The 72089-nt window shown below is 35.0% G+C and overlaps 1 pseudogene; it reads right to left on the bottom strand.

The window, feature by feature from the left end:
* Positions 1–71235: 71235 nt before the first annotated feature.
* Positions 71236–71676, bottom strand: LOC138708539 (general transcription factor IIE subunit 2 pseudogene; annotated as a pseudogene).
* Positions 71677–72089: the final 413 nt, after the last annotated feature.

Consider the following 72089-nt stretch of genomic DNA (forward strand, 5'->3'; position numbering starts at 1 on the left):
AGTTACGAAATCTTTCCATGCCGACCAAATGCTATTTCGAGAATGATGAGCGAGACTCGAGAGACTCGAAGCGCACGAGAATGACGAGGCGATACTCTGAAGACAAATGCAATGAACATAGCGAGAGCGGCAGTTAGGTTTGTTCATCTCTACTGTGTACAGCTGACAAAAGAAAAAGTGGCCGCTCTCCTGAAACAAAGTTCCCTTCGGGTATCTTCGCTACAATTCGGAGACAGGCGATGTTACATGTTGTTGGACCACGTTGCCCGATATCTACAGTTATAATTGAAGTACTCTGTGTGTTATTCGATAGCGCAATGGTAGCGTTCCGGCCTCTTATTCGTGAGGTCCTGCGTTCGACTACAACCTCGTGCTTTTTATGTTCTTTTTTGTTCTGTTTTTGAGAGAGACAAACTATACGTAATGGCTCCTTTCTCTTTTATTATTATTTTAGTAATTAACATCAGGTTCATGAATATATTACGCCATGACTTTAACATTATGATATTGTGGCTGCAAATGGAAAGAAAAAAGATTTTATTCTCAATAAAATATCTTTCGTGGCATAAAAAAAAAACAAATTTACTGGCGTCGGCCTTAAAACATTCAAACAATTAAGCGTTCAAAAAACAAAACAAAAAGCCACAATTCAATATTTAGTCTATCTTCCTCTTATCTCGATCATCTTGCAGTCGAGTGGGCATGGAATTGACTAGTCTTTGCAAATAGCGACTGTTCTTAGACACGATATTCCAGGCATTCTGAACATACATACATAAGTGTTCTGTCCATGGGCAGGTCTTTCATTGCAAACCCATCAATCTCCAATCTTTCCTATTTTCTGTCTTCCTCTTAGTCTCCGCTTATGATCCACATATCCTAATGTCGTCTATTATTCTTTTCAACCAGAGACCCAACCAATTCCTTTTTCTCTTTATAATCAGTTTCAGCATCATTCTTTCTTCACTCACTTTATCAAACACAATTTTATTTCTTATTCTATCTGTCCACTTCACACGCACCGTTCTTCTCCACATCCACATTTCAAATGCTTCAATTCGTTTCTCTTCATTTCGTCGTAATGTCCATGTTCCTTCCCCATACAATGCCACACTCCACAGAAAGCACTTCACTAGTCTCTTCCTTAGTTCTTTTTCCAGAGGTCCGCAGAAGATCCTTCTTCTTCTATTAAAAGCTTCCTTTGCTCATGTTTGCAGTTTTTCTTGGGAAGGATAGGCCTAAATGCGGTAACATCCCGTTGCTTTCCGCACACCACTATCTCTTTCGCAACTTATTAAATTCCAGGGGGCCCAAGCGTGGAGATGAGGAGAGTGGATTTGACTAATTGGGCCCTCCGGACTTCACCGAAAGTCACAGCAAGGGTTAAATATTAATTCTATCAGGATGTTTGACCCGATCAGAGACCGGGAAATCTCAATTAGCCTTTACCCTCCGCATCCTGGACTAGCTTCTACGAATCATCAGAAAATCTTAGAGTGTGATTGGGCCAATTTTTCCGAAAATGTTTCCACACTTTTGCCCCCGTAGCTCAGCGGACGAACGTCGGAATTTAGATGTCAACGTCTCAGGTTCAATTCCTCGTTACTCCATTTCATTTTATTGTGGTTCAAGATAGTATAATGTAATAATACAGAAAGAAAACTAATACCAGTTTTATGCAATTGGATTTTTCCAAACCTAATATTAAATTTATGTTATTTATATTGCTAAAGAACGATTACAATATAAATAACTTGAATATTATTTATACAGTATCACTAAAGAACGATAACACAATATAAATGATAAATATCGGTTTGTTTAATTAATATAAGATATTATATAATACGTATTTAATTATCTAAATAAAATAACCTATTTCACAAAGAAAGATGGTTATTTGTGTTATAATAATTACTTACATAAAATACAGATTATTTATATTACGAAAGAACAATAACAATACAAATAACTTGAATATTGTTTTATAATGCTAATGAAGGAAAACAGAATATAAATTATAACTTGAATATTATTTAAATCGCTAAAGAACGGTAACAATATAAAAAACGTGAATATTATTCATATCGGAATTTCACAGATTTATTACAGATGCATTTACGAAATTGTAGAAGAATAGTAATTAGTAACAGTGTCCTATTTATTCTTCTTGGAGCCAAATTTGTAACTTTTAAAAGTGTGGTTACTATGTTGAAGTGTATGTGTTGTAACGGATGCTTGATTTGTTATGTAATGTGAGTCAGTTATGGGATGCTTGATGTCGCAATGTCGTAATTATAGTTTGATTGTGTTTGTGTGACTATTGTGTATTAATTTATGATGTATGGTACGGAAAACTGCATATTTGTGTTATAGAAGTGTTACGTATGTGTGTTGTTAATGTTTTTGTATGTTTCAAATTGATACCTGATATTTGTTTTGCAATCGCAATGCCTAATTTACGGATTGTTTATGTTTTGTTTACGTCGCGTAAGCTAATTTAATTTTCTTTTCCATTTCTCTTTATGCTTATGTTTTTTGTGTATAAAACTATTGCCCTAACATACATATGTAAAATAGGGCTAACCCCCATTGGAGAACAATAATAATTATTATTCATATCGTTATAAAACGATAACAGGATACAAATGATGACTTGAATTTTATTCATATCTCTAAAGAACGATAACAAAATATAAATAACGTGATATCCATAAAGAACGATAACTGGATATAAATGGTAATTTGAATATCATTTACATCGCTAAAGAACGATTAAAAAATAAAATGAAAACTTCAAGAAGGCCCGAACCCACAACCTTTGAATCATTAAACAAGCAATCTACCGCTGGTCTACGAAGCGCAGATATGGAACACTTTCATAGTTCCGGAACTGCTTGTACAAGCACATGCATCATGTAACATCGCCGCGACCCGAAGTGGACTTTGAAAATATTCGCTGTTCACGAGTGCGCCACTTTTTTTTTTTTCGACAACTGTACATAGTTCAATTGGAGTCTAACGCAATGGTTCTTAACATTTGGCGACCGAGGCCTCGTAAATTATTCTTCAATAAGATGAGGGGCCGTTCCCAATATATAAATACCTTTCCAATTTTTTTTTTAAGTCCATACATTTAACTAACATAAGTATTAATAATTAAGTATGATTACAGCGGGACAGCAAAAGAAATTCCGAATGGGAAAGATGATTTTGATAATTGGAAACCATTTCCTTGCACAATTCTTTTAACAATGTTGTATTTAAAGCACTGTTTTTATATAGTTAACCACTGTAACAGACTGAGATAAGACTTAATTAAGCTGAGGTGCCATTTTTTGGACCTCTCTCTTCAATGTAACTATTTATAACTTTGAAAATTTTATTGCTGATAGTGTAAGTAGGTAATTCGGAAACGATTAAAATGTCTTCCTTTATGTCACTTTGATCATGAGCAGGCTTCGGTCCTGGGCACAGGAACGCATGAAATTCAGAATGCACGGAGGATAGTGTTATGTTGGTCGAGTGGAGTGGGAGATGAAGAGCGCCGTTACTTCGTGTCTCAACATGTAAACAGTCCGTCACAGTACGGCACAAAATACATTTCACCCTGTACAGATGCAGTATATACAGTACATTCCTAGTGTAGACAATAAATGTCTACCGTTAAAGTATTAACATTAGTTGTAACCTTCAATCAGGTGTCCCTACACCGAAGCCTGTTACACGTACCGCAGCCAAGCAGCGATCGGCCTACACACAACGGTTATGCACAGCACGGACCCACCTGTGCTGTTGCAGTCACTACACACTAGTCATGACGTCATTTATACTCCATGTACTCTAAAGTCTGATCATGAGTCAATATATCTTACGTTTGTTACTACAATGCTGTTTTTCTGGATGTCTGTACATTCGTCTAATTGTACTGAAAAAAGTTCTGTTCTTTAATTTCTCAATGAGTTGCGTTTCTGTATTTTTTTTACCATATTAGATATCAGCCTTTCAACTGTATGATTCAATAGTGGAATGTCTTTCATTTTACTTGCAACAGCCTGACCTAGTAGTTGGCCTACTTCATTACAAGCAGCAATCAAAGAAGGCTTAACGAGTTCTTTGTCAATAGATTACGGGTTTTTACGGAAATAATTATCTTTTCTATTTTAAGTGCATCACTTTTACGCAAGAAGAATTCTGCTGAAATCAAAATGTTTGATGTTGAAATGTCGAAAAAGTCGCGATGACTTCATAGCTTCATTTCCGTGGCTAACGAGAAAGACAGGCTTCAGCACGAATTGGAGTCACTTGATTATCATAGTCTAGTCAAGGCCATCACCTAATATAAATACATATTCAGAGTTCTAAAAAACAAAGGAATTGCTATATTAAACACATGTTAAACGTGCATTTATATATAAACTTGTTCAATGTTGGCCATGTTATGACTAAGAATATGACGTCGCTCCGTAGCCTGTCTTTCTCGTTAGCCACGTTCATTTCCCAGAACAGTAGCACAATGACACATTGTAGTCATGGCAATTGGTCGATGTCAGGGCATTGTATGGAACCAATTTTTAAGTAGTTGTCCATGTATTTACTAGTGAACGCAGACTTTTTCTTCTGGTAGTTCTTCCCTCCTTTTACTCATCCTGGAGATTCCTCTGTGGACTTAAGGTGGATGCTTTACTAGTTGTTGTGTCAGAAACACTTTCATTACGAAATGTTTTAATATCAAAATTAAGCGAAGTCTCTTGTGTTTTATTCATATTTTAATATTCAAACCTGTATGCCTATTACTTTTAAAAAATTACGACTTATACACTGCAGTGCGAACTTAGAGAGAGAGAGAGAGAGAGAGAGAGAGAGAGAGAGAGAGAGTGAGAGAGTGTGTGTATTCACTATGACTACTGAGCATCGAGAACTGGATACAGACTGCCTTAATTTTCATTTTAAGTGCGAAAGTTTTATTTGTATCTCCCAACTAATTGGTCACTGACATGTGCAAATTTTGAGAATTTATAATTCGCTGCCAATTGTTATTATCGCTTGCAAGCAATTTTATGGCCGATCATAACAGCGGTATTACCTTTCCCGAATGTTGAAAGATTTCTAAGTCTGAAAAATTCCCGATCATTCAAAAATAATAATTGACTTGGTCATTGACATTTGATACATAGATTTTATTTAGCTATATTTTAGAATTTAGAGTTTAGGCAGGATATGCATCATGAAAATTATTCTCCTCAGAATATTTCCACTACAAAATTTTTATTCATGAAAAATGCTTACAAGCGTAAAATGACAAGTTACAGTATAATATCTGGCGGCCCGACATAATTGATGCCAGAGCTGTTGAGAAACACTGGTTAGTCCACACCCGTGGAGTAACGGTTAGCACGTCCGGCCGCGAAACCAGGTGGCCCGGATTCGATTCTCTGTCGGGGCAAGTTACCAGGTTGAGTTTTTTCAGGGGTTTTCCCTCAATCCAATATGAGCAAATGCTGAGTAACTTTCGGTGCTGGACCCTGACACATTTCACCGGCATTGTCACCTTCATCTCATTCAGACGCTAAATAACCTACGATGTTGATAAGGCGTCGTAAAATAACCTACTAAAATAAAAATAAGCACTGGTCTAACGAGTCTGCTATGACGACGAAATGTCTAAAAAATTCATTACTAAATCATCCCTTCTAGAATAACATGTCTACATTACCTTTCACAATATTTCTTTTGTCACAGACTGTATTTCCGTATTAGTCAACATCCCTAAACACTACATTAGAGTTGCTATTCGAGGCCTTACAGTGTCAAGAGAAACACTGGCACCCTGCGATTGTTTATTTTTGAATTGTTTCCTTTTTATTACATAATGATGTGACACATTGCCACATTTTGTAGCCTTTGCAATCGCTTGTTAACGAGAAATGAAATAATACTGCTTTTAGCTTCCTCATCACGAATGTTTGTCAACTGTGCTATTACATTATTAGTTTCTCTACAGATAATTTCTCCATGTCATGTTTTCATTATATTTGCTATAAATTTTAACATTTTATATTAAAAACCAGTTATTAACAGACTGTCAGAACTGTACGTCGAAGATAGAAAATAGCAATGCCACGAATTCTTCCGTGTAAACTACAATAATTATTGTTCGAAACTGAGTTCCTGACAATGAAGTTTTATCCAAACTTGTCATTTCATCCGATAATTGTTCACGCCGAATCGTGTAATGATTTTTCTTATGTTTTTTATACATCACGGTCACTTTGATCTGGTGGCACATAAATATCTTGTGAGCAGCCACAGATTTTTTAGCTGTGACCGAGATTTTGGCACAATTGAGAAATAGAAAGAGAGTTTGCAAGTCATTCATTCTCAGAAATTTAAATGATATTGTGAAAACTGCTCGAAATTTCAAACCTTTCGATGTTATGGAGTTCGAAGCAGATTTCTTGCACCTGGAATATGCCAGAGACTGTGATCACTACCACAAATTTAATATTACGAAACTGAGCACGATTTGTGTATCCAATAATTCCTCGTAAAACGTCGTACCAAGAAAACGTTTAGTAATCGAAAGCGATGGAGAGTGATGAACATTATTAAAAAAAGGATAACATCCATCTAATGTAGGAGACACCAGTGAGCTCTATACTAAACTGGAGGCACAACTCTATGCTTTAAAAGCGTGACGGAATGCTGAGCGCCTGAGCGTATTGTTATCTCTTTCTAAAATAAGCTTGTCCTTTTCTCTCTTGCAGTGAACGCTATCGTACACAATAACGGTATTTTATTGCTTACTGCGCATGTGCAATATGAACCTTACGAAAGACTCATTTAAACACATTAGTTAGAAAGAGAGAGTAATACTCCAACATGACGTGTATAGTCGCGCTTTCAGACAGAAATAAGCATTGCTGTGGTGTCTCCACTATAGTATAGAGCTCACTGGAAGACACTCCACATTCTCCCACAACCAATGCTACATAGTTAAAAAAAGAAAAAGCAGACCTCTTTAACATGATACCGTTTCTATCGGACTTTGCATTATTTTTAAGAACTTTGGAATACGATAAGGAAAAGTCATAAGGAACTTGGAACTTTCTATAATATTTGCTGTGTAATGTATTAGTATAAATATAAATTATTCATACAGTGCGTTTACTTTCAATACTGATATGTAGGGCCAAGAATTGTATGCTTCTGACTTTAGGTACCGGTACGTAATTGCGTTAGGGTGGGGATTTCTGTGTGTTTCGTTCAGCAGTGAATTTTAGTTGATCGGTTACATTACGACCGAATACTGCTATTCGTAACAGGCAACATTCAACGTCCTGTAAAGAAAAATAATAGGAAGATGCCGAGGACGAAATTTGTGACTTAATTTCAAATGATGAAATTTATACTAATGATACAGATTTTGAGATAAATAATGCTTGTGTAAAATATTTCAAATATTCCCCCATTGTTTCTGTAGAAGTGGAACGAAGTTTCTCTAGATGTTTTCTGGCAACAGGCAATCATTCTCCTTTGAAAATTTGAAAATGTGGTTTGTTATTCACTGCAACAATATATGAAATAAAAATTATGTAAAACAAAAACGTAATACACTATCATATCAACATAGTGAAATAATAAGGCTGATATTTGTCAATGTCATATTACGTATAATTTTTATAGACATAAAGTAGCATGTAGTCAATGGTATTGTGACGAACCGAATAGTTGGAACACGAAATAGGAAAAAATGTAGCAAACAAGATGAAAAAAAAATACTGGAAAAACATTATGGATATTTATCTCTATGTAAAATTTGTGACAATTTCAAATGAGGAAATTTATAATAATGATACAGATTTTGAGATAGATAATGCTTCTGTAAAATATTTCCAATATGTAAGACTGCGTTGTTTAGCAACAGAAAATCATTCTCCTTTGAAATTTTGAAAATGCGGTTTGTTATTCACTGCAACAATATATGAAATGAAAAAATATGTAAAACAAAAACGTAATACACAATCATATTACCATAGTGAAATAATAAGGCTGTTATTTGTCAATGTTATGTTAGGTGTATTTTCTAGAGACAGAAAATAGAATGTCTTTAAAATAGTGATTTTTTTAACAAAGAAAATTATGTCTTTAAATTTTCCTTTAGCAGATAGTTGTGCCTTAGAAGTCAAAGGAGTGGCTTTCAACCACCCAAAAGGTTGACTACTAACTTACCGTGATGATAAGCAGGAGTACAAACGAACGAAAGACACTGCGTTAATTTACCCCACCTCTGAGTCGTATTCAAAGTTAGAGGCGCACGAAGCGCACTGGTAGTATAACGACATACATTTCTTAGGCCTTCTGATATGTATCCTTCATAAATATAAGTTTATCAGTAGTTTGAAAAATAAACATTAACAACAGGACTGGAAAAGTTTTTACTGTCTCCTGCAAAATATATTGAATGGCACTTAGAACCTTTGCCATTTCCACTCTTCAATTGACGAATGCCACAAGCTGTAGGTAAACAATAATAACAAACAATAGCGTCCTGTATATGTATTGTAAATTGTATTGCCAGACTAAAGAAAATTATCAAAATCTTACAAAGTATTAAATTAAAAAAAAAACATACATTGAATATGAGGCGACTTAATAATATGAACAAATGCTGGGTAATTTTCGGTGTTGGGCCCCGGACTCATTTCACCGGCATTGTCACCTTCATCTCATTCAGACGCTAAATAACCTAAGCTGTTGATGAAGTGCAGTAAAATAACCTACTAAAAACATTTAAAATAGTGTGTTTATTTTGAAAGTTGAATAAAAGAGAGGAGAGAGAGAGAAAAACTCATCCGGCCTTAATTAAGGATGACCACGAGGATCAGGAAATGAATAGCAAACAAATACAATTAATTAAATATGAATAGTGTTATAAAAATAAAGTATAATAATTAAGCACCATTGATTATCAATTGTAAAATAAAATCTTAGAAGATGACTAAATTATACTGATAAAAAAGATTTTATTTAAAATTAGCATATCCTTAATTAAGGCCTTCTGAGTGGTATAAATGAAATTGTATAATCTGCAGGGAATCTTTGAGAATTTGCGAGATGATTTTTTGAATTTCAAAAGATGATATTGATAATTGTTTTAAAAAATGATATGTAAATTTTGGTAAAGAACTCCGAGCACCAAAAAATAAACCTGTCACTGACCAATTGAAGAGAGGGATGTTATACTTGGCACTAAGGTAGGGAATACAAGGTTCATAAATGGCCCTCTTTTCCTGATCAACCTGATGAGCTTGGTTTAGATCTCTCTCCATGCGTATAGTTGGATCTATGATAATAGCCTTTTGTTGTTGCCTGTTTATTGCTATTATATCCGCTCTTCTGTGAGAGTCGTCTTCAGAAATGCAGTGGACCTCTTCATGAACTTCACCAACCCTTGTTCCGAAGAAGACAGGCGATAGCTCCACGGACTCTATGATGCCTGTTGTTATGCAATAACTCTCCTTTCCGACAAAAGCCCAACACGTGGCCAAGAGTTTCTGTCTCGTTGCAGCCAGGTTGACGGCAACGGGTCGTGCTGAAAGCTCTGCCAGGAACGGAGCGCACTGCAGTAAGGTTGCAGGATATCTTGATTGCATTAATATATTCTGAAGACGACAAATTCCTTTTGGTGCTGACCCATGAATTGGGTCTTGGATATTCTTCATAGATGACTACACCTTTCCCCTTAGGAGGTAACTGACACCAGGAGTCAAACGATCTCTTTCGCAATTCATCACGTAGATGTATTCCAGTTGTTCGAGGTGTTATGTTGCCTTCAGGAATTTTCAGGCGCTTGAGAGAAGGTTTCTTCTCCTCTTCAAGATTCCTGACAAGAAGGAGGTGATCATCACTGACTTGTGAGAGTCGTTTACAGATGTTAAAATGCTAAATATTAGCTTCCCATTCAGCCTTAATAAGCCCTAGGCCACGTACTTTTTTAGAAGAATATAGCATGTCATTAGGTGTATCATCAGGAAGAGATATCATTTATTTGACAGCACTTCTAATTACTTTATCCAGATCTTTAAGGAAGCTGTCAGGGAGCTGATCAAGTGGAGCACATTGCAAAGGATAGATGAGCCCAGGCCATATATATTAATTCACAATCTTCAATTTCTGATCAGGCTTCAGTAATGGAGTTTGTGTAAGATTGTTAAGATCACGTGTTAAATTTGTTATGATTTTCTTTTTATCTAAGAATATTTTGTCGCGAAAATCAACTCCCAGATATCGAATTGTTTCAGATTTATCATCAGTACTATGTATGGCTGATCCATGAAGTGAAATGAGAGCTCCTTTAGTTAAAACACCTCTTTCGAGAATTATACACTTGCTTTTAATAGTGTTAATTTCAAGATCTAGTTCATCTAATTTACTTTCAGCCATATAAATGAGAGCTGTTGCTGACTTTTCATCTTTTCCAACGAGAACCAAATCATCAGCAAATGCAAAAGCACTTAGGTTTTGAAGATCATTGGAAAGTGTAAAACCATATTGGTTGCTAATTTCATGATCTGTTAAATTTTCAAGAACGCAATTCAGTGCCAAATTGAAAAGTATTGGAGACAATGGAGATCCTTGAGCAACGCCTCGTTTTACGCTTATTGGCTTGGTTTTTGTGTGGTTAGTTTCTATTTGAATTGTATTATTAGTTAATAAGGAACCAATAAGTCTGAAGAAGTTCTGCGGAACGCCAGATGATTTAAGGGCTCTAAGAATATGTTCATGACCAACAGAATCAAAGGCTTTAGACACGTCCAGAAACACGACACAGCAGTCTTTCTTATTAAGCTTAGATGATTGAAGACAGCCATTTATTAATGATGCATTGATATGAGTTCCAGGTATGTTAATAAAACCTCTCTGATGAGCATTTAATACAATATAAGACCGAAGCTTAATGTCAAGGGCTCTTTCAATGACTCTGCGAATGACGGAGTGAATAGTAATTGGCCTCCAATGTTTTAAATCGTTCACGTCGTCTCCTTTATGGATTAAAATTGTACGTGCTAATTTCATGAATTTTGGAACATGATTAAAATGAAGCATAGTGTTTGCAAGCAGTGTAAGAAATTTGGTAGCTTTGAGATGCCTTAAAACGCGTACTGTTATTCTGTCTGGTCCAGGGGAAGTGTCAACTTTAATACCAAATAACGCTTTATGAATATCACTCTCAGTAATCACTATATCTTCAAGAAATTGTATGGAATCTTCATCCTCATCAGAAAGAGGGGAGCTATTATTTGTAGTACTAAAAACATGTTCAAAATGTTCGGTTATCAGACGTGTCGAGATTTTACAAGTAGCTTTGTGATTTAAATTATGTAAAACTTTTCTTGCTACTTTACGTCTTTGATTGTAAAATTGATACTGGGTTAGTTCATACTCATATTTTTGCCTATTTTTCATTCGCTGTCTCTTAGATTTCTTTTGTGGATTGGATGTTGTTTGATAATTACATTTACTGTTAATTTTACTTACTTTACGAGCTAGGTAATGCTTCACGGCTGGGTGTTGGGGTCCTGGCAATTCAGTCACTTGCTGTGTGAGAAAATGCCTAACATCTTCCATTAGAGCTTCAAAATCTTCGCTCGTTCCTACAGACTGGATGTGGCATAGCTTTTCTTCCCACTCTTTCATTGGATGAAAACTTATATGATCACTTTGTGTATTTTCTGGATAAGATATTACATCTTCACTCTGTTGGAAAACTTGAACAGGATACTGATTGTTAACTACTACAGAATTTCGATTTGTTGTTTCGAGGAGTTTTTGCAAACTCTGTTGATATGTAGCTGAGGTGTCAGTAATGTTTTTGTTAGGTAAAATATTGCTTGCGTTATTAAAATCTTATGAATGAGAAAATGCTGTAGTATACCTATGTGCCAGTTTTTTTCTTCTCTCTTCTGGATGGGCTTTACCCATATGTATATTTATTCCTGCATTGGATTGACATAATTTTCTGCAAATTAGACAACGTGCTGCTTCTTCATTTGTGCTATCTTGTGACATTTTATGAGATAATTGTATATCAAACAAAATATTCGTATTTCACTATAGTGACTGACGCATTTCAACATTTAAATTTATAAAAAACATAGTCGAATAATAATATGCACCAAAAAAAAGTATAGACCATAAATTGTTTGTTCAGAAGTAAAAGCTTCGTAAGTTATTTATAATTATGTCCTTAGCAACCATGTATCAAATCCACAAAATATGTACCGTATAAAAGTAAATTTCTTCTGAAGGAATGAAAAATAACTGTCACTAACATTCACCTATATAAATTAAACTGTATTCTTCAATATTATCACTTCGAACAATAAATACTTAATGATATTACCATGAAAGACTATATTAAATTATAACTCCAGATCAAAACAATACCATTCAGTTCACAGCCGTGTCTAGTAAAATCTAATGTTGAAGATAACGGACAACCCTGTTTCACTCCTCGATTTTAACTTCCTGCATGTAATATAAAAATAACATTCGTGTCCCTTGTTAGATATTAATTTCCCATTTGAGTTGACTAATTGAACGCATATACACGACATAGGTCTGGAGGGCAGGGTTCTTTCCTCCACAGACATCTGAGAGTGCCACGGCATTTATTCCCCGTGGAACTGTCTGGTCTACTTCTGGCTCCGCTAGCCTGCAAGACAGGCAAACCCCTTCTACACCAGTTCCGAAACCCATTTTCGTAATTAAATACTGTAATTACATTAATTGGGAAATCAAATTTGCGACAGTAATGAAATCTGCATCTCTCTGAATTCGAAGAGGTGACCCACAGTACTCGATCATTATTTACATAGTGACATCGGAAGACTGGAAGAAATATGTACTTGTTTTATTTTATTTTTTTTAATTGTGACTTGTTTTATTTTTTATGAACTGTGACTGTGCTTTGAGTTCACAACTAGTGGTTCTTATATGTTACACAGCCCGTTTACTTTCGGAGTTGACGGTGCTAGAATTTTGATATAATATCTGGTAGGCCTGTTGAGATATGAAGAATGGTGTAAGACCAGGGTTGTGTAAGTAAATTACTTGTACATATGTTACCTGTAATTTACATGTAAAATACGTAATGTAGAAAACTGTTTTATACACGGAGTAATAAACTAACATTTATTGATTTTAACATCAATTACTTCATTCCTTTTAAGGGGACACTCAACTTAAAAATTGGAGAAAAAGTGTCATAGAAATGAGAAATTAAATTTCTACACTAATTTACGTGACAGAACTAAATCAATACGCAGAATTCTTCCCCTATTCATTGAGAAGTCACAGTCAAATGCACAAAGCCAAAAAATAAAAAATTATAATTAAAAGTGATATTCCAATTAATGATTGATTAAAAATTGAAATATTTTTTTTTATTTTTAAAAGTATTGGATCTAATGAGCTGAGATTTTGCATGTTACTTTCCATGTGTATATTAAACCTTTTCTCCAAATTTGAAAAAGATTGGTAAAATAGGAAAAAAGTTCCAAAATATAGTTGAGTGTCCCTTTAAGTCCTGATAAGAAAAATGTCTGTTGCAGCAGAAAAAAAATTATTTTACACTGCAGTTTTTACATAGATTATAACATTTGTTCATACTTTCATTGACTCTAATAATTAGAAAAATATCAATGCTTTGTTTACTTTCAGTTTGTTTGTTGGAAAAACCCTGTAACATCCTAACTAATGAATTTTTTGGGGGGAGATATATATATATATATATATATATATATATATATATAAGTATCCCCAAAAATTTATTATAAAACACAACTAATTATAAATAAACCTAACATTTAGCAATTAATGTCACTTATTAAATACATCTTTATAATTAGAATAAAATTAATTAAAGCAAACAATTTTTATTGATTTCCCAAAAGTTTTGTTTTTGTCACTTGTGGGGTTTTAAAAATAAACGATTCTAGAGATAAAGACCTTTCTGTAGTAGGCTACAACAGTTTAACGTAAACATTATAATTTAAACATAATAACTCATTAAATGTAATAGTGCTACAAATTCTTAATTATAGTCACAGTCTAGTTGAAATACATAGAGAAGAGTTTTACAGTAAACTAGTACAAGACAAGGGCTTAATATACTGATATACTTACAGCAGTAAATAAAATATTCAACATTTTTTTCCTCCATTACTGTACCTTATGTAATAATGAAAATTAGTATATGTAAAACACTGTCCTCCTGCTACACGAAAAAATATTTTTACGATTTAAAAAAAAATTATTTACTTTTTTTTTTTTTTTTCAAAATTCAGTTCACTGTGCAGTGATGAAGCGTTTCCCACATAACTCAAAAACTATCCAACATTGATAGATTGTCTGATAAAAAATTAATTTAACAAAATTGTCAAATATCACTATTTTCTTCCAGTACAAAATAAAAAAAATATTTATTAAGGAATGTAGTTGAAAGAGCGTGATATAGTAAACATGAGTTTTAGCAATAAAATAAAAGAGAGAGAACATGGAAAAGTTAACACGTTTGTGAGTTATGAGGGAAATGCTTCATCACGACACAGTGAACTGCCACCATTATGAATTAAAAAATAATAATAAATAAATAATTTTATTTAAATCGTAAAAATATTTTTTTTTCATATAGCAGAAGGACAGTGTTTTACACATAGTAATTTTCATTACTTTACAAGGTACAGAAATGGAGGGGAAAATTTTTTTAATATTTCCAAAAATTTCACTGCTGTAAGCTGTACCTAAGGCCTTCAGTATCGATATTAAGCCCTTGTCTTATACTAGTATATTGTAAAACACTTCTCTATGTATTTTAACTAGACTGTGACTATAATTAAGAATTTGTAGCACTATTAAGTTTTTTAACATGTTCCATATTCTAGTTATGAAGTGATGTACGAATACCATGAAATGTAAATAAATACAATACGTAACTAACCACAAGCAGAAATACAGTACGATTATTTAGTCCTGACAGTTACCGGCAATGTGTGCCTTGGTCAGGCGAGTCCATTTAGTTGCGTCAAGAGATGTTTAGATTAGCCACTCGCTTGCCTTCAGAGCGATCAGATGTCACGCGTGCGGTAGAGCGGTATGTTTCTAGTACAATTAAGCTATACTGCGTTCCTTTACCGACCGCTCGCCCTTATCTCTACTTCGGAGCTCTCCCCACTACTCCTCTTACTTCTCCTCTTTCGCGTCGCCGAGCTGTCAGGACTAAATAATCGGTCTGTACGTTCAAAGTCATAGGATATACATATACATGTTCCATATTCTAGTTATGAAGTGATGTACAAATACCATAAAATGTAAATAAATATACTACTGGGTTCAAAAAGTTCCCGGAATTTTTCTACCATTTTTCGTATTAATATATAACAAGGGATATTATACATTTGTTTTGTTGGTAACATTCATGATGTAATTTCCTTAAAGTTTGTTGATAATGGCGATTGTTGGTTTTGAGTTGTAGGCAATTGTTTATCATAGTGTTTTGTTTGTTCGTCGCATTTTGTAATTATGTCCACAGAGCAACGTACAAACATCAAGTTCTGTGTTTTGTTACACAAAACTCCTGCAGAGACATTAAGATTGTAGGAAGAAGCATATGGCGAAGCAGCAATGAAAAAAACTCAAGTGTATGCCTGGCATAAACGCTTTTCTGGTGGCCGCGATAGCATCAAAGATGACGTACGCAGGGCCGACCAACAACTGCAACAAATGAAGCAATCGCTCAGCGTGTGCGTAATGTTGTGAGGGACGACCGACGTAAAACCATAAAAGAGATAGCAGCAGAGGTCGGAATATCAGTCGGAAGTGTACACAATGTTCTTCACAAGCATCTCAACATGCATTACGTGTCTCAGAAGTTAGTTCCGAAAATGTTGTCGGCAGAACAGAAAGAAACAAGAATGACTCTTGCTGGGGACATGACCAGTATGGCTGATGAAGATGGTGATTTCTTAAACAGAATTATTGCTGGTGATGAAACTTGGTGCTACTCGTACGACCCAGTCCCTAAACGACAGTCATCTGAGTGGAAATCGAAAACTCCTCGGAAGCAAAAATTTCCTAGGGACACTTCCAAAGGTAAAGTTATGTTGGAAGTTTTCTTCGACTCTCAGGGTCTCATCCACCATGAGTTCATTCCAGAAGGTTATACTGTAACGAAAGAATTGTAGGTAGAAATCCTCCGTCGCCTCCGGGACGCAGTGAGAAGGAAACGTCCAGAAAAGTGGGTAGAAAGCAATTGGTTCCTTATGCATGACAATGCACCTGCTCATCGCGCAATTATTGTAAAGAATTTTCCTGCCAGGCACAACATAACTGCTTTGGATCACCCACCATACTCTCCTGATCTCTCACCACCTGATTACTTTCTGTTTCCCCGTCTGAAAAGTCATCTGAAAGGACGGAGATTCAATGCTGAAGAGGTTATCGCAAACGCGACGAGAGCACTAAGACGAGTTTCACAAAATGGCTTCCAGGCCTGCTTCCAGGAACTCTACACGCGTTGGCAAAAGTGTGTTGTTGCGGAAGGCAACTATTTTGAAGGGAATGCTGTAGAATAGTGTTTAAGGTACGTTTTTTCTGTGATACTAGCAAATTCCGGGAACTTTTTGAACCTAGTATGTAATACAATACAATACGTAATTAACCACAAGCAGAAATAACTTTGACAACACGATAAAGTTCCGCAAGACGTCTAAACTGGATAACGATAAAATAGTCCTACATACCGGTCTTAAAATATTTATTTATTTATTTATTTATTTATTTATTTATTTATTTATTTATTTATTTATTTATTTAGGCTATTTATTTATTTATTTATTTATCCATTCACTCATTTTTATTAATTTTATTTTTGTTTGCCTTATTTTCTACTTTTCTGTTTAATATTTTCATTATTTCTTTGAATTCCTATTTATGTTTTTTTTTATTTCCCATAATTTATCTATTTTTATTGACGAAACGTTAAAACTGAAGCGTTATAAGTGCTGTGTATGGGCGCATCTGAGGCATCTATTTCCAACTTTTCTTTCATCTACTTTTAGTTTACGCATTCGTTGTTTGTCCATTCGTCCATTCATTGATGGACTTCAGTCGAGTAACGTTCAGCAGCTGTCCAGCCAATCTGTTGAGGGGGCGTCGCGCGGGGCGGAGCACCCTGTGGCCTCGCTTCATTACCTGGCTGCAGCCATTTTGGCGCTGCGCAGGTATATTAGCCGGCACACGATGGAGAGAGAGGCTTTTCATTATTGAGTGATTAGTGTTAATAATCTGACCTCTGCCCCGGCCCATACACCAGCAGCTTCTTCTCTCTCCCTCGCCCCGCCTTTTCCAGTGGATAGCCACGCCGTTCATTCGGCGCACTCACTCGAGAGAAATAACAGAGCATCACGCTCCGCTTTAAACCCGGCTAGAACGCACATACTTTCTCATGTCCTGTGTCGTTTTAGCCTTCGCTTCGAGGTTGTTTCATATCCAAAGTAAGGTTGAATCTATCCTCAACCTTCCTTCTCTTTGAGTGTCTTTCACACCTAAAGCAAGGTTTATCTTTCGCTTTTTCTTTGAGGTCCTTTCATATCCAAAGCAACGTTTACCAATTTATTCTTCTTCGTTGACTTTTCATATCCAAAGCAAGGTTTAATATTTTCTTTTTCCCCTACTACGATAATAATTCATATAAAGGCAAGATTTCCCCCTTATTCATCCTATTCTACTTCTTTTTCGAGGATCTTTTATGCTCAAAATACTGTAAGGTTTGCCCTTGATTTTCCTATTCAACGTGATACTTATCTTGAACCCATACATAAGCTTTTATTCAACAAGGTGTAAATCTCGTGAATTGGGGTTAGCACATCGTCCAACTTATATTGATTCTTACGAAAAGAATAAATTGTAGTTCAGCAAAAATTGTAAAATTTGTAGCGGAAATGGCACTATGGAACAAATTTGTCCTGTTTAATGAAAAATGATAATAGCATTGAAAATTATCACGGAATAAGGAATATTTGTAGTTCATAATCTACATTTTTCAGTATTCATGTTGAGATGTAATAAAACTGTTTTATACAGATCTGATAAAGACTGGACAATGATATTGAATTTATTTATTTATTATCTGCTAACAATATGTTTTATTGCAAGTCTATAGACACAAGCAGGCCTATACACGTTAAATGATTCACTGCTCAAAAGATAAATTTATTCACTTCCTTATATATATATATATATATATATATATATATATATATATATATATATATATATCATGAATTGAGTTTCCTAAAGAAGGTGACGTACTACTGAGTTTTTTTAATTTCTACAATTTTCATTGTAGCCATCATCCTGAAAATTTTACATCGGTTGTATATTGCTAAAATTTATATTGAAAAATGTGCACAGAATAAAATTTTTTAACTTTTTAATTGAAAAATAATACTCTCTCTGTTCCAAAGTATGGTGTAGAAAGATGTAATTAATTCTGTTCCAAAATATGGTTTCCACATCCAGGTGGCCAGGGTTTAATTCCCGGTCGGGATAAGCTACCTGGTTGAGTTTTTCCGGGGTTTTCCCTCAACCCAATATGAGTAAATGTTGGGTAACTGTCGGTGCTGGACCCCGGACTCACACCACCGACATTATCACGTTCATCGCATTCAGACGTTAAATAATCTAAGATGTTGATAAAGCGCCGTAAAATAACCTACTAAAATTAAAAAAATACGGTATACATTTGTTAAATTTCTCAGTAATATAATGTAACTTTAATACATCTTCTAGATTCTTATTTATTTGATAAATTAACATAACAAAATCATAAAAATTAGGTGCATTTCATTCTGTGTGAAGTAAAATTAATAAAATAGAAAAAAAAAACATTGTTTTTAGAGAGGCCAGTTAACATACAACTGCAATAAATTACAACCCGTTTTTGTACAACTGTTGAGCCTTAGATGTTCTATTCTAAATTGTCTGGGTTGGTGTTACATTTTCTGCAACAGGAACACCACAGCAGGTACCCATTTGATTTATGTTCATAATACTTAATATTTAAATAGTCCCTTCACTACTAAACAGAATAGGCACTACCACACCGCGAAACATTTTGTGTGCTCATGCGCAATAATCAAACTTGTTTTGTTTGTTACTAGGCTATACCATATTTTGAACGGAGGGAGTAGGCTATGTATTTTTTAGTAAACACTTATCTGAGCTTTACATAAGGATAATTAATTTCCTAAAAGTTTAAAACGGACCTGGGACTCCCTATAATGATGCAGTGGTTTTTCATGGTGACTATTCATTAGTAAAAAAATACTTTGAACATTGAATTTATTTGGCTTTTCAACTTCGCTACCCGACATAAAAAATCACAGCGTCAATCATATATGTACATGAATGCAGCATTTCACGCATATCCCTGTTATTAATATATGTGTGCGAGTTTCATTACTGTAGTTATAGCCATTCAGGCGATATCTTATTTCTAGTACGTTAAAATGTAAAAAGTCTGATTAATTTGCCTAATGCAGGAAGGATGATGATGATGATGATGATAATTATGAAGCTACAAGATATGAATTTCAATTTCATGTTGAGATTTGCCGATAAGCTATTAATGTTTGACTATAGTTATAGGTAAGTGTGCAATACCGCCTTTGCTTATCATAAAAGTTTATAAATTTTCATGAACGTTTTCGATACTGATGTATCATCATCAGATGTGTAGTGTTAGATTGATGAAAAATGATGAAAACCTTGCCTATTAGATCTTAATGTGATATTTTCAGGTCATGTTGGTATGGTTGCTTGCACTTAAGTTCATCTATGATGTACATGCTGTTATGTTAAGTCACTGGAGTCATGTGATATGATCTAAAATATATGAAATTAAAATAATAATACACTGTTTAGGAATTGTAACCACTATAGGCGTGGTGATAAAATATGAACACTGTAAAACACTTTAAAAGTTTAAAAATCACTTTGATCGTATGTTAGCGGCGTTTGTCGGTACAAAGTTCGTTGATAGGGCAGTTTTTGTTGATCTTGATGCTTGACGTCGGTCTAAAGCGCAGTGTCGTTTTTCGCTAACACGTCTATATTTGTTAAACTGTATGTTGATAAAACGCTTCATCCGATTGTGGTTGATAAAATTGATGTAAATCATAGATGTATTACTAGTACAATGTGGAGGTTGTCAGGTCCATAAATTTAGTACAGCCTGGCGTGTCTGTAACAATGTGAATAAATATTAATAAATTAATTTGGAAGTTTAGCTGGTATTGTATTAATTTTGGTTAAAACCGTTGGGTTGATAACTATTACGAAAGAAAATTGACTTACGGTTTGACATGTGTTGGTCTGCTCGTGCTTGATGCTGGGCTGATACTAAAGTTATGAGCTCGCTCACAGTTTTTAAGTTACGTTATCTAATACTGGGAGTGGAGGGGGGATTGGTGGGACCTGTGTGTGTTTGTTTTGGCGGGAATAATTTGAATAAATTGAAGAGTGGATTGTTTGTGTTAGCTATTTGTTCATTTAGAAGGGGTTTTCCTGAGTTGTATTCTTTTATGATGTGGAATTGTTCAGCCGTTTCTATTGTGGGATCATTTGTGATTTTTAGTATTTTCAAAGTTTCATTGATGTTTGCTAGTTCATGATTTTCATCTTTGATATGCTGTGCGAATTTGGATCTGTTTCTATTATAAATGAAATCGGAGGTATGTTCACGAAATCTTATTTTAAAATTGCGCCGAGTCTGTCCTATGTAAGTTTTGGTACAGTTTTTGCAACTTAACTGGTATATGCCGCTGTTTAGGAGGGGTTCATTATTGTTGGTATTATTGGGAATTATGTTGTTTAGTTTATTGTTAGTACGGGGGGCTATATTGATGTTTTGTTTTTTAAAAAAGTTACTGAGTTTATTTGAAATCTTGCCGTAGTATGTTAGACTATGCCATTGTTTTTTGTTTTGTGTTTTCTCGGGTTGTAGTGTTGTAAAATCTTTTTTATGTAATTTTGTTTTCCTCTTTTGTATTAAGTTGTTGATTAGTTGTTTTTCATATCCATTTTCAGAGGCTATCTGCTTTATGTAATTGAGTTCTTTATTGTAATTGTCTTTATTTAGCGGAGTTGTGAGTAATCTGTCAATAAGGAAACGGAATTTACTAATTTTGTGTGTGGTGGGATGTATGGAATGTTTGTTTATAGAATGTGTAGTTGTTGTTTGCTTCCTGTATATGTTGAATGTGATTGTTGGGGGTGCTATTGTTATATTTAGATCTAGGAAGTTAAGACTGTTGTTATTACTTTGTTCTAATGTAAATTTTATGTTCTGGTGCCATTTATTAAATTCATCTAGTATTTGACTGTTTATGTTTTGGTTGTTTTCGTATATTATTATTGTGTCGTCGACATATCTTGCGTAGATGCTGAAGTTGAACTTATTATTTAAATTATTTATATGTTTGTTTTCTAGATCTTGTAGGAATATGTTAGCTAGGTATCCAGATAAGGGGTCGCCCATGGCTAATCCTGTTGATTGAGTGTATATTTTATTGTCAAATTTAAAGTAATTTTGCTTGAGTGATGTTTTTAGTAACTGGGTAATTTGTTGAATTAGATTGTTTTGTAATTGGGCTTCATTGAGTTTTTTGGTAATGATGTTGATGGTTTCATCTATTGGTATATTAGTGTATAAGTTTGTGACATCTAGTGAAAGTATTTTGGTATTGTTCGTAGTTTTTAGTTTTTGAAGTTTTTTTATAATTTGTTTCGTGTTGATAATGGTGTATTGGGTGTCTTGAATGATGTTATTACTTAAGAATTTGTATAAATGTTTATTAACTTTGTAGTTTGGGGCATTTCTGCAATTCACTATTGGTCTCATTGTCATTTCTTTTTTATGTGTTTTAGGAAGTATTTTTAAGCTGGATGCTTTGGGGTTCTTCATGATGAAATTTTGGATTTTATTTTTTGGTATAAGATCAGGTGCATTTTTTATAGCAGTTTTTATTTGTTTTTGATATGTTTCTGTGGGGTCTGATTTCATTTCCGTGATCTGGTTGCTGTTGAAGAATTCGTTGGTTTTATCTATGTATTCTGTTTTATTCATCAATACTACTGAATCATTTTTGTCTGCTTTTATGTGTAAAATGTTGTTTTCTTTTAGTTTTTGTTTAATTGTTTTAGTTCTTTGTGTAGATTTTTGGCTGTTTTGAACTCTTTTTTGGTGGTTGGGTTTTTTTGCATACTTTTCTATTATTTTAGCGGTGCTGTATTGTAGGAATTCTTTGTTTTCGTGTTCGCTGTTCTGTATGATGTGTTGGGTTTCTATTGCTGTATTTTCTATTACTTTTTAATATTGCTTGGTGGATAGTTGTGTTTGTATCCGTTATTTAGGATGTTTACTTCTTGGGTGTTTAATTTGAGGTACAAATTGGTAACATGAAGAGGAACTGAATTGCTTCAAAACATGTAAATGAGGAAGGTGGTATCGTATTCTCGATGCCGATTCATCCTGTATATTTGGCTACTTCTCTTAAATTTCTAGTCTTCGCTATGAAACAAAACATGGTATACATCAAGGATATACAAGTATTGGAAATGGCAGTTATGTCAAGGATATACCATAGTATTTGATCCAGTTTGTTTTGAATATACAGAGTGAATATAATTAACAATGAAAAAATAATACAGGAAGGAGGAGGTGTCCTACTAAGTATTTTAATATAGGAAACCTAAGGTCTTTAAAGCTAGCTTACGGGGATGCGGCCTTAAATATGTGAGAGTGATTATGAATAATCTTATAAAATTTGAACATTGTTTTCATTGTTTACTTTTCAAACTTGCAAAAGATGTTCAAAATGTCTATTACCAACCTCGATGTAACGGCGTATGAGATTCTGGCACTCTTTCGAAGATCCCTGGAGTATTTTGAATCTCATCCAAGACTGCTACGATCCTAGAAGCCAGTTCCTCTTCTGTGTCCACTAGAGTTTCATACGCAATTGATTTTAAACATCGTCAAAAGATATAGAAGTCAGGTGACCTCGCAGCTCATGGGGTAAAACCTCCTCTTCCAATACAGAGACCAGGAAATGTAGCGGTGTTTACGGACAGCCACAGTGAAGTGAGGCGGAGACTCGTCGTGCTGTAGTCACATTTTCTCTCGGTCAATTAAGGGTTCTTCCTCTAGTAACTCAGGTAAGAACCTTAAAATAAGTGTAGCTGGTCAGATGGTTAAGTAGAAAACATGGTCCAATTAGATGATGTCGGACAATACCGATCCAAATACTGACAACAAAACATAATTGGTGGTACGATACGTTTGTAGCTTGACGGTTTTTGTAATCTTATAGGCCTACGTGGCTATTTCTGCTGCTGAAGACCCCATCGCGATTAATAGGAGTCTCGTCACTGAACAAGATGAATCTTGGAAAGTCTTGTTGAATAACACAGTGTCCAAAAAGTCACTGGCATAGCTGGATTTGTTCTATAAAATCATTTGAAATCAATACATGAACTCTTAGAGCAGTGGTGACCAAAGCGGGTGTCATGATTACATCGTGTAATCAGAGACATTCAAACGGGTACGAGGAGTTTCCTGTATATTGCTGTGTTTTTCATTCACGTACTGAAGGCAAGCAGTGGCGGCACCATGTCGCTCTACAAACTCTGTCTCTACAAGCAGTAAGAGGTGGTTTCGTAAAGAATCAGACGGAGAACTTTTTGTTCTTCTGTCGGATAAAATGTAATATGTTTACTTTGCTCAACGATTCAATTAGGAGTATATAGAAACATTAATTGCCACGCTGAATACTGACCACTAAGTATGTCTTTCTATAATTCTTCTGTACGTGTATGAATATTGATATTTTTACTTCTTCTCCCTAGAAAGATAAAATTATTAGGTTTTATCTTAATTTTAATCTTCTTAATCTTCAGATGGGGGGTAACTATTTATTAGTTATTCATTTAATAATAATGTAGAAAAATTGATTCAATATTATGTGCCAACGAACTGTTAAACGCCAGGAATTGACATGTCTTAAATCATAGCCAGGAAGAGAAAAATGAGATAAATAAATGTAAAGAAGTCAGCTACCTAATAGGGTTTGAAATATCTCCTGCTCTAAAGCCTTTTAACAGAACAAAATTTCTCAAAAGAGTAATGATTAAAATAGCTTAAATAACCTGTCCATAAGAAGTTTTAAATTAAAAAAAACTACGAATTTCTCGACCAAGTATCGAGAGAATAATTGAGAAAATTCTTGATTATATTCAAGAGGAAGGTTAAAAAAAGAAGCAAGAAAAATCGTAAAATATTCACTGGCTCTTGATGACAGCACTGACATTACTGATACAGCAAAGCTTGATATTTTTATCCGCGGGATTGATCAAGATGTTAGTACAGGAACCACCACTGGTTGTAATTTTCTTGCCAAGTACCTTTCCTTCGTCTCCTTACTTCATATACTGTCTGTGGCATGTAATCACTTCAGTTCGAGTTTTGGTCACCGCTGTCTTAGAGGAAGTTTGGGTGTAAATGGTGGTCGTGTAATACATGGAACATGCTACTTCGTGAAGCACTGATTACACGTTCAACAGAATGCCTATCTGTAGAGGGGTCCACTGTAACATATGCCAGCACCGTCTCTTCGAAATATGGTGTGCGAATGTACATTCTGGAATCGCATCTTTTTTTCTCGGTCGCAATGATCAATGCTGATATAAAGAAACAAATTTGTTTCTGGATTCTGGTTGGGACTTATCTGTTGGGATATCGTTCTCTGTAAAGCCTAGGCATTTCCATGAACTTCCCTATAAACAAGATGCGTATCTACCAGCTCCGTAAAGGTGTTGCTCTCCATCGTGTTCACTAATCTTGGAAAGACTAAGTCTCATGTCAAATCGTTCTTTTTATACATGCAGAGTCCGATCGACAGCTTCATTTTTGAGAGCATTACGTCAGGGGACGTACATGGTGTGCCTATTCATCAAGTTCCCCTCTCGCATGTTTAAACCCAGGAAATTCTAAAGCTGGCGTTACAGATCCTAAGTCTCAAATATGAAAATACTCATTAGAGTACCGCCTTCCTTCCGGTATAATTTTGACATAACAAATTAGATAAGTGATAAGAATTATTCTAAGATTTCAGTACCTACAAAAACAAAAAGAATGACTTAGAAGAAGACATTAATATAGCATCAGAACGAAGTTTGTTTTAATGGTTTTCAATTATGCTCCCATAAAATAGATCAGAAGTTTTAAATCTCTAGGAAGTGAGGTGACTTATAAACATATAAGTGAAAATAGAAATAACCTTTCAATATTTCAGCATATATTGAGAAAATAGATAGGACACTGAAAAGTAAAACAAGAAAAGAATAAAATGACGTTTCTTACAACAACAGCATTACCAGTTCTGTTTCATGGATAGAAAACTTAAAAGATAATACACAATGATATGAAAGCTGCAAGGGACTGAAATTAAATTCCAGGTCAGCTGAAGGCTAAAATAGATTAGACAAGATTAAGAATGCAGATACAAAAAAATAATCAAACTTGTCATCGCTGCTAGAAATGATTCACCACTACAGAGAATAATGGACTGAGTATTTAGAAACAAGCGATCTGGGGATATCGAATAAACACTGAACAAATTTAAAGTAAACCGGAACAGACTAGGAAGCCTAATTTCTGTAATGGGAAAGGAGATCAAAACATTTCGCGTCTGCTGTTAGATTTTGACTCAATATCATTATTAGGCTGTTGATACGAATCCTTATATCGTTTTATGTCACGTTTTCAGAGTCGTTTAATGTTCTTTCTCCTTTTTATTCTTTTTATTTGCTTCTTAAATATCTTTCTAATACAACCCAAATGTTATTCTTGCTCTTTCGGCTGCAATGCCTAATGTAGCTCAAGTATAATATATTAAATAAATAAATAAATAAATAAATAAATAAACTTGAAATAAACTATAAGACTATCATATGCAGAGTGTCCCGAAATTCACACACACGGACTACATTGTGTGAATCCTGAATGAAAATGGAAACGAAAATATTGGTTACAAAATTTAGTTCGAATATTTCGAATTGCACAGTTGGTCAACACTGTAAAACGTGGAACCTCTTAGTCTATTGTAATGTTTGTAATGTAATTTTTATTTGTTGTATTTGTTATTTGGTATTTGGTATTTGTATTTGGTATTTTTATTTGTTGTTATTTGTTGTATGTTGTTTATTTGTATCATTGTAACTAGCAAGAAATCAAATAACAAGAAATGGATCAACAATAATTTATTACGAAGTTATGAAGAATGCAACACGGAAACAATTTCCTTACATTACAGAAAGGTAATTAAATTTAATTAAAAAACGTTGAAGATAATTTGAACCACGAACATTTGTTTTTAAAGCAGCATACTGATAGCACAGTCTAGTATATACAGTTACGAAGCTTGAGTTGTTGAGGGTACTAGGAACAATTGACTGTGCCGATACTATTTCGCATTGTCTGTGATGAGGCGATGGTAGCGAACCTGGTGGTAAGCAACTATCTATGGATGCATAATCCCTATGTATTGAGCTTCGTGACTGTATATACTAGACTGTGCTGATAGCTTGGGGTACGACCGTTGTAGTAAAATTTATTTGTAAAATGCAGTGTTGCTATATTTAGCAATTAAAAATTCTTCGGGCGAAATTTTACCAAATGTTTTCGTCTCCATTTTCATCCACGATTATGTAGTCCGTGTACTCGAATTTTGCGACATTCTGTAGATGTAGGACTATTCGCCATGGCTGGTAATCTAGTGGGTCAACTCTTTTCACAAGTTTACAACACTCTAATGACTATAATCTCAAATTCCTTTATTGACATTAGGTTCTTTTATATAGAGTTTACATTGTTATAACACCACTTCCTATTTTCTAATTAATAATTGTTGACAGATATGTGATCTTATTTAAGAACCTATAATTGCATTTAGGTGATAGGAGTTTATTATTTCTGTTTAACTTTCATAGATCTATGTTAACTTAATAGTCATTCATTGGGTTCGTGTAACATTCTTCTATATTCCATAACACAGATTTAGAACACATTGCGAGTTAATCCTTTTATTTGTTCAAGTTATTTTGTATGTTTTCATTACCTTGAAATATTGTGCAGCACTCTACACGTATTTACTAGGTAGTTTCAATAATGTAAATTGCCGAAATACTTCGTCATACATACAGGTGTATCCCAGAAGTTTTCCGAATAGTTGAGGCGTGCCTTGAAATAACGTAGATTACTTTAAGATGTTTTACGTTTCCAGCCAATATTGACTCCTTAATATCGCATCTCCCTCCTGGCAATATTATTTCCTTCCAACAAACACAACGTTCTCTACAACATTTGAATGTCGTTTTGCGCAATGCTGTGGTTCCAATCTCAGATGTTTGATGCTCTGCATTACAAATCTATGATTCTGTAGTTAAGTTCTTGTTCGAGTGAACGCCTTAATTTTTTTTTCGAAGTAGGCCTAATTGATCTTTTCTTCATTGCAACACTCGTTTAGGAGAAACAAGCTTGGTCATGAGAGAGTTTTTCCATATTTTTTATTTATTTATTTATTTATTTATTTATTTATTTATTTATTTATTTATTTATTTATTTATTTATTTATGTAATCTGACAGGATTAAGGCCATAAGGCTTTCGCTTCTATCCTACCAGACAGCACATAAGTACAAAAAAAAAATACAAACAGTAACAAAAATAATACACATTAAATTAAAGCCCTATAGAGGGTCAACAATGTAGAAAATCTCTATAGAGCACTTTATTAAGCTGACACAAGAAAAAAGGTAGTTAAAATAACAGTAATAGCAATGATGGTAGTGATAATAATAATAGTAATAATAATAATAATAGTAATAATAATAATAGTAATAATACCAGTAATAATAATAATACATTACATATTAAGAGTAGAACTGACAATAGCATATTTATAATATTTATTATTATGATGTCGGTTAAGCCCAAGCTGCGCAACTTGACAGGTGTTCAACAATCAATTCCACGAACTAGAATGTGATTCCTTAATTTAAAATTTGAGTTTAGATATTGTCCGACAGTCTCTGACACGGTCAGGGAGAGATTTCCAGAGGCGTGGAATCGAAATGCTGAAAGGTGATAAGTAGAAGGATGTTCTGTGCAGAGGAATAGAGAGAAGGTGCATGTTCCGGGTTCGAGGTAGTGAAAGTTAAACAAAACGAGATGCAAGGTAAGAGGTGTGGATGATTTTAAATAGTAATAAGAGGTAGTTGAAGAGTCTCCTTCCTTCAAGTGGGTTCCAAGACAACAGTTACAGTGACGGTGTTACATGATCGAATTTTCTAATGTTACAAACGAAACGAACGCAGATATTGTGAACACGCTGTAGTCTGTGGGCAAGGCCAGTGTTTAGATTCGTGAATAGAGAATCGCAGTAATCCAAATGGGTCATCACAAAAGTTTGAATGAGATTCTTTTTTAGGCTAAGAGATAGAACGGTTGTCAAGTGTTTGAGGGAATGAATTATAGAAAAAGTAGTGCTACACGTGAATAGGCTAACAGGCAAAACGTTACTGTGCATACGAAATTCACTTCAAACCGAAAGGAGCAAGTATAATTATGGAATATCTGAAAACCAGTAATGACCCCTACAATAATTAGAGTATTTAAATATCTTCACATTCAGGTCTACATTTCGAATTTTGTCACATAAATTGAGAAGACATGTCACCTTCAGGAAAGAGAAATCTGCAAACGTCGAACAAGTATGGGAATGAAAGTGATTCGTTCGGAAGCGAGTGTGTAATAAGAGCCGTAAAGTGAGCCTCCTAGCAGGTAGGCCGCCCGTGCTGCGCCGGTGTAATGACGGAGACGTTTCCACATGATGCAGCTTCCTAATTGCATCCAACCACGGACCAGTAATTAAATAAGGGCGTGACGTGGGAAAGAGAGGGTGAGATTACAACAACTACCCTCTTACTTTCCCTATGAACCAACTTCGTAAAACGAGTTTTCCTGTTTCATATAAACTTAAGCATGCGCGCTAGATTCTACTGCCTCGACGTCGCTGCGCTGTCGAGTTATCTCGATGTGAAGGCAACACTTGCTGATTAGTGCTAGACTACACAAGTTTCCAGATTCATTTCTTCAAATGTTTAGAGGAGTTCACTTCTTGGGCTGCGATTACACTGAACAACAAATTTTTACTTTTTGTCTTGCTCCGAAATAACAATAGGTGAATATTACTATGTCTGCCCTAAATATGAATTTAAAATCCAAATTGCCCCATCACGTACCATTTTCCGGGGAAAATGAATTGAATTTTTTATGAAAACACTTCCTGTTTTTTTTTAATTTTTCACTGCTATTGGTAAAATTACAACACACTAGAGATTCAAAATGCTTCATAATACTTGAAAATTGTACATTGGATACAAAAATAATGTTACGTAGTTTAAAACACAACAAAAAGAAAAAATATTTCATGCATATAATAAGAAAAATCTCTGGATTTGAACTTACATTTAAAATAATTTTCTGGATGACTTCTGTTTATAACTAGACCCGGGACTGTCTTTTACAAGGAACCAACAATATTCTGCAAGCATGCTGGGTGATGATCTTCCTTTATATCGTCTTTCCATTTCAGATATTTCTTGACGAAATCTTTTCTCATGCTTATCGCTTACCGCTCCAAGATTAGAAGGAAGCAAATCCAAATGAGAATGTAAAAAGTGTATTTTGAGAGACATATTACACTCCAATTTCTCATATGCACTTGACATGGTTTCCATAACAGTTCTATGTAGTTGTCTGCCCTAGAATTTCCAAGAAAATTTGAGCAAACATCTTTGAATGCTGTCCATGCCATTTTTTCTGTAACGGAAAGTTTTTCCTCAGACAAAGAGTCAGCCATAACTTTGTGAATTTGTGGACAGATGAAAATGCCCTCTTTTAATTTGCCTTCACTCAATAGGTTAATTTTTTTTAATACTGAAAACCACAGCCTTGTTTGTTCATTGCGGAGATCTCACTTTGAAATATTCCGAAATTTACTAAATAGGAGGGACCAATCACTGTTTATTTATTAGAAATACAAAAGAACATGCCAACAACCATAACAAACCGGAAATAAGTTATAAACTCATAAAATGCATTAGCTTTCGTTGTTTCCTGGGAGAGCGCTTATCCAAAAGTGAAATCATAATATATCTTTAAAAACTTACGTCATACGAAGAAAACAGATACATTTTCGGATTCAACGCACACCAAACCATAAGGGACATAATTCTTGTTGTTCAGTGTTATTATAGTAATACGTACATCGCGAAATTATAAAAAAAAAAATGAGATCCTTAGATAAGACTTTATTTGTATTAGAATTTAAATTGTTAAGGTCCATTAAACCTAAACTTCATAAGTCCCATTAAATTATTTAGCAGTCGTGTAGTACAATTTTCTAACTATTTATATTTATATTTAAATTTACAAATTTAAAAGCTTATGGCATTAAAGAAATCGACCAATATCCGGTTTGTTCTCAATGCTCTAGTGAATATCATGCTAGTCGTCGGATTCGAGGGTTGTGGGTTCAGACCTAGCCAATTGCAATGAATTTTAACATATGACAAAATTCTTAGCGTAGCTTCTTCGGGAGGGGAGGAAATTGTGTGTTCCTTGCCATAGATTTACGACACGTTAAATAACCCTACGTCTCGTCAACGTTGAATTTCGATGCTGAATAAATGTATTTATTATTTCCAGTAGTGTAGCTATTTTATCACTGAGCAATAAGGAAAGTCTGTTGCCTTGTATTTACTACAAACAAAGTCATTTTAATGTGTTTACTTAATTATTCATTAAGGTAGCCATATATTCTTATTTCGGAGGTTCACTCAGCCTTCTATCGAATTGAGTACCGGGTCTTTCCCGGGGATAGGGGTAAAAGACGGTAGGAGCGTGATACCGACCACACCACCTCATTCTAGTGCCGAGCTCAAGAAAGCATGGACTCTACCTCCATGCCCCCCAAGTGCCTTCATGGCATGTGAAGGGGCTGTCTTTATCTTTACCTCTGTTATACACACAATGCGATTCAAAAACCGTGCAAACATTTTGAGGGGTGGCAGGGAATACCACAAAAGTGTGATTTGTTAGACAGTAGGTATGAAGTTTGTCGCTTTCTTAGCTCGTAGGCGACACGAAATTTGGGGGAGTCGCGCCGCGTACAACGCATCGCTCTGCTGGATATATCCGTTGCCTACCCATCCGATTCTCAGTTACAGGTGGTCCTTGAAGTGGACTATCTCTGAACAGCGAACTCTCGTAAAGATCCCAGGAGTGGTACGAATCGCGTCCGTTGAGGCCACAATCCTCAGTCGCTCCTCGTCATTCCCCTTCGCAGCGTACCCAAGTGATACGAGAAGAGAAAAATCGAACTTGGTGAAATCAGGTGATCTTGACGGCCATTTCAGCTGCAGAAAGAATTAACGAACAACGAATGTATTTCAACACATTACGTCGGAACATCAGACCAAGGAAATCTACTCCAGGAGGAATATTCGTTCTGTCACTCTCTGTCAACCCTTGAAATTTTTGCATGGACCTTTGGATCATCCTGTACACACTATATCTCTATCTATATTATAATATGTTACATTCTTATAACATATCGTAACATAACGCAATGCATTCATCAAAACTTCTTTGTTCTGTTCTCTACAAGAAGAGAAATTCGGTTTATAAAATAGTGTCGAAAGAGTTTAAGCTCGCTGTTGCTTCGTGAAATTTATTGAAGTCTCAGTGCTGTTTAAGTTATCTTCTTTGACGTCGTCCACTGCTGTGGTGTTCTGGGGTAACGGTTAGCATATCTGAGTGTGAAACGAGCGGGTCTTGGTTCGAATCCTGGTTGGGACAACTTATTTGGTTGAGGTCTTTTCCGTTTTTTTTTTTCTCAACCCGTTAGGAGCTGGATAACTCTCGGCAACTTTCAATAATTTCGCTGGTGTTATCACCTTCTTTTAATTCAGATGCTAGATAAACATATCAACCGATAAAGCATCGTAAAATAAACCAACAGAACCCTGAATGATATTCCGATCTACCTACATTAATATTCTATTCTTATTTATTTTCATCACTCTTTATATCACCCAACACTTGGCTTTCAGAAGTAGCAGGGACCTCTTATCATGTAGTCAACAAGGTCGAAGTCACACTTGAGATATTTACATAGGGGACTACCGAAGAGACAATTTTGGTCTAAATTATGGGTATTCAAGTTTTGGTACTGTACTTTCTAATTCTTTAATTTTTGCTAATTTAAACGTATGGTTTATATACAATATCTTTCATTAAGACCACACAAATTGCATTTTTGAAGCGGAAACATACAATTCAAACAAGACAAATGAAATTCCAGACTCATTAGTTAGGAAATAAAAACCGATGTCATTGTTTTTTATTCCCAGCAGCCATTAAACATTAAGGGCCATATTCATAGACATTCTTAGCGCGGGTTTCCGGTGGATGATCAACGAACTAACGTTTTTCGTATTCATAAACCAGTGTTATCGATATGATATGAATCATGTACAAGTAATCAGTCGATAGCCGGGGCTAGTTTAGCACGCTCGTAGCGCTGGCTAGCGAAATGTCTATGAATAGCACCCTAAGGTTTTATATCATATGATATCGCTAACACTGGTTTATGAATACGAAAAACATTAGTTCACTGATCATCCACCTGAAGCCCGCGCTAATAATGTCTATGAATATGGCCGTAGATGGTTTTCTCAAATTACACGACAATATCACTTCAGTTTCTTGAGATTCTCTACATTCTGCACATATTTATGTAAAAAGTTTGAAATATAGAATATCAACTCGCAGTAATTCAGTAAAATATGGAGGTTAAAAATATCTTATTGATCTCGTGGACCTTCCTATGAAACCGATGATGTGAATACTACAGAACTTTTAGTACTGATGCACGGATATTACAGTATTTTTTTTTTTAATATTTCCCTATTGCATCATTTCATTTGGAGGAGCATGACTACTTTAAAAGACACAGGAATGAAAAAAAGAACACCGGGGCCTATGGCTACATGATAAATCTTTACTTAAGGGGTAAGGTACAGCTTACATCAGTAAAATGTTTGGAAATATTCAACCTTTTTTTCCTCCATTACTGTATCTTTTACAATAATGAAAATTGATATGTGTAAAACACTGTCCTTTTCCTATATGAAAAAAAATATTTTTACCATTTAAAACAAACTATTTATATTTATTTCTCAAAATTCAAAATGGTGGCAGTTCACTGTGCACGGATGAAGCTTTTCCCTTATAACTCATAAACTTGTTAACTTTTTCATGTTCTCTCTCTTTTATTTTATTCCTGAAACACATGTTTACAACATTATGCTCTTTAAACTACATTCCTTAATTAATAATATTTTTTTTTATTTTGTGTTAGAAGAAAATACTGATATTTGACCATTTTTAAAAATGAATTTAATTTTTATCATACAATCTATCAATGATAGAGAAGTGATCTTACATCATATTGTAGATATGATATGCATAAATACACACAAAAAGTTTATCACAGAATGTTGGATAGTTTTTTAGTTATGTGGGAAAACCTTCATGACTGCACAGTGTAATGAATTTTGAAAAAAAAAAATAAATAATCTTTTTAAATCGTAAAAATATTTTTTTTTTTTTTCATATAGCAGAAGAACAGTGTTTTTCACATACTAATTTTCATTATTGTATAGGGCCATCATTTTATTTTTACTTCAATTTTTATTGTACCTGAGTTTTTGAATGTACTTCACTCCCACCCCCCTCTACTGGTAAACTTACAGCCGTCCACCACACAGAACCAAGGACGCGTATGCAGGTACAGAATTATTTCAACGTGAGTTACTAGTAAGAAGGACGAAATTGGTAATTGGAATTAGGTACAATAGTCTATAGTACGATAATATGTACAAAAGAACTGAAGCCTGTAAAGAAATGAACGGCCACCATTTTCAAAAATGTGTTTAAATATCCATATTATAATTATTTATCAATTTAACTTCATTCTCTATATTGTACGCTAATGTGCTGTAGACAGTATAATATGCACTGCATAATGAATCGTCCGAATGGATAGCTCAGTTCATGAGTAAAAACACTTATTGTTAATATAGTACTGTATTTTGATTAAACAAAACCCTAACAAAAATTATCAAACTCAAAATCGCGATATTTCCTACTTTACGTAAATGGATGAATTACTTTTCTTACCTCCTATACCTAGTAAAGTGATTTGTTTGCATTTTATGCCAGTATCATCGAACTCCAGTCGTGGAAGGGGATAGCAAAAGGTATAGTCAGGTTAATATTAGAAATGTTAGTAAAAATAAAATGATGTCCCTGTATAAGATAAAGTAATGGAGTAAAAAAATGTTGAATATTTCCAAAATTTTACGCCTTAATTGTCAGAAATCTAACTCCTGTTGTTCACTAGATAATGTTTGTACCTGAATAAGCTGCTAAAATGGAAATTCTCTCTAGAAAGAGCCTTGATGTTTAATTTGAAAGTATGAGTGGTTTCGCGATACTCTGTTTGTTTCTTTAATTTTGAGTAGTTGTGTACTTGTGGCGTAAGTAGCATGATCTCCACTACGTCACCTGGTCGCCCCAAATCACCGCAGCGTGTGCATGTAAGAGTAGTTGAAATCGGAGAGTAGCGCACTTGTGAAGGAGTGTTATATCTCTTCAGAGCCTCGTTTAGCGTGCACTACGCTGTTACGACAAGGCCATGTCCGAACAGTCTGCAACAGATTTCAAATACATTATTCAGTCTGGTTAGACACTACATGGAGTCAAACCACTATTGAACCGCAACAAGATGTCAGACTTGCTTTCAAGAGTTGTAGAGTGGGAATTCAAAATGGACTAAGTGCCTTTACGGGGGAAAATTCTATCAGCAGTGCTCTGATTTTGATGGCATGTTACCTTTTTTCCCTTGCATCCTTTGCAACGTTCTTAAATAAATAAATCCTGGATACGAGCTGTTTTTTACAGAAATGTAGAAATTTTACGTAATTTTTTCATCATTTTAACTGTTTTAATCTTTTAAGTAGTTTTTTTTTTTTTAATTTTGAGGTCAGTTTTTGGTCGTTGTTTAAATTCTGAGGGCATTTTTGGTCATCTTTCAAATTTTGAAGTGATTTTTTAGTCACTTAGGGTAAATACTGCAATAACGAACTAAAATTTCCCAATCCCTATGAAAACTTGCAAAATTAGTATTGACATTACCCCATTCAAATGAGGGATCTGAAAGGATTTCTTCGATAGTAAGTGATGTCAAAAGGAAAAGGAGAAATAGAATAGGAGATGATGCTCTCGGCTAAATTGTTGTTGTACTCTCTGTCTTCCAAACAAAATAATTGAACCGCAGCTCCTTTGAAGTCATGAACGTCCATTTTAGTTTCTACCATTGAGATATACTATGCTAGATATGGAGGATATTTGATGAGTGATACATTTACTCTTCTCTTTTATTGTAGTTAAACATTTAATTATAGCCTAATTAATTGAACAACGTTGTAAGTTACAAAATTTTCATTCGGCGTGTTTCCGTGTAACAATGTTGTATGTCATGTTACTTTGCTATACTCTTTGGCTTGCAACTGTCCATCAATGCAGTACGTGAAATCTGTTCGCTCAAAAGTTTGCTACCCTATAAGAACAACGTTGTACTGTACGTGTACACATTTTTGCAGCTCCCGTAAATTTTACCAAATGTAACTTATAACGTTATTCCAGCCGAAGCTTCAATTGTTAATTATAGCTCATACTGTAGATTGTTGGGAAAATTTGTGTTCGTATGGGAAATTTTATACTTATATGGAAATATCATAGTAGACAGTCTGGAGAGCTGTTAATTTAAGGTAGGATTTTGAATACTTTTGTATAGAATTATTTATTTTTAGGTAATTTTTTCTAGCATCTTAGGTCATTTTATGTCATTTTTAGGTTTTTTTAGGTCATCAAAATCCGCGCCCTAGCTATCACCATCAACATGATCTATGTGCCAAGGTCAATGTTCTCTGTGCCATTGAAATTCGAAGTAGTTATTTTGGCTGCTCTCAAGTGACATTTGGTGTATCTCTGAAGCCTTTTGATTCTAAGTGTGATTTCGCACGATCGGAAAATATAACTCATTGCATTGGAAGATTGATCAGTTTGTTGTGCAAAGGTTGTACGCCTGATATCCGTGACATAACAGTTGAGTTAGGGTTATCTGATGATCATAAAATCACTCAAGCTAAAAAGAATCATTACGTTCTAAGATAAATTTCATGAATGAGTACAATAGGAATATCTATACTGATCTGTGTGTTTAGGGAACTTTAGACATAGCTTAAGAACGAAAGTGACTATGGCACTTAGCGTATTTCTGTTTTTTTCTCAACATATTATTGTTTAAATTATATTTTCAATGTAAATAATTTCAAGGATAAAATTGTTTCGGGGCCGAATATCGATCCCGGGACCTTTGGTGGTTGAGCGCGCCAACGCTCTACCGACTGTAGCTATACCGACACAAGCTTCAAGTAACTCTTGATGGCATTGGCGTGCATTTCTATCACGGACTATCTCGGTTTTTATCCACAATCGCTGCTGAAGTTTAGTAAACATGCTTTAGAACAGTTAAAAATAGTGCTCTACATTTTAATCACACTCAATAACATCTGTTGTTATAGCAACCGGTTTTCTCATTCAATACATCGACAATATCTCCAACTAATTCACCAGTTGTCTCGTTTCGCGAATGCGCATGACCAATTCTCGGCAGTTGCCACTACTTCATTTACAACCCATGTATATGGATTTAGGGTTAGTTGTAAGAGCTCCGGTGATATCGAGTGGAGGTGATCAACAACTTACTGGTCGCAGTACTTACAAATGTGTATCTAGCCGGACGAGGACTACCGGTAAACAGTACCTGGTGGAGGACCTGGTGCCCAACGGGTGACGATTGGTGTCGTTTTTCACTAGTACTCTGGAATTATCTTAACGTTCGTGGATTGCTTGGATGACGTCCTGCTGATGTTCTGGGAGTAATCCTTGTTATCTGGTGAAAGTTAGGAACCTGTTTTTGTCGTCCTCGACGCACCGCACTGAAGTCACTCGTGTTGTATGCTTACTAATGATCCACTTCCTTGCACTGTTTACATACCGAAGGGCATTTTTTCGCTCCTCTATATGCTTACACAGAACCAATGAGACTGAGCTGAACTTAAGGGTAGAATGTAGGTATCGGTAGGTCCCTATCTCCGTCATGTTAAATTGGTGCACTTTATGTACCTTTTTCTCTGAATGTACTTAAAGTAGAATCATGTAATTTTGCACACTAGTAGACAAGAATGTTACTAATCATGCTTGGATTTTTCAGATTGTAATGTTAGAAATATTGAGATGTTTCACCAAACATACCTACATTCTTCCCTTAAGAAAATCATTGTCGAAAATTTAATATAGATAAATGATTGCTTTATTTTTTATTTGTAAAATGTACATTACACTGCTTTCTTGAGGTTCAAAATATTTCTGTCTTATTTAAGAGATTTTTGAAGTTACGAATTATAATGATTTATTTAAATCAGGCAACCTATACCCCCAATTAGTCCGGATGGACGAGGTTTTACTGTGTTTTCATTTGACTTCCTTCTTGTTGGTGGTTTTGTATCGTACAGTTCTCACTTTAGACGCATTACGCATTCTAAGAATTTTTACTCGAGATGCTACTGCTTACAGAAACCCTTTATGTACATTGACATGTTAGCTTTTGAGTATTTATGGGTCAAAGTACCGGGAAATCATTTTATTTTTACTAACATTTCCTATATGAATGTGACTATACCTTTAGATTAAAGGTCGAGAACTGGAAACACCGTTTGCTACCCTCTTCCATGACCGGAGTTTGATGACACTACTGTAAACCACAAACAAATCATTTTACTAGGTACAGGAGGGATGAAAGTAGTGTATTCATTTATGTAAACTAGGAACTATTACGATTTTAAGTTTATTTGTGTTAGGTTTTTTATTTAATCAAAATACAGCACAGTATTAACAATAAGTGTTTTTACTAACTAATTGAACTACCCAGGAGGACGTATTCATTATTCAGAATATAGTAGACTGTCTGTAGAATATTAGTATACAATATGGAGAGTGCATTTAAATTGAAAAATAAACAAAATATAAGTAGATATTTTAACAAATTATTGAAAATGGTGCCAGTTCATTTCGATACAGACTTCAGTTCTTTTGTGCATATTATCGAAAACTTTTTTAAGCACATCTTCTGAAATTGAATGTATGGTTTCTTGAATGTAATTCTTAAATTCTTCTATTGTTATGTTTTTTATTTAACGACGCTCGCAATTGCAGAGGTTATATCAGCGTCGCCGGATGTGCCGGAATTTTGTCCCGCAGGAGTTCTTTTACATGCCAGTAAGTCTTCTGACATGAGCCTGTCCCATTTAAGCACACTTAAATGCCATCGACCTGGCCCGGGATCGAACCCGCAACCTTGTGCATAGAAGGCCAGCGCTATACCAACTCGCCAACCAGGTCGACTCTTCTATTGTTGTAGGCTGTTTAGCAAACAACTGTTTTACAGTAACCCCAAAAGAAATAATGCAAATCACTTAAATCAGGCGACATGGGGAGCCATAATCCTGCGCCCGCTGAAATAAATCTATATCTACTCTAAAACATAGTACCTTAAGTACTGTAAATTCTGCCTTCACTTCTGCCCGATCCACACAAATAACTTTACTGTACTCAGACATGCTATCTACTGTCCGTCCAAGTGGTTATGTCGCAGAGTCGTAGAAAGTAGGAAATCACGTGATAGTTACTTACTTAACGAGGCCCTTTTATTTAAATTATTTTAAACAGTTGTATAATATTACGAAGACGTTCAATTCCTAACAGAAAATATTTTCGGAAAAGAGCTAAGACAGCCCAGTTACTAGCCATTACAGCAGAAACGGGTGGAGTAAAACCGGAATGCGACGTAACCAAACGGACACAGTACCTGTTCGAAAATATGATTCAATGACAGATGTTCTTTATTCACTGCAAAATCCGACCATATTTCTGGAACGTACTATACTCACTCACTCACTCAGTACTGTTTACTATGACCGTAAGATGACTTTGACTGCATATACGGCCTTGGTTCTGTGTGAAGGTCGGGTGAGGTTTGTAGCAAAAGGGATGGGAATGAAGTACATTCAGAAAATCAGGTACAATAAAAATTGAAGTAAAAATAAAATGATGTCCCTATATTAAGAGTCTTTTTAAGGATAAATTCTCATGGCAGGACTAGAATCGAACCTGGGATCTTAGAATTTATAATTACGAATGCTGACCGCTAGACCACAAATCCTCATGTCACAAAATCTGCTTTTTATATCGTCATTTTAATTGCGTTTGTAGATAATTTCGCTTGTTGTTTATACAACTAGCAGAACATTGGCGTATCTAAGATTGCATTGTATTCTACGAGTGCTACTAGGAGATCTGGCATATTCTACACTGTCATTTAATATTCTGGTATACTACAGGAGTTTTACAACTGCAGTAAGAAGTCATGATCTGATGGTGCTGCGTGATGATCTTGAAAGAGTGAAAAGTTGAAAATAACTGCAGTGTCTAAGAGACGCAAAACCCTCGCAGTACTTAAGTTTGACTTCAGGTCTGCATCAGATGTAAGGGGCTGCCGTGTTAATGAGCTCGGCCAACAGGTTGCTGCCTTGTTTGTTCTGCACAAGCAAGTGACGGACGGTCGCCACAAGTGTTGCCTTGGCACTCCAGCCACAGGGCTAACCCGGTCTGACCAAGACAGAGACAGGCGACTCAGAGTCCAGATAAATTTCGAAGTAGTTCTTACAGACCATATTCATCACCATAATGGTCACACTTTAATTTAATATAAGCTCTGCTAGTTTATCGATAGTTTCTAAGCCAAAATGCGAAGTTCAAGCCTGCCAGATTTGGAGTAAAACAAAGTGACTCTCAGGCAGATCGTAACAAACGAGGAGATATTGGTAACTTATTCATGAGAGGTTGAGATAGGCTTGTTCCACTGCTGATCGTTTATTAAACACACGACGTTAGGAAGGTTGAATTTACCTTATCTTCAAGTGGGGAAGCAATAATTTCGTATATTGTACAAGGTGGGCCAGTCAAACGGAAAGATTTGATGGGAGTATACTGTTCATATGAAGAGGGTGAGAATGAATATAACCGTCTCTTCTCTACCTACTTACATTACAATTTATGACTCCTTAGGCAGTGACGTCACTATCTCCGCGTTCCCTAGTAACCAAGTTGTTTGTCTCTACCGTGTTTTGTTAAATGGTGCTCATGGTTACTGCAAACTGCAATTAATTGAGAAATCTCTCTATGCCCATAATGGAACGGTATGGTGCGCGGTTTCATCAACTGGAATAATCGGCCCATTCTTTTTTGAGAATGAGGCCAGAAATGCAGTGACTGTTAATTCAGTGCGATGTGTTGAAGTGATACAGAACATTTTTACGCCATAACTACCCCATTTTTGAGTGAATGAAAACACACTGTTTCAACAGGACGGAGCAACAAGCCACACCGCAAGAACGTCGATGGATGCTGTGAATGCTTTGTTGCCGGGCCGCGTCATTTTTTCGGAAAGGGGATATCGCTTGGCCGTCTAGGTCACCTGATTTAACGGTATGTGATGTCTTTCTATGGGGACATCTCAAAACGAAGATTTTTAAGAGCAATTCACTCCGAACAATTCCAGCCTTAAAACAACGCCTACTAGAAGAGGTCGCTGCGATACCTATCAATATGCTGAGAGGGGTTATGCAACAGTTCGTGGCCAGACTCGAAGAATGTGTGTGTTTCAATGGAGGTCACTTAGCTGACGTAATTTTTAAGAAATATTTTTTTTCTTGTTGCATACCTAATGGTTATTCATATAGTTGTCATTTCTACTCATTAAATTGATATAATAGTAACTTTTCATTCTTTTCCTTCGCCTTGAAATTTTTCCGTTTGACTGGCCCTCCTTGTATAATTAATAACTGAATGACACCCGTTATTAATCAAGAGAGCGAAAAAAAATTATTAACCGAAACCCATGGTTACAATACTGGGTGAATAATAAGCATTGGACCAGCACGCTCGGCCCATCCGTCCGCTACAAGTCAAGCCGATAGCGCACCATACCGTTCATTGTGAAGTCCGCTGTTAATAGATCACGTTACATCAGTCTGTGTTATAACCAGGCTTCGGTCTAGCTCTAGGGACACAAAGTAACCAGTATGAGTACACGGAGTATAAATGACGTCATGACCCGTGTGGAAGGGTGACTGCAACAGCACAGGCGGGTCCGTAATGTGCATTACCGTTGTGTGGCTGCGGTACGTGTAACAGGCTTCGGCGTAAGGACACCTGATTGAAGGTTACAACTCACGTTAATACTTTAATGGTAGGTCGTTATTATCTACACTATGAATGTACTTTATATACTGCATATGTACAGAGTGAAATATATTTTGTGCCGTACTATGACGGACTGTTTACATGTTGAGACACGAAGTAACGGCGCGCTCCATCTCCCACTTCACTCGAACAACAAAACTGAACTTCATGCGTTTCTGTGCCCAGGACCTAAGCCTGGTTATAACTTCGCAGGATAAGCACGTGCTTCTTTAAGTGACGTTATTCACAATGTCTATATGAATCAAGTTAATATGACTGAATTGAAGTACTGTATTATATCACACAATGACTTTTCATGTATTTTTGATTCGCACGTGAGTATGAAAACGCCTCGGGCTATAAGGGACACATTCCCAGGCGTTAACTGTCCATTTAGAAGTACGATTCATAGATTGGTAAGTAATTTCGTGAAGTGGGAAATTTTCAAGATAAGAAGTTGGTTATTTAACAACTCTGTATCAACTGCTAGGTTATTTAGCGCCGATGGGATTGGTGATAGCGAGATAGTATTCGGTGAGATGAGGGCGAGAATTACCTAACATTCGCCTTACGGTTGGATAAAACCTCGGAAAAACCCAACCAAGCGGGAATCGAACCCACACCCTAGTGCCTCAGCCGACCGAACTACGGCGGTGCCTTCTTAAATTATTACTTCTGCTTATAATCAATAACTGAATAGGAACATTTTGATTGTGGAAATTATGTTTTAACACTTTTAAAAACCAACTACACAATTTTATAAACAAATACTATTTTGAGCAAAGTCAGAAAAATTACTAAATATGATTGATGAAACGACTGCCACAGTGACAAACTTCTTAGATAAGCTAAATTATGAATGACTTTTGACTTCGCATTATCCGTGTGAATAACATTTTCCTCCAGAGAATCCCGAGAAAACTGTCAGAAGAGATTCTGATAAAATGCGGATACTATATATGTAAGATGCATAGATGGATACCCTGTACAGTACACCTCCAATCCTCTCTACATGCTTGTCGTTGCCAAATGACGCATTGGCCTATCTCATCGATCATTCAGCATGCGCCATACCACCAGAATCTCGCGAATCCTTTACATCTGTCTGCCCGTCTATCTGTCTATCGAGTGAGCTCATTCATGAATCTCCCATGATGTAGGTCCACTTGGTCGCACAAAGCACTAGTTTCCGACTATTTGGCATTATCGGGCGGCGATATAGTTGATCGACACACTACAGTGACGTCATGCATGAACGCCATGATGGGTAATGCAAGCTATTTCTCTCCCAATGTCTGTTATAGGATTTCAGCTAATCAATTCCAATCTAACACACATATCGATTACTTTATGAAAAAATATGAAAACTTCTTTCGCCCCATATTAAGGCAGTCTGCATTCACGGTTCATTTATATATATGTGGTTAATTGGCAGCTCGAGTTACACCCAGAAAATTTCGTAATTGATCTAATCAATCTTGGATGAAATCAAAATGTAGCCATGTGAAAAATTGTAATTTATGTGTGAATATACATAAACTTTGACAGGCTGGCTATTTCACATTACGCACCACGGAGAAGGCACTTGATAAACGTATACTCTTCCCACTGAGTTGACGCAACATCGCTAAATAAGCTACAAAACTAATTTTGTACGAATTCACAGAATCGGCCTTAACTTCACTACAACACGATTTCCTAACGCAGGAATCAGGATTTGATACCATGCAGATCTTAACGAGATTTTTTTTTCATTGTCACTTTGAAAATAATATTTTAATCATCTATCGATAAAAGGTAAAGGTAAAGGTAAAGGTATCCCCGTAACATGCCATGAAGGCACTTGGGGGGGCATGGAGGTAGATCCCCATGCTTTCCATGACCTCGGCACTAGAATGAGGTGGTGTGGTCGGCACCACGCTCTGACCGCCTTTTACCCCCGGGAAAGACCCGGTACTCAGTTTTATAGAAGGCTGAGTGAACCTTGGGGCCGTTCTGAAAGTTTGGCAACGAGAAAAAATCCTGTCACCACCTGGGATCGAACCCCGGACCTTCCAGTCCGTAGCCAGCTGCTCTACCAACTGAGCTACCATCTATCGATACGTTTAAATATAATGTACATTTAAAAAATACATAAATATGAATATCAGTAAGTTTCAATGCATGTGTGTTTTGGAAATAACTATTAAGTTTGTAAAGCTTACAATTTTAAATCTTATAGTGGATGCCATCGATTTCGGCAGATGGATTTTGTTAATCAGAACTCCAGAGCGAGTTACTCATAGCTGAAAAGTTGGTTATCATCTTCGTCGCATGCAAACTGCAGCTGGAACGGGTGAGACACAAGAGTAAACATACATTCCCGATTATCCTGGTGAACTCGAATGGACAGTCACATCCAAAAACAATCCACATATAACCAATTTTATAGAACTGCAGTAGTCTATATATGTGCATGCTTATGAAAAGGGATCAGTTCTCTGCACACAGTTTTCGAGATAATTCCAGTTGCCGCTGCATAATCTTTTTCTCGTTACTATAAAGTATAAAGGCAATCTATATATATAACATACTGTATATATAAAAAAAAAAAGTATTCTATAATCAACAGACTGACTGACTAATCACTTAAACGCTGTGTGTAAGTTTCTGTTAATCATTAGTCAAAAGATAAGACGGAGTTTTACGAAATATGAACATTAAGGGATGTAAAATGGGAGGTAGTAATGATAAAAATATACTGATTTATTTTTTTCAACGAGCAGACATGCAACCTCTAAATTTAAAACGAAGGCTCCTTTATAAAATTGAATTACACTATTCATCTCATCTCTTATTTCAACATACTTCTTCTTTCGGTTATTTATCGAACGTGTCGATTTCTGTCGCTTCCGCAACTCATTCTTGTACGTATTGAATGTTTGTTATTAATGAAGACAATTCGACAAAGTTCATACCTTTTTTCGCCTGTCGCTTTATGAAGTAATAAACATTTGCAATAATTTCTTTGTTCTGGTTATGCAATGGTATTTTCCGCCTTTTAATTTAGAAAATGTGGCAGGCGAATTGTAAAATTATTACGAACAAAAGTCATTTACGGCACTCTATGAATCAGACTGTACTGTGGTGTGTTTTATAATAATGGCGATACGAGCTGCTGGTGTGTATAAACAACGACTGACAGCGTTATCGGAACTCATTCGTGCAGTCCAAACATAACAACACTTGGCTGGCCTACTAGCAATGCCATCGAGGTCACCTGCCAAAATCGCTGACTCCAACTGTATAAGGCAGGCGTCTCAAGGCCAACGCATAAAAGTTGTCACAGTGAGCGAGTGTAGATATCATAGTCAGCTGAAGAGATAAGCGCAAAACGCGAAGATAGCCGATCGCTGATTAATGTTACAAGCATGAGCGAGCTAAGTTGTAACTGTCGCGGGAGAAATGCCACAAAGCTGCACTTTTGAGTTGTACTATCACAATAGACGATTGTTTTCGGAAGGAATTTCTTAAGTAGTTTGCAGTAACAATAATAATAACAATAATAGTAATAGTAATAATAATAATACATTTATTTTCTAATTATACACTATCAATGAGTAAAAAGAAGACATCTGAAGCATGAAGAACCATACATGTTACGTAATTATTTAAGCATAAGGAACTGGCCACCTTATTCCAATATCTCCTGGCCTAGTTGACTCATAAGTGGTGCCTTGTTGGTATCACTTGTGAGGTTCAGACCTGTCTTCGGACAGTTGACCAAACAATAACAATATTTCATTTCTAGTAAAGGTTTTTGGTATCGCTCTTTTTTTAAGTTTATACTATATGTAATAAAATAAAATTCAATTAAATAATAATAATAATAATAAAATTACAATTAAACTTGTTGGTTGTTAAAGTAAGCATTCTTACGTTACGCTAATATTAATATATTAATCACAATAATAGTTAAATAATATATTTCGTAATGTTTTCAATAATTAAAAATAACCTAAAGATCTTAGAAATTCGCAAGAATTATTTTAAATTAGAATTATTCAAATCTTAAATCTGGTCTGAAATTCTTTTCTCAAGTCCTTCAGTATTTCATTATATTTGTTACACTGGTCTTGATTCAAATAAGGTAACAATTTTAGATTAATAAAGTGGTAACAGTTACCCACTGAAACTTGCTTCTCCCACAATTTCGCTTTCCCTATGAAAGCTTTTATTTCTTCATACATTTGCGGTAATAAGAACATTCTTTCCTCAGAGATAGACACAATGACTGACTGTTCCATCGTAGCGGTTGCAGATGTCTATTCAAACGTCGCGGTCAATGACGTCATTCGGAGATACACGAACTGCTCCTACATCTTGTTCCATTCTTACATTGAAAAAGAGAAAGAGGAGGAAGTGCTCTGAGAAAGCCCTATTGAGACGTCTGGTATAAGGCAATGGTAGGACCTATTCTGACTTGTCAATGTGAGAATTGGGCATTACATTGAACAAACGAAATATTAAATAACATGACGGGGATGACTATTTTTCATTTTACATTTTACGCATTTAGTAGTTAGGCTATTTCGTAATCTAGCAAATAATTAGAATCAGTATCATATAAAGGATCCCGCACCGTGGCGTTGCGGCCTAAAGCATCCTGCCTAGGATTCGCATTACGGAATGCGCGCTGGTTCGAGTACTCATGGGAGAAGAAATTTCCTCATGAAATATGGGACCGTTGGGCATCCAGCATCCTGAGGCACGTGGACAACTACGAAGGGGAACGAAAGCCGGTTATGAAAGCCAGCTATTGGGGGAGGGGGGTTATCGTGCTAAACAAACAATACCTTCGTTCTAGTTGGATGATCGTCCACTTCTGCTTCCGTATGTGAACGTGAGGCCAGCAGCCGGCTGGTCAGTCTGGGTCCTTATAGGGCTGTAGCGCCACGGATTTTTAATATTAACATCTCATAATAAAATTATATTTCTGTTTATATTTTTCTTCATTGAAATATTATACACAAGACATAAACAAGTAAAATTATTTCATATACAGCCACATAGAAATGTGAATTTTAAATTTCCTCACTAGAGACAAAGAAATTTATTTCCGTATAATCCCTAAAATTAAAATATTCTGGTTCGATTATACTTAAATTACTTCCTTACTTACAAATGGCTTTTAGAGAACCCGGAAGTTCATTGCCACCCTCAAATAAGCACGCCATTGGTCCCTATCCTGAGCAAGATTAATCCAGTCCCTACCATCATATCCCACTTCCCTAAAATCCACTTTATCCTCACATCTACGTCTCGACCTCCCCAAAGGTCTTTTTCCCTCAGTCTTCCAACTAACAGTCTATAAACATTTCTGGATTCACCTCTACCTGCTACATGCCCTGCACAACTCAAACGTCTTTATTTAATATTCATGATTATGTCAGGTGAAGAATACAATGCGTGCAGGTCTCCGTTGTGTAACTTTCTCCATTCTCCTACGACTTTATCCCTCTTAACCCCAAATATTTTCCTAAGCACTTTATTCTCGAACACCCTTAACCTCTGTTTCTCTCTCAAATTGAGAGTCCAAGTTTCACAACCATACAGAATAATCAGTAATATAACTGTTTTATAAATTCTAACTTTCAGCTTTTTTCGAGAGAAGGAACGATAAAAGCTTCTGAACCGAATAATAACAGGCATTTCCCGTATTTATTCTGCGTTTAATTTCCCCCGAGTGTCATTTATATTTGTTACTGGTACCTCAAGGTTTCCTTCATATTTCCATCACCGTTTTATGTTTTTAGCTGTAGCAATAACATTTCATTACACTATATAACAGGCATTGCAACTATATAGGTCACATGTATTACGAGTCTTTGGTTTACTTTTTGGACGATATTATTTTTGAGCCGCCGCAAAATAATTCTATGAGGATTTTGAACCGTCATTAATTTTCTCTATTGTTGTGACTCTCTAGTTATGTGGTAGCTTTGACAACCGCTTAATACTACAAAAAACATCAAGAAACAAGACACACACGCTGATTCTCTGCGTAAGCAAAATGAAACTTTTTTATTCCTGGGAATGAATTCAGATTACGTAGATTTGTAGCTAGTAAAAGCGCTCTCACAAAGACACTTCAAGATCACAGAGTAATATCGATATCGGCGGCGTGGAGTGCGGGGGCTTGTAACTTGTGACGGTGGGTGGATTTGCTTACTTTTTCCACTCTCGAATTAATCCCATCCGAGCTTTACCAGTCTTATTAGGTACACACAAGATGCCTTTCTGGGAAATAACGAAACCACGTGTTTTTGCAAGCTCCTATGATTTTCACGTAACTGTACTTGGCATCGGAAAGAGTTGTTATGTACCCCTACCAAAAAGGCTCGATTTTCTTGGGCATTGCTACTGTGATACACCGTGCGTTCTGATTATGAAATCACTCACTACTGATCTGTCACCTCTCGCCGTAATTCAGCTGTCCTGACGGACATGACATCATTCAAATTCGTTATCAGAGATCGGAAACAACCCTGTAAGTTAAGAGAGGTATAGAGTTCCTATGAGGGAGGGATAAATGTGCGCTTTCCTTCTTAGAGTCAAACTTTAATTTATTTTTTTTAAATTCAGATTCAACTTTTTTCTTAATTTACATTTGAAATGGTACATTTGAATAGATACCCGAAATGAGCATGTGCTCGTGCTCGGGTACAGTTCAGTAGAGTCTACCTAAATTTTACAGACATCAATAATAAGGTTGATGATATAAATAATAGTAATAATAATAATAATAATAATAATAGTAATAATAATATTATTATTAACATAATAAAATAATAACTGTGAGATTGATAAAATAAATATAAAAACCATTTAGCGACAGTTAACGCAACTTATAAGCTTGCAGCTATAAGCTGTAATACTTGCAAAGACGTGTGCAAATATGACAAATTACAAAGTGTTTGGAGGAAGCCTGTCCCATACCTTCTTATTCCTCCACAAATATCACATTTGTAATGGATTAATGGGAATTTATTGAGACAGTTAATTCCACTTTATTGTGATATCACTCTGCCTTTAAGCAACATTTTCCGCTAACAGGAGTTAAAAGGCTGTTTATTGTGAGAGGAAGTGTCAAAATTCCTGCGAACTGTCCATGTGTTGCTGTCAGACAAGTTTGAAGTATCTGAATACCTGTACAATTTAACTAATGCAGGACTTGTATGGTAGACACTGCAATGTCACAGCTCGACATGGGATCTGTGAGATGTGATTTGCGGCTGGGAACATGTCATTCATGCACGTCAGCAAGTGAAATGTGAATAATGGTTGGTTAGCACTTTATAAAATAGAGGTCATTCAATTTATCTGCAGTTTGAAAACATAGTATAAAGTAGGGATGGAAATCAGAGCTAAAATTGTAGGCCGGTTTCCGAGTATGAATCGGCTTGTGGTTATCGCCCGGGTTTATACCTGAAATGCTTATTAAATAAAACATTCTGCAACATATGTGCAACAGGATTTACTTTATATTTGAAGACTTCGGAGGTAAATAATAATAACTCGCATATACAAATTGCATACATTTTAATTTTTACTGCAAGCACAAGAGGATTGTCATATTTTTCAAGCAGCATAATCCAATCATTACATAATTATTTAACCAAACCAAAGCTAATGTGGCTTATAAAGCTGTTAACAACCAGAAAACTGCCAGTCTCGATTTTGAGGGTTATCACTATTTACCCCCGAGGTCTTCATTTTTTCTTTAGTCGACGTTTGTACGAACATGAGCAGACCAATATGTAACTAATACATATTTCAATAGCAACATAAACCTCTCGGACATATTCCGCTATTATATAAACACATGCATACTTTAATTGGTATTCGTTCTTCCCAAAGACATTTTTGTTAACAAATCAGTATATTTTAATTGGTTATTTTACGATGTTTTATCAACTACTAAGTTTATCAAAATCAGGGTCACCATGTGGTAAACGTTTAGTTTATGTAGTTGCAATGTTTGCCATTAGGAAAGTTCAGGATAACAGACAGGATTTAGATGAACGGGTTACGTCAGCTTCTTGTCTATGCGAATGATGTGAATATGTTAGGAGAAAATCTACAAACTATTAGGGAAAACACGGAAATTTTACTTGAAGCAAGTAAAGCGATAGTTTTGGAAGTAAATCCCGAAAAGACAAAGTATATGATTATGTCTCGTGACCAGAATATTGTACGAAATGGAAATATAAAAATTGGAGATTTAACCTTTGAAGAGATGAAATTCAAATATCTTAGAGCAACAGTAACAGATATAAATGACACTCTGGAGGAAATTAAACGCAGAATAAATATTCGAAATGCCTGTTATTATTCGGCTGAGAAGCTTTTGTAATCTAGTCTATTGTCAAAACATCTGAAAGATAGAATTTATAAAGCAGTTATATTATCGATTGTTCTGTATGGTATGAAACTTGGACGCTCACTTTGAGAGAGGAACAGAGATTAAGGGTGTTTGAGAAGCAGGTGCTTAGGAAAATATTTGGGGCTAAAAGGGATGAAGTTACAGGAGAATGGAGAAAGTTACACAACGCAGAACTGCACGCGTTGTATTCTTCACCTGACATAATTAGAAGCATTAAATCCAGACGTTTGAGATGGGCAGAACATGTAGCACGTATGGGCGAATCCATAAATGCATACAGAATGTTAGTTGGGAGACCGGAGGGAAAAAGACCTTTGGGGAGACCGAGACGTAGAGGGGAGGATAATATTAAAATGGATTTGAGAGAGGTAGGATATGATGATAGAGACTGGATTAATCTTGCACAGGATACGAACCAATGGCGGGCTTATGTGAGGGCGGCAATGAACCTGCGGGTTTCTTACAAGCCTTTTGTAAGTAATTTGCAATTTTTTTCTCGAATTGTTATATTTATCGATGGAATTTCTACTCATATTACAGGATTATAATATTATAATTTTACTGCGCGCAACAGAAAATCAGATATTAAACACAAAATATATTTCTTCGGAATAGTGTTAAAAGTTGTGTAATCAAGATGTGTAAAATATATTTCATATTGACAATGGAAAGCTTTTGAAGAAGACGTAAAAGAACTTAATAAATTTTTTGAATCATTACAAAAAAAGATGTCAGTCATTATCTTCTAATGATCACACAACCAGAAATGAGCAATTTTCAAAATAGATTGACCGAAAATATACATTTTGAAAGCAAGAACAGCCCCTTACGAGTATGCCCTGAAGACTATCTTTGCGAACAAGATTTCTATCATCAAATGCTCTAGAATTAAACAGTAATTGCGGATAAGAGAGTTACTGAAAATGAACCAGACATTTCACCGTAAGTAAGGAATATGAACATACTCTCCTGAGTTCTGGAGTATAGTATACTATACTTCATACATGCTTTTAGTTTCAAATTTGCCACTATGTGAAATTGATATCGATCACTTCTTTTCTGTGCTTGTCAAGCTCCTGACATCTCTTTGGACTTACAGGAAGCACGAAAAGGTTGATTTAATCATTGCACTACGTATTTCAACTATTTGTAAATGAAAATGACGACTTGCAACTCAACGCCAAGGCACCATAAGACATGCTTTCGAAGTAAGCACACAGTAAACATTATATTTTAAGAACAACAAAATGATGTAAGATGTATGTGCAGAAACCAGAAATATAATATAAGGTCCCTCAGCCAAATAACGCCATGTATACCTTTAACGCCACCCTATTAAAATTTGTTAACGACACAAGTTTTCGGTAGTGCACTACTGTAGCTTGCATTCGCTTGCAATCGAGTGATGAAATGTGTTACTAGCTGTCCGCTGACATTTACGAGTGACATTATATTCCATCATTTTCCTGTTGTGTGTTGATAGTGAATGGCTGTTCTTATTTCAAGGTAAGAGGCAATATTTTATTTTGTGTGTTGAGCAAATAATAACTAAATTAAACTATATATTTTCGTGATCCTTAAACATTCTTCTATGTATAGAAAGTATTTGCTATCTATAAAATTTGAAAATGTTAGAGAAACAGGCGTATCAAGTACTCAGTAGCGCTTTAACGCCATGTGGCGTTAAAGGTCTACAGACAAAATTTTAGGTTATGTTAGTACTAAAGCTGACAGTACAGCATCAGTGTGAAAACATCAGGAAAATCACTAAGCTTTCAACTTACAAATGTTCAGAATGTGCAGTGATGATAATGGTTCAATTGCTAATCGAACTCTTATTTTTTTTTATTTTACATAACTTATTTTTTTTATTTTTTTTTTTTTTTTTTTGTTTTACTTATTGGAAAACATTCATATTAAACTAAGGTAAATGCTTTTGTGTTTAATAACTTTCTACTGTGTCACATTGTCTCTTTTTTTTTAAAGTAAGGAGTCACTGGAAAACATATTTTCCTAATCCATCTGGTGTTTCAGTTTGAGATCAAGAATCTTTCATTAGTATTGAGTGATTTTGTATCTTTTATTAACAGAAACTCAAATTTAGTCACTTAGTTCAATTTGTCTTGCTTAGGAAAAATAATTCATTAACAATTATAAGTGTATACAGTAGGTTACTAGAAAATAGGTGGCGTTAATTGGACAACCTGTTCCTAATAACGCCAGTTTACAAAGTTTCCTATTTGAGTTCTAATTCTTGTTCGGTATATAATATATCCATTTTCATTGTGCTATTTTGTAAAGATAAGATTACAGTTTCTATTTCATAATTTTCGTGTTTGTACATAACTTATTTCCAGAGCAAAAGTGACTGAAGTGTTAAGGTGGCGTTATTTGGTACGTTTACCTTAGATGTTTTTGTGCCCTAACTGTAACCTGCGGAACTTTTTTTTAACATTTTTCCTCATTTCAGTCACTATTATTGAAGTGTAGAATTACCTATGTATATTAAAGTTTAAATATAAACAAAACAATTTTACTTGAAGCAAGTAAAGAGATAGATTTGGAAGTAAACCCCGAAAAAAAAACAAAGTATATGGCTGTTATAGTAAAAGATATGAATTTCATAATCTCAGAATGTACAGTTACCCTGAAAAAGAATGAGACGATTCTTGGTCGTCGGAAGTTAAAAGTTCTACAGCGCGGTTCACTCGATATCGACGTAACGATACATAACATAACAAATAGTACAAGAATTGTTACAAGCACCACAACAAGGACAAGGACCAGAATAAGGATCACGAAGAAGACTGCCATTTAAGGCCAGGATTTCACAACATAGTTCGAGTCACAAAATATCATTGCTTCACTGTACCGAATGCCAAATGCCTGCTAAAGGATCTACATTCTGGACTGCTGCTGTCACTGTCTTGTCTCGGTAGCTCATATAGTAGCGTGTCGGTTCCACTGTATAACCGAAACGTCTATTGTTCGATCCCGAGTAAAACTTTTTTTTTATTGAGGTGTAATTAATTTGTTCAGAGTTCCTCGACTGTCTAATTTGTCGAAAAATATGGAATAATTTATGTCCAATTTCTGAGTCTTACAAGTGGGCTGACCTCGTAAAAAAAATAAATCTTACTTGGAAGTTAAAAGTATTCTTCCTCAAACAAAAATCCTAAGAAACAAAAAGAGACCTGTTAACTTAAAATCTTGTCCACATGCCATCAGCTTCTATTACAGCTCTAAGTCGATCCGGCATTGATGTCACGAGATTGTGGAATAGATTCTGATCCTCGGCGAGATCTTCTCAGATGTCAACAACTTGATCCCACAATTCGTCTCGATTTCGAGGGCGTCGGTGGGCATAGGTGACTATCCTTCTCTTTTTCAATTCCGCCCATAAATTTTCGATGACATTCAAATCAGGTGACTTCAGAGGCCAATTAATGATTTCGATCTAGAGACTCCTTTGAAACCATCTTTGAATGCTTGCAGCATAGTGCACGGGATGGTTATCCTGCTGGAACAGCAATGTTCCTTCGGGAAAACGTTCTCGGGCGGAGGGAAAGAATATATTTTCCAGAATGTGCTCGTAAGTTCCCGCATTAAACCGGCCATCGATGCGTTCTATAACGCCAGGTCCATCGTAAGATATCCACCCCCAACACGATATGCTAAAGCGCCCCGATCTTTCACGTCGGTGCACATAGCGCTGGTCATGTCGGAGACCATCCTCACGATAGACACGGACAGGACCTTCGTAACCTCGAGATGGTTGTTTCGTCGGAGAAAATTACATTTCTCCAATCGAAATCCACTCGATTGGTAGCGAAGGCAAGACGGTCGACAGCTTGTGCTTCCCCCAATATTTCCATTTGCGCAGCCCTCCGGCTCCTAAGCCGGAAAAGTTAGATGCTGCTCTTATTTCGTTAACAGTCCGAAAGGGATCCTGTCTAACTGTCTCGAATAAGAGAGCATCCTCTTCCAATGAAGAAATCCGCGAACGCCCAGGAATAGGGCGATTTTCGACCTCCCCTGAATTTTGGTAATGATGAACCTACCTCTCGGCTGTACTTCCAGGAACACAGACCAAGCGGCCAGCAGATCTAGCCCCATATCCAGCCTCAACTAGAGCTATAACTCGCTGTCTCATGTCACGTCGGTTCGCCATTACGATGAGAAATGAGAGATGACGATAATACTTTAGTGTAGACAATGACTATTTAACGTGATATAGAATTATTGAAATAACAGCCATCTTGCATAGTAAGAGTTAATAAATCAACCCTAAATTAAATATCTAAATAACAGGATATAACAGGAAGTCCAATTGTTGCGAAACTAATCAAATTAAATCTAATTACATTAAGTAAACAAACCCCAAGTTATGACACCACATTGCTACAGCTAAATTGTAGGTTATTAACATAAGCATTGAATAGGTCCGTGGTTGTGCGTTGGACGACAAAACCATCATCGAAAGTTCGAATCTTGCGGAGAAATGTATCTTCTTGCTTTTTATAATGTAAATCACACTTCTAACTACAATCATTCATATTTCTTACATTATTTATTAATATTTATAGCCAACATTGAATTTGTAAAGAAAAGACTTTAGAAATCTCATATGGAGTTTGTGATCTATAGTGACATAAACATAGATTATCTCTCGGAACTTTTCCGTAAAAGTAAATTAAATTCACTTCTTGAAACTGGAAACCTTAGTCGCAGAGTCATTTTCCCACAGCATACAAGCTGAAGTAGCACAGCCATTGATAAATGTTTTGTACACAGAATTAGACTGAATTCCTATTCGACAGAACCTATAATCAATGGTTTGTCTGAACATGATAAACAAATCCTAAGTGTTTCCAATGTTACTGAACAATTTCAAAATATTAATTTAAAAACTAAGAAAGGATCGTAAATCCTGTATCTAGTGATTATTCACATTTATGTCTACAAAATGAATCTTGGTAAAACATATATGATACTGGTACTACTGATATTAAGAGTAAATGTATTGAATTTTTCACTTAATTTCATAATCACTTCAGTGGATGTTCTCCACTCAATGTCGTGAAAAAATTCAAAAGTAAAAACATGTAGATAACGCAGGGACTTCAAAATTTCATGTATTAAAAAGAAGAATCTATATGTAATGTGTTGCAATGTAATGATCCTCATGTTCTTAAATACTGCAAGAAGTACAGTGTAATTTATAAAAAAATTATGAAAGAGGGAAATAGAATATAGTTGAATATAGAAGTACAAAATTCAGATAATACAATTAAACCTATTCGGAATATTATTAAATTTAAACTTGTAGATATCCTAAGAAAGAAAATATTTTTTCATTAAAATCAATGATTATGAAGTAGAGGATCCCAAATCTATTGCAAATTCTTTTAACGTACTATATTATATAGTACAGAAATATTATTGACAACGTAAGCATTCAAGATTTTGCAAAATATACTGCAATTGGTGACTTAAAAGATGCATTTAATAATTAGTATTAATATATGTAATTAGTCAATAACTGTAACAGTGGTTTTTCATTCAATCATAACATGAATAAAATTGAATGCACATTAAATTAAACACTATTGCAAATACGTAGATAAAATAGTTAAAATTAACTGAAGGGGTGAGAATGAAATAATCCAAAGCCATACTTTTAACAAAAATTGTTTTGTGCGAGTGCATTTCTTACACATATGGGAAAGCTATTAATAAAATATTGTAATAATTACTCAACAAATGACATAGCCTAAGTACTCTAAACCTTTGTAAAAGTTTGTCTATTATTATATATATTTTTTAAATTTCATTTTAATTGTTAGTTTTTAATATATATGCATTTACATTGTATATATGTGTGTGTGTATAAATGCATTCATTAGATTAACGTTTATAATATTATAGCTTGTAATTTTGTATTGTTTGCGATCATTAACACTTAATCTCAGGACTTTGTAAAACTCTATTTCAACGTTACTTAGCTATTTCAACGTTATTTAGACAAAAAAAATCGTTGTGTAGACTAAGAATCGAACTCGCACTCTTCTACATAACACGCAGAAGTCTTACCGTCTGAGCTATTGAAACGACATGAAAGCGTTCCTTTCTGTGCGGAGTGTCGATCTAGTCATGAAGGTCCATTGTCAATTTAACTACACGATTTATGTATATATTTATCTTTTATTTACGTAATACTTCATATTTTTTTCAGTTTTTGAAGTGAATTTCGGAACGATGCTAGTAACAAACCAAATAGCTTGAATTTAAGTAACTCAATATTCGTTATCTTGTGTATCAGTGCTCTGGTCTCCGATCATGCACAGTATCTTACATATGAGACTTAGGAATATTCAATCGTCTCATCCTTTTCCAGGGAAACTGTACATTATGGTTTTGTTCACCGTAACGGAGTTGATTTCGTTATTATACGATTATATAGATTATTTAAGTTAATGTGTATCATGTTTACTAATATGTTCTATAATATATATTGTATATACTGTATTGCTTCAGTATTATTATCGATCTAATTATATTTCCTGTCATATGTAGCACTAATATTTTGTACAGAGCTAGTTTCGCAGTGTTAGTGCGTTTATGTGGTTAAAAAGTAGCTGGACAGACCATTTCAATTTAGTAGCAATCCCGTTTACAGTTGTTATGCTCCATTATTATTATTTATCGAACTACGTTATACCTTTCGTAGCGTCCTGACGTAAGCATTTACCCCTGGTTTTCATTAGTAGAGTTAGCAGCAGAGTAAACTAGAATACTTTTTAGCCGAACTACTCTACTCTACGGAATTTGGTAGAGTACACACTCAAATGGAAATAATATGGTAGAGTAGATTCGTAAAGCACAAAATTTAAATTACAAAAATGAACATCATCCGTCGTCATTTTGCTGTGAGGAAATCTTTGAAAATGATTGCTGTAATTTTGCCTAGTGAAGTGACTTCAGTTCTCGAGGAAGAAGAGAATAGAACAAAGAAAATATGAGTTAGAGACTGGATCAAAAGTGTGCGCAGTCTTGGAGCATCTGCCCTTTTTCTGGGGGAACTTGCTGAAGAGGACATACAAGAGTATAAATTGTGTTTAAGGATGACCCCGGAAAACTACGAGACACTGCTTCAGATGATCACTTAAAAAATTGTCTCCAACTCAGATCACGTAATTTTTTTAAGGTGAGAATATACTCAGAATTGATACATATGGCCAAAAAATGCGATTTTTTTATATTTACATTGGATTCTAAACATTGTTGTGAATCATTTCACCAAGTTCCATTTACATATTCTGGTTCTAACAGGTGTTTTTGCCGCCATATTTAAAGTCGTGCACTACCTATTTAAATGCCACGATGGGTCATGCTTACTCCCTCTGAAAGGCTTCTCCTCTCTTTATTTCAAAATTATTGTGTTTCTCCTTAACTTTCTAATGCTTGTTTGCACACTGAGACAGAGGGTCCGTTTCAGATAGTACATTATATTTGTGCAACTAATAGAGTTTCAAGATTTATGTAAAACGCATTTAAACTCTTGTGTCTGTTTTCTCTGTTTAAATGTTTTCTACCCATTCACTTTTTCGAAACCTATCTACTCCCACATTTATTGATATAGAGCGTATTCCGAATCTCAGCGCTGAGCAATCTGATGGCATCAAGGTGTTCCGAATTTCAACAATGACGTCACTGATGCTCGGGAATTAGCAGACGAATGACATCGTGCACTGTTGTGTCATGGCGATGTGTTCTGTTTTGGTTCTGCTGTATTGTTTGTAATGAGCACAGCGTAAAAAGCATGAGTTAATGGCTTATGAGCGAACATGTCAACGGACCAGTTATTACTACTGCTTCAAGAAATAAATTGTTTATGCTCTCTTTTCTTTGAACGAGATGGCAGTACGGAAATTTCGCAAAATCTTGCTAGCGTAGCAGAGACAACAATTTATACAGCCGCCATGACAGCCATCGAACCTTCCAGCAGTTTTGTTCCTATTTTGCTGCAGCGTGACGTCATTGTTGTCCACTGGTCCAGTGAGATTCGGAATACGCATATTGTTCTGAAATTTTTTCTGCTGTTTCAGTGTATTCCAATATTTGATAATTGGCATTTAATATTGTGTAGTGTGAAGTATGATTGAGTCTAAAAATGTTTAATTCCCTAATATGCATATATATATATATATATATATATATATATATATATATATATATATATATATATATATTTTTTTTAAATTTGAAATGATTACATTCAATAATTTTAATTCAAAACATAAATAGAGCTTAAGCGAACTAAATGCCGATCAAGTTTTATCATACCAAAAGCTACCCTGAGAAAAAGAAAAAAATATATATTTAAAAATTTGTGACATTATAGCATAAGGCAGGAATTATATTGATATCAAAATATTAACATAAAATTAATATAAATAATTAATAATGCTGATATTACTTGCATTACAGCTTTGAAAATTTGAATGTGCGTACCAAGTAATGCTCAGAGCTAGTATGAAAAAAAAAACAATTCATGTATTTTTTTATAGTTTATAAATTACTAAAATTCAGTTCAGCTTCCCATTAAGCATGAAACAAAACTAAGAACAACGCGCCAAACATATGGTATCTCCATAAACAGTACACTCGACTATGCCAAACCTGTTTTCATTAGTCTAGTGTCGATAGAGTAGAGTAAAAATCAGTGGTGGGGGAAGGCGAATGGTATAGTTACTATCCCACTGTGCAATATTACTCTATTCTACAATGAGCAACTACTAATGTTTACATTGGTAGAATTAAAAGGAGAGTTAGTACTTGCCCAAGTTATGGGTACTCTACTGCTAACTCTACTATTGAAAACTAGGCCTTAGGATCAGGGTTTTAACTCTAAAACTCCAGGATATACTAACCGATAACTTTTGTAACTTGTTTGGGAACGAAAATGCGCTGCCTGTTGATAACGTAGTTCCAATACCTGCAGAGCTGGAAGTCTTGTGGTGGACTGTACATCACATATTATGCAGTATACAACAAGATGTAAACTGCTGCTAACGATGATGCTGCACTACCCAATTAGCTCTGTGTTGCCACATAGCGGAATTAAACAGCACTACAGCAGTGAACTGATGACCTTCCCGAAGAATTGAATGCGACATGGAAGCTGAACCAGAATTCAACATTCAACCGATACTTGAAAATAATCGTATCCAGATGGTGAACTATCACACCTGCATCACAATTGTGAACTTGCAAATTCATCAACTGGTCATTTATGTCCTTTTCTGACTTATTATTTTGCAAACTAATTATTTTACGGTAATATTCTTGTACATTTTTCTTTTTGTGTTTTAGGCTTCTGTGCTCAAGAGGAAGTTCAAAGAAACTCAAGACATCACAGAGTTTGTTGAGCAGTAGCATCTTCACTGCGCTCCAGAAAAAGGTAAGTATTTGGAGAAGCACATTGTATATAAAAATGGCGGCAACAAAAGAGTTAATATTATTGTAATTGACACAAACATCAGAAGATCTTTGTTCTTCATCCAAATACAGGATTTGAGAAAACTATAAGTAAACTAAACTACCTAAACACAAAATATAACATCCCTTTGCAAAGTTGGAAAATATATGGTTTGTTGTTTGGAGCTGGAGCATATGTTAAAAACGTCTATATAAAATATTCATAGAATTAGGTTTCATGGTAAATTTCTTGGGTGAATATAGATTTAATAAAACTATCTTTAGGGTTTTTTCACCGTCATTTATACTTTTCTAATTAAATAATCTTTAAAAAAATTATTGTTGTTTACTTAAAATTTGATATTATTCCACAGTGGAATAAGTACCATTGGGTGGAAATTAAACGCAGAATAAATGTGGTAAATGCGTGTTATTATTCGGTTGAGAAGCTTTTGTCATCTAGTCTGCTGTCAAAAAATCTGAAAGTTAGAATTTATAAAACAGTTATATTAACGGTTGTTCTGTATGGTTGTGAAACTTGGACTTTCACTTTGAGAGAGGAACAGAGATTAAGGATGTTTGAGAATAAGGTTCTTAGAAAAATATTTGGGGCTAAGAGGGATGAAGTTACAGGAGAATGGAGACGGTTACACAACGCAGAACTGCACGCATTGTATTCTTCACCTGACATAATTAGGAACATTAAATCCAGACGTTTGAGATGGACAGGGCATGTGGCAGCTATGGGCGAATCCAGAAATGCATGTAGAGTGTTAGTTGGGAAACCAGAGAGAAAAAGACCTTCGGGGAGGCCAAGACGTAGATGGGAGGATAATATTAAAATGGATTTGAGGGCGGTAGGATATAATGATAGAGATTGGATTAATCTTGCACAGGATAGGGACCGATGGCGGGCTTATGTGAGGGCGGCAATGAACCTTCGGGTTCCTTAAAAGCCATTTGTAAGTAGGTAAGTATTATTCCACATTATTTGTCTTTTTTTTTCAGAACTTGAAAGCTTTATATATCTAATTTGTTATTATAATTGTTAAATTCATTATTTAAACTGCATAATTGTTGCACAATTTATTTGTATTCTGGACCTTCATGGTCAACTGCAGTTCAGAAGTAGATGAAAATTAATAAAAAGTAAATTAAACGTCATTATATTCTCATACAAAGATCTTGTGTTTATTTCTTACTCATTAAATATAACTAACTAAATACATATTCAAAACAAAATACTTCTATAAAATAAAATAAATATAGGCCTATACTATGCATTGTGTTTTTATGTTTATAGTTTGAGGAGTATAAATATATCTGATAATTTAGAGTCGTCTTCCTTTCGGTCAGTGATTCTCTTTGTTTTGGTCAAGGATTCGCGAATGCAATAGTTTTCCAAAAACCGCAGTAATCCACAGCTTCTCTTCCTTCGTTAGAGAACAAAGCTCAGGTACCCATGTCTTAGATATCTAACACGTGAAATAACTCTGTGGCTGAATGGAAAAGCTTCAGCAAATTTTATAAGCTACTTATCTCTTATGTAAAATTTAACAAGCCTAGAATTTTAACATTGGAAGTAAAAGATTCCTCTTTACATGTGTTCCTATTTCAGAAGTGAAATTATTCACACTGTCGGACTATTTATTTATCGACGAACTAGTCAATCATACATTAAATGTAAAATAAATTAGGCATACTATTGAAATATTTAAATAAATATTATAATAAATATATTACATGCCATATATGACCGCTATAAAATTTGCTGTACTAGGCTATACTACTACCACCAACATTACCATAATAATAATAATAATAATAATAATAATAATAATAATAATAATATTGAACCAAGTAAAGAGGTTCTCTTTATAATTCCATGCTTTCCAATTCTAGGCTTACATTGTAAGTCAACAGGAAGAACTTGATCCACTTATTTTTTTCATATTTAACTATTCCAAATTGTCGCCTTGATTAAAATCAAACTAATTTACAACAGTATTCGTTATTTGGCAACATAATAAAAACGATATATATCCATAATTTAATTGATCGAAACCCTACTTCCGTTGACCCTTTTTTTTGTGGCTTTGCATATTTTTATATTTAGGGTGGGTCCTATAATGCAGCTGTTCCCTTATTAAAAATATATTTTTCTCAAATACGATTTTTCTGTAACTCTTATAGATCAGAAGTTGTCTAGTTTGTTGTATAATATGAGTTCCTCTAGGAAAACACATTAAATTGTTAGAAATTATGTTTTGGTTCATCACAAGAGTATTTGAGTACTTATCTAATTTTCATTGTTAGAGTAGGTTTTATTTTGTTTTGAATTAGCCTACAACTATATTGTTTTATTCAATGTTCAAATTAACTTACCAAATTTTGAATTTATGGTCGAGTTGATTTACTTACATTTCTGAAGTAATAACTTCAGGGTTCATTTGACACTGTATTATGGTAAATCGATACGCAATATTTACATTTGACTTTCTTCTTGTTGATGACTTTGTACCGTACATTTCTCACATACCGGACGTACGACGCTTTCCAAGAATCTTTATTTGACACTGTGATGATCCTGCTTACAGAAAACATATATACACCCACTTAGCTTTCAGATATTTATGAGTGAAAGTAGAACTAGAATCGAACCCGGGATCTCATAATTGTAGTCACGAATGCTGACTGCTAAACTATGAAGCCGTGTTATAAAATCTGCTTATTATAGCCCATCGTAATTTAATTTTTTAAAGCACTTTTAGATAACGTCGTCTGTTGTTTATGCAACTAAAGGAACGTTGTTGTATCTAAGGTTGTATTATATTCAAGGAATGCTACTAGGGAAACTACTGTATTCTGCACTGTCATTTCGTATTCTGTGGTACAATACCGCAGTTTTACAACTCTATTCTTGAGCTTTACATTGATGCTTTGGCCATTCATGGTACTGGCATCCGTTTGAGTGATAAAAAGCTAATTTTCAGTGTGCGGCGTTCCAAGTTCTGTTACCAAGTTACCAGATTTAAACTGTATTCCTGAATTTCGTTTCATATATACGTGCTTGAAATATTGTCTCTAATGCCCAAATTTCTAATAGGCTAAAAATGTCTGAATTATGTTTAGAGTTAGATGTGTGTGTGTCTAATACCTACCCACTTCACTTTCGTGATTTGGGTTTCGCATATTGTGGATAGATGGCAGCACTGTGGCCCATTTTCAAGTTGCACATCACTTCGGCGGGTCACGTTATGCATGATGTGTATCTGTGAAGAGTTATGTCGTGTACTAAGGTGATTATATGTATAAGTGTAAGTGTAGTATAGGAAATGGGTGTGTGATAATGATGATGAGGAAGGGAGAAGAGGAAATACGGTCCAGCACGTAGCCTACTCCTGTCCAATAGCACCAAGGGGGCCGCCAGGTTTAACGTCCCCGTCCGACGGACGAATCACTATCAACATTTGACATATGCCTTCCCTTCATATGCACTGCGGAGAGATTTAGGATTTAACCGAGGCATATTGGTGCACAATTTAGTGATTAAAAGTTGTGCACCGCCATCTCGCCTGGTCCCGAGGTAGAAATTTTACATCAAAATTTCTGACCCCCCCCCCGGGAATCGAACCCTGACTAGTCAAGAGGCAGACGCTTTACCACAGAGCTAACTCGGCAAACTTTTGGAGTTAGATGTTGTCAAGCTTAAAAATGTATTTAAGTCCTTGAGAATATTTTTTAAAATTCAAAACAATATTTTTTTTTCAACTGCCAATTATTTGTAAAAATGTATTTGAACAAAGTCTATTATATCAATAAGTTTTTGCAGTATTTCTAATCTGACACTTGTTTCTCTATTTGCAAATATAAGTCAAAGTCAGGATAGGAGAAGAAAAGTCAGAAGGAAGTGAAATAGGAAGAGGAGTACAAGGATGACTTTATCACCTACTCTGTTCAACATCTACTTGGAGGATTTAGTGAAGAACTATTTTCAGAACATGAGAGGAGTGATAGGAGGAAGAAGAATAAAGTGCATAAGATTTGTTGACGATATGGCGTTGTTAGCAGAAGAGGATCTGATGCTAAGGGATATGCTACTGGAGCTAAATGACACCTGTGAGCAGTATGGAATGAAGATAAATGCTAACAAGACGAAGACCATGGTCATAGGAAGAAAAGTAAAGAAGGTAAACTTGCGAATTCTAAAGGAGGCAGTAGAACAAGTGAACAACTTCAATTACTATAAGCAGTAACAAGAGCTACTGCCAAGAAGTCAAAAGGAGAATAGAAATGGCAAAGGAAGCTTTTAATAGAAAAAGGAGCATCTTCTGCGTATCTCTGGAGAAAGAGGAGGACTAGTGATGTGCTTTGTGTGGAATGTAGCATTGTATGGGGCAGAAACATGGACATTACAACGAAGCGAAGAGAAGCGAATAGAAGAATTTTGAAATGTGGATATGGAGAAGGATGAAACGTGTGAAATGGACAGACAGAATAAGAAACGAAGCTGTGTTGGAAAGAGTGGTTGAAGAAAGAATGATGCTGGAACTGATTAGAAAGAGGAAAAGGAATTGGTTGGTCACTGGCTGAGAAGAAACTGCCTACTGAAGGATGCACTGGAAGGAATGGTGAACGGGAAAAGAGTTCGGGGCAGAAGAAGATATCAAATGATAGACGACATTAAGATATATGGATCATATGCGGAGACTAAGAGGAAAGTAGAAAATAGGAAGGATTGGAGAATGCTATGTTTGCAGTGAAAGACCTGCCCTTGGACAGAACACTATGAATGAATGAAACGCTTTGAAGTTTGAAGTGTCTTTTCATTATCTTTACATATGTTTCCGATTTTGTAACGGTTTTCGTTATTCAATATATTGTTGGAGTTGCGGGTTCTCTTTACAGCTGAATTCCATTGTTTTCAAAGTTTTTTTTTTTTTTTCAATTTACAGCTGTGTACATGTTAAATAATTTGAGTATAGTACATATCCTTGTCTCATTTCTTTTATTGATATTTATAGATTCTGGAATTTGAACATTTGATTCAATATGCAGAATTTATACTTCACATTGTTGTTAACATCCGACAACCGATCTGAGATCAGATTCCAATAAATCATTCCTGAGTCACAACTCTTTTCAACATATACGTATATAGACGTTCAAATACTTTCTGCTGAGAGTTAATATCGAAATTCAATACAATCGGGGAACAGCAATGTATGGAGAGGTGAACAGAATGTCATGTGCACATGTCCTATACAATACTCCACTTGAAAAGCTATTAGACCATATCCGTATTGGAAGATTCCTGATAATTTTTGGCTGTAAAAGGCTTCATTTACAGATCAAGATGACTGTATGAAAATGGCACTGGAACAAGTTCATAAGGGCGTGGTACAGAAATGTAGTGTTATAATGGCTCTCATCCTTAATTTGCTGTTGCTACTATATCTAATGGACTATCATCACCGCTTATTATCACGCTTTATTGTTTATCCTTTTCTATCGTTATGATCTCCTTCAGTGTAATTGGAATATCATAATCTCTTCATTTAACATACGTATTTGTATATGGCAGAAATACATACTTAACAACACCAATATATGATAACAATAAAGTATTGAATTATTCAATTTTTAAGGGAAACGGAATTTCTTATTCTTTCGAAGATCGTTATTACAATAAATAATTCGCTCTAGATACTCTGTTAGTTGGCAAAAATAAGAATTCCGCTGATATAGCTATAGTTTGTATGTAATTTATATTAATAATAAATCTGTAGCCGAAATTTTTCTGGTAATTTTCGATTTTCCAAAAATAATTGGTCCTAACATATATAATTAACCACCCTGAAACCGAAAATCGCTTTTTTGAAATTTTTGTCTGTATGTCTGTCTGTCTATCTGTCTGTCTGTATGTTTGTTACAATTATACGCGATAATGGCTGAACGGATTTCGATGAAAATTGGAATGTAAATTAAGTTCGTTGTAACTTAGATTTTAGGCTATATGGTATTCAAATTACATTATTTAAAAGGGGGTTATAAGGGGGCCTGAATTAAATAAATCCAAATATCTCGCTTATTATTGCTTTTTGTGAAACATGTTACATAACACAAGTTTCTTTAAAAATAATTTGCGATAAGTTTTATTCCTTAAAACATTTTGATAGGACTGATATTTAATGAGATAAATGAGTTTTAAAATTAAAATAACTGTCATCTAAGGCCGTGTAATGAATTAAAAACCAAATGACTTCTTCTGTAAGGGGCCTTGGACAGCAACAATCGAAAGCTATGAAAGATAGCCTACAGAGAATGTTTCTGTGTTTGTATGAAGTAATATCGGAAGCTAAATTAATCGATTTGTATAATTAATTATTATTTCACCATCGGAAAGTGTAGTTTCTCTAGATGGACATAATGCTATAATGTTATTACAGTAACTTCTGATATAATATAATATAATATAATATAATATAATATAATATAATATAATATAATATAATATAGTATGTAATATTATATAATATAATTTAAGTTATTTGAAGGGTTCAGAACCATAGTGGGCCAAGCGCCATTTACTGAATACATAGAAAACAAGGGTTAAAATTAAGTTATTACCATAATTCAATGGAAACCTATAACAAGTAAAATAAAATATACACATTAAATCTAAATGACGTCAATCTTCATTAAACTATGGTTGCATGCAATAAAAATTAAGAAACAGGTTAAAGGAATTGTCATTGCACCAAATGAGTGTCTCTGGACCAAAATGATCGCATTTTAATTATTTGGATGCAATTTAAATTAAGTAACATGTTAAACGATTTATCCTTCTATCAAACACGAATGTTCCCTGGATCAAACGTCCTATTTTAATTATGTAATTACTTTATATTTATTTCTAACGGGTGCAGCGGAGCGCACGGGTACGGCTAGTTAAATAATACGTTTATCCCAGAGTCTCTGTTACAATCTAGATAGTAATAAATTTTAATTTTATCTTGCATGTCACAGTACACAGAGTGGAAAGTAACATGTTATTTTAATTTGCATGAGTTAATAGATTGGTTATTACAAGCAATTGTTTTATACGACCAATAATTTATTGATATACTAACCGTACCCGTGCGCTCCGCTGCACCCGTGTTTGATAGAAGGATAAGTCGTTTAATATGTTACTTAATTTAAATTGTATTTAAATAATTAAAATGCGATCATTTTGGTCCAGAGAGCACTCATTTGGTGCAATGACAATTCCTTTAACATGTTTCCTGTTTGTTATTACATGCAACCATAGTTTAATGAAGATTGACATATCATTTAGTTTTAATGTGTAAACTTTATATTACTTGCTATATGTTTCCATTGAATTATGGTAATAACTTAATTTTAACCATTGTTTTCTACGTCTTCAGTAAATGTCGCTTGGCCCACTATGGTTCTGAACCTTTGAAATAACTTAAATATTGATACAGCATATATAGTGGTATGTAATTATATTTCTTTCTTTCGGAAATGTAAGAATTCACGATCTCGTATGTACCATTGCCATGGAATGAATAAATGTGTTTTTTTACCTACTCAAAAATTTTATATTTTGCACATAGGAGTTATTGCAGGAACAACAACGCTATAATCTGATGCGGCGGTGAAAATGTATTGTATTGTTATTTTAAAAGTCTTGTATATCCTTAAATATTAGTCCTATCAAACGTTTGCATAGAATAAAACTTATCGGAAATCATTTTTAAAGAAACCTTTGTTATGTAACATTTTTCACAAAAAGCAATAGTAAGCGAGATATTTCGATTTATTTAATTCAGGCCCCTTTAAATAAAATATTTTGAATGCTATATAGCCTAAAATATAAGTTACAACGAACTTAATTTATATTTCAATTTTCATCGAAATCCGTTCAGCCATTATCGCGTAAAAAGGTAACAAACATCCAGACAGACAGACAGACGTACAAACAAAAATTTCAAAAAAGCGATTTTCGGTTTCAGAATGTTTAATTATACATGTTAACACCAATTATTTTTGGAAAAGCGAAAATTACCAGCAAAATTTCGGCTACATATTTATTATTAATATAGATTATGGCTAGCTCAGTGGTAGAGCAGCTGGCTACGGACTGGAAGGTTCGGGGTTCGATCCCAGGTGGTGACAGGATTTTTTCTCGTTGCCAAACTTTCAGAACGGCCATAGATGGCGTTGTTATTTAAATTTCAAAACTCATTTATGTCATTAAATATCAGTCCTATAAAAATTTTGCCAAGAATAAAACTTATCTAAAATCATTTTAAAAGAAACTTTTGTTATGTAACATTTTTCAAAAAATCAGTAATAAGCGAGATATTTCGATTTATTTAATTCAGGCCCCCTTATAATCCCCCTTTTAAATAATGTATTTTGAATGTCATATAGCCTAAAATCTAAGTTACAACGAACTTAATTTATATTCCAATTATCATCGAAATCCGTTCAGCCATTATCGCGTGAAAAGGTAACAAACTTCCAGACAGACAGACATACAAACCAAAATTTCAAAAGTCGATTTTCGGTTTCAGGATGGTTAATTATACATGTTAACACCAATTATTTTTGGAAAATCTAAAATTATCAGAAAAATTTCGGCTACAGATTTATTATTAGAATAGATAGATTTTGAGATTTAATTAATTTGAATGCAATATTTACAGAGTGTAATAAATTATTGTAGTCCTTTACTGACTTCAAAGGGAGTGAGTGTAAATCTACTTACTCCATTTACAATAGCAGGACATGCGAGAAGAGATAGTAATGTGAATAAACAATTCTTTCCGGATAGCATTGAAGCGCAAAATTTCCAGTAAAAATGGTGCAGATTTATTTCAAGTGCCGAATAATTTTCTGTCAGCTTCTTGAACACTAAATTGAACTAGAAAAGTAACATTTATTTGAAAGATTCCACTACTTTACTTTATGAAATTTAAAAAATTTGAATTAGGAATATACATCTTCTGTAACTTAAAATACATTAAAATATAATACTTTTAAGTAATAAAAATAAATGAATAGCGAGATAGTAAAAGTTAAACACGGCATAATAAAATGTTCATTTAACGAGTGAAATTTCATATTCCATTTAGGTTGTTAATAGATATCGGTATTTTTATCACTATATTACTACTAAAACATGACCATAAGTAGTTTTCTCTACACCAGCCGTGGCGAAAATGTGATCGTGCGCGAAGCCACTGTGTAACCTGCAACGTGCATAGCATCTATGGAGGGAGGCGGACACCCGAAGGGGAAGTGAAGCAACTGTCTGACTTATTAACGGATTTTCATTTTCCTTACGCAAGCACTTAAATATAATTTTGTACAGTATAAGGTTCCAAACTAATGTTTAGTACGTGTAACGAAGAAAGAAATGAATAAGAAAACATAGGACACATTATCCCAACCTAAAATTCACTGTCTTCAGAATGTCTCTGCGACAGAGTTTCAAAATCAGGAATTATGTCACTTATTGCCAGTAGTAATTGATCACTGAGGTATTTGTCTGTCAGTCGTGATCTAAATTTGGTTTTTACTATTTTCATTGTTGAAAATAATTTTTCACAAATGTAAGTTGTAGCGAACATGGCTTTAACGGAGAAAAGCGAAAGAACGAAGGTTCGGATATTTATTTTTTGGCAACGATTTGAGAAGTTCAACATTTGTCAAGTTCTTACATCTAGCATTCATTTAACATTACATTGTAAATCTATGAGTTTAAATTGAAAATCTAACCGCATTATTCGTAAGGTGGGTGCTCCTGTTATGGCCATGTTCCTGATATGGCCACCCCGCTATTGTGAGTTAGTTAACCAAAAAATCTGCTAAATTGCAGCAGCGTCCAGTGAAAGGGCATCCTGGTATGTCACTTGATCGTTTTCCATCCAATCAGGTTGAGCAATATGGCGTCAGTTGCCTGTTTTGCGGTTTTCATGTGATCTCTTCTTATTTTTCTCTGGTAAGTCTCCTTTGTTTTATGCATGTTTTTCAAAGACTTGTTCATGAAAACCATCGTACTCCATTCAGTTTTTAATGTTCTGTTGATTGGTGTTGTCGTTGATGGCGTATCTTTTACGAGTTGTTTATAATCAAACGATTTTCGTGAAAGCTTACCTGCTCCTGATATGGCCATATCAAATGTACCATGGCCATATCTAGTTCATTTCACTTTTATTTTTTCACCTAACAAACTTACATGCCTTATCGCTGGGATTACGCAAAAATTTTGTATTTTAAGAAAAACAACTTAATTTTTTATGGAAAAACCTGTTTTGACTACACTTTTGAATTATAAAAAAGATTATTAAGTGTCATGTTTATTCATTTTACACCAAAATTATTTAATTTTAGCACAACTGCGCTATCAAATTGAAAAGAATCACGATTTGTAGAACATGGAACAAGGGTGGCCATATCATGTGCACGTGTTCCTGATATAGCCAGTAGGTAGACTTTTGGAATTTGGGACTTTTTTGACAATTAAAGCTATTTTTGTGGGGAAATGAAATTGTTTTAAGAAAGTCCATTAGACTGAGAACGAGTAAGAAAAAAGTGGCTTACATTTTTTTTTCAAAATGGCGGCTATAAAAATTCTCAAACCTTAGCATGGCCATATCAGTGACACCTACCTTACATCTGCTGAAAAAGGATCGACGTACAGAGATAAAAATAATAATAACAATATTATTATTATTATTACTATTATTATTATTATTATTATTATTATTATTATTATTATAACACACCATTTAATGTTTCATGGGTGACATGTAATATAATGCCGTTTTATGTCATACAACCGTTTCCCTCGTAATAGGCCTACTTGTGAACAAATCATACATTTAATATTCTCATCATATTGGTACCAAAAAAAAATGCGTCCTCCCATCCTGTTTTTGTAGAGGTACAGGTTTCGAGAGAGACATTGCGACGATACGCCACTTGCAGGTTAGAGACAAATACAAATGGAACGAAGTTTGACTCCAGTGAGTGAGAGGATGGGGGTTGGGAGAGGAAGCAAGAGAAATGCTTAGCTATCACATTTTCGCCACGGCTGCTCTACACTATCCTACAAAAGCAACTGATATTTGTAAACAATTTCATAATACTCGCAAGCAAATCTAACTCAAACATTTATTTTCGAAAACCGTCCGCAAAGGAAGAATAAGTTGTACCTTTTTGTTCGTCACATTTATAGGAATCGTATCTGAGAAGGAATGTGATACGTTCCCTTTCACTCTGTATAATACAAAGTATGAAGAAGTCTGTTAATGAAAACTTGTGGTTCATATTCTTCAAGTGAGTAGCTAATGATTAAACTGCGGTAAGTATTTGAACATTGGTATGTTGGTCCCAGTTAGAAAAGTAAATGGTAACTTTTTTATTGTTTTAATCAAGTGCAATGTCCTTAATGTTGACACAGTATATTAAAACAAAGTTGTAAGTTCCATCAATTATACACGAAACAACATACACCCTTTCGTCATTTCAGTGGCACACAATGCACAAACTGCCTTCCGCATTATCTACCGGTCTTCGTGTTCAGTCAACAGCATCAGTCTGTTCTACCAACGTCACAATAAATAATCCCACTCTCACTTGTCATCGTAGGTTTCCAGGACGCCAGCCAAGTGCTCGTTGTCTCGCGGCTTCTTGAGCTGCTTCTTGCGCTGGTTCGGTTTCTTACGCTTGTGGAGTATCGGCTTCTTGGGTCCATGATCTTGCATGGAGCGGATTCCCTGTTCCTCCAAATATTCCTCTATCTTCAGGTCCTCCATGCTCTCAACTGCCATAGAACGCCAGAGTTTCTGGAACTCATCGTCCACAGGCAGAGGTGCTGTCTTGTTGTTGTAGAACACAATCTTCTTCTTGTCAATCGGTCGCGAGATGTATATGATCTCTTTCTGCAAAGCCTTGAGGATTTTATCACAATGTGGCAGAGATTCCTGAACGTCTTGCAACAGAATTCCTCCAAGACCCTTCAAGTCATGCGGCTTCAACAAACGCAGTTCTGATATTTGGCCAATATTTGACATCTAAAGTAACTTGAAAACAGAAATGGCCAATCTATTGAAATGAGCACCAGACAGCGACACATATTTTCAATATCTCTAAAAAAAATGGCGTGAACGTGATTAATGTGTCACACTGCAGAATGTCCCGATGAAACCATTTATTTAATCAGTAAGAAACTTCAGAAAGGCATTCGGTGGAAAGTGAAAAAGAAAAAAGTGATAAGTCAATAAAATGACAATACACAGAATATATGTGGTGAGATAGTACAAAGTGGAATGCATCGTTTATCCATTGTATGGCGTTTACTATAATTTTGTTAGAAGTCAATGCAGATTATATCTTCCAAAATTTCGTATCCTAACTTACTTCGAATTTTAAATGATATAAGTTTCCAAAATCTATTAGTGGTAACAAAAATGCTTAAAACTCGTAA

This window comes from Periplaneta americana, chromosome 11, assembly GCF_040183065.1.
Source record: "Periplaneta americana isolate PAMFEO1 chromosome 11, P.americana_PAMFEO1_priV1, whole genome shotgun sequence".
Lineage (NCBI taxonomy): Eukaryota > Metazoa > Arthropoda > Insecta > Blattodea > Blattidae > Periplaneta > Periplaneta americana.